Here is a 72,089-nt window from a genome sequence, read left to right as displayed (position 1 = left end):
ATGATGTAGCACAGGTCTTCATCATAGAGATAGTGAGGTTGCATGGTGTTCCAAAGAAGATTGTGATAGACATGGATGCTTAGTTCACTTCTATATTATAGAAGAAGTTGTTTGTGGGTTTGAGGACAAATTTGGCCTTCAACATAGCTTATTATCCACAGATAGATGGATCGACAAAGAGGGTCAACATGATATTGGAGGACATGTTGAGGATGTATGTGATGCATCAGTAGAGGAGATGGGAGGAATACCTTCTTCTAGTTGAGCTTTCCTACAACAATGGATATCAAGAGTTACTAAGGATAATTATGTTCGAGGCACTCTATGAGTGAAGTTGTAACACTCCCATCAGTTGGAGTGATCTAGGGAACAGGGTGTTGATAGGACCAAACATGTCAGCAGAGATAGAACAGGAAATGTAGGTAATCAAGAAGAATCTAAAGGCAACACATGATAGAAAAAATATTTATGCATTTTAGAAAATGATGTTTAAGGAGTTTCAGGTTGGGGAATAGGTGTACTTGCTCATTAAGCCCAAGAAGAGCTCCTTGAGGATTGGATCATGTGCAAAGTTGGCACCTCAATTTTGTGGGCCTTTCAATATTCTTGAGAGGTTTGAACTAGTAGCCTATCAACTTGCACTACCTCCGATAGTGAAAGTCCATGTTGTTTTCCATGTGTCATTTCTTAAGAAGAATGTTAAAGATGTTAATCATGTAATTAACTAGTATGTATTACATGTGGAGCTAGAAGGAGAATTCTAGTCAACACATTAGTGCATTTTGCAGAGAAAAATGCTCATGCTCCGGAGCTAAGTAATCGAGTAGGTTAAAGTGCATTGAAAGCACTTTGAGCCCAATGAAGCCACATGGGAGATGGTTGATCAGATGCAAGCTATGTATCCTTCTCTTTTCATTGGTTGAGTGAATGTTTTTGGCATATTTTTTGGTGTGATGTTTTAGTATATGCATATATGTATATGGATGTAAATACCACCATGAGTTGTGTTATAAAGCTCCAATAAGCGGTATGGTTGTTATGTCGTTATGGTTTTCATGATGGTTATGTTGTTTTTCTTCTCAATAGGTTGATCATTGTAAATAATGAAACAAGCTAAGTTACAAAGCTCCATGGGCAGTATGTTTTTCTTTTCAGCAGACTTGTTGATTGTAGGTGGCATTGAACACTAAGGACAGTGTTTCCCCAAGGGGCGAGGGTTCTATAATAGCCCTGGTAAAAAATATATGTAATAAAATTAAAAAAGGAAAAATAATAACGAAGGTCATGGGATGCGTATTCCAAGTTGAATGTTGGGTAAAAAAATGTAGTGATGGGGATCACTTGTGATTAATTAATGGCTATGGAAATTGGAAAAGGAAATGGAAAAGGCTTTGGAAAGGCATGAGGCATTCATTGGCATTTTATTTACGAAAATAATGTAAAATAGGAGAAAAGGAAAGTGAAAGGTCATAGGTTGCATGTGTAGAGGAAAATGAAGGAAAATGAAGAAAATATAAGCCTTAATGCTAAAAAGGATTTTGTGAATCACTTCACAACCTTTTTTCAGTTTTAGTTTCGATCTCTCTCTTCTAGTCTCTCTTTCTCATACTCCCACTTCTAGGCTTTACCATATATCCCAAGGAAACAAAAAATACAGCTTTACTGCAACCCACAGTCGGGTTCAGGGGTCAGTAGGTCGTGCCTTTACCGCATTCCAAAATCTGATTCAAGGATCACTAGGCCATCTATTATTCCTTTCAAAGATCCACCTCACTCAGCTTCAAATCCATTCGGCAATCTAGCTCAACCAAAAACATGAGAACCCATCACACCATGGCTATCTGGAAATGGAAAGGCAAGGCTAAAGAACATTGTCACACCTGGAAAAACCCTTGTCCATGACAACAAAAGAACCAAGAACACACATGCATAACCATGCATGCCAAATATAGCAAGGAAAATCATACATGCAAATCGATACTTGCAAATAGTTCCAGTGTAGTTGCTTGATCCTGCTCTTTCTTGCTTGATATTTGCTTCCCTTTGCCTTCTTTTCTCTTCTTGATCCAATGATAGAGTGCTCCAACAAAAATCTAAGTGTCCAAGAGTGTGAAAGAGAGATAATAGAGAGAGAGCTCCAAAACTACACTGATAAAAAGGTACCCATTAATCCTCATAAGCCTTTTTATTAATGAGGCCTCTATTTTCTTCAATTTTGCATTATTTTCCTTCATTTTCCTCACATGCAACCTGTGAACTTTCACCTTCCTTTTCTCCTAATTTCCATCATTTTCATAAATAAAATGCCAGATAATGCCTCTTGCCTTTCCAAAGCCTTTTCCATTGCCTTTGTCAATTTCCTTAGCCATAATAAACCAAATTAACACCCACACTAGGATGTCTTTCCCAACATTTAACTTGGAAGAAGTTTCCCATAACCGTGGTTATTATTTTTCCTTTATTAACTTTATTTACATGGAAATTTCACCAAGGTTGTTACACTATATCAATGAAAAGGGTCAAGTCCCTATGGCAAACCAATAGTTTATAACTGACATTTGAATTTCACCATATAGTGGTGACCATGTCTATAAAGGCAATAGACATTACAAGGAGTCGATCCTTTATCCTTTTAAAGAAACTCATACTCCAATGAAGGAATCATTGAAGGATGAATTAAAATATACCATAGTATGAAGCATTAGACCATTATATCCACCTCGCTCTAGTACTCTCTTGAATTCTGAAGCCTGCATCTCTGAAGCAAAAAGAAGTATAGTTGAAGGTTGATGTGTGTACCTTTTGAAGACCATACAAAGACATAGTTGTAGACCTCTTATGGACAAAATTGAAAATATTTCTTATGGACATAATTGAAGAGTTGACTTGAGGTACCATGATGTGAAATATGAGTTCACTGTGAACATATCTCTTTGAAGCAACCCAAGGAAGCTATATTATGATACCATACTCGAAGGTAAAAATGGAGAACAAGTAAGCTTGGACACATAAGGTTAAAGATGTATGTATAATTCTTTGTTTTTCATATCTCAAAAGTTAGGAATAAATCCAAATTTCTCTTTAAAATAATGATATGAGAGATTGGCAATCTTAGAAGTCTAGGTCAATCATTTTGTATGGAATGCTAAATATCTACAGTATGAAGAGATTACATTCAGGAAATATCACGAAGTGTAAGCTAACATATTTCCCTTTCTTGAGCACAAAGACTTAGTTGATATGTTAAGTGCTTCTTTCATAAGCATTCAAATATTTTCCATGCATATGAAGACTAGGTTTTTGTGATAAAGAAGCAAAATGAACTCCATTTCATGCATAGAATGCTCGTCAATAGCATTTCTATGGTTTTGCAGCTAAAACATTAATATACTTGTAGAATTTACAATTTTAAATAATGGCAGGTCTTGAAGCATCTAAGGTTTATAAACCCTAACAAAGGTCTGAATTAGAAAAACCTTAGAAACAAAACCCTAGACCTAATATTTTCTGTTGTAAGAATAAGCCCTAGCTCTCGATAATAATAAAAAAATGACATCATGTTGATGTGAGGATAAGGTTGGTAAAAAAGTCCAAGATTAACAGGGAGCTAATTTTTCTCAAAAATATAACTACTATACATCTCCTTTCCTTGATTACTACTATTTCTATCGATAGTCTTTTGTCTATGCACTTTTCTTAAAGATATTTTTTCTTTCATATCCTCCTAATAAATTTTATAGGTCAACAATAAGAAGCTCAAGCAGATGAAATAATTGGAAGAATGTAGAAAACCACAAAGACTTTCCTGAATCATGGAAGATATGAATGAAGAAGGAGAGAGAAATTTGAAGTATGCATTAAAGAATTCAACACTTAGCATTAAATGGAAACATGGAAGCAATACTTGAGAAGATTCTCCCAATAAAAGGAAAGTTACCTTAGTTGGAAAGAGGGAGTTAAAAGAAAAATATGATAAATACAATACTACTTGAAGTTTGTCAGAGAAGTTTATGATTGATATCTTCCCCAAGAACACATCAATTAGGTTGACAATGTTGATGAAAAATACATATACTATTGATGATTAGTTCTACGTGGGATTTGCATGAAGCGGGACTCTATTACACTACAAAGGCAGAATATGTGGAAACTTGTACAATCAAATGTGAACTAGTTTGCCTCCATAAAGTGTTTTATGGATTATCTAATGACATGTTGGACTCATTTATTATACCTCGTATTGATCATAGCTATATGAAAATTGTCAAAGAACTAAGAAGGTTGAAGCACATTATGATTTGCGACATGATGCAGAATGGAGTCGTGAAGCTACAATTTATCTCCACTGATGAATAAGTAGTCAATGCTTTGATGAGGTCCTTTCCTAAGCAAAAGCATGATTATTTTTTAGACAAGCTTGGACTTGTGGATATCTCCTCCCTAGTTGAGAGGGATTAAGGATGGACACCTTTGTTCTCCACTTGTCATGTACTATGGTTGGGACTAACAACCATAAGTCAAGAACATGAACATCGATAGGAAGAATGATGGATTAGATAAGCATCGAGGGCCAACATTCTTGAGATTTGTACTATGTCCAGGACTAACAATCATAATTCAAGTACATTAATCTAATATAAGAATGGTATAGAGGACCAACATTTATTTGTGTCAAGAATTGTGACAATGGACTAGGAAATAGTCCCGCGAGGACATTCTTTGGTGAACCTAGGTGGAGTATGTTCCTAGGAGAGGCGGTGCAGTGTCCTATTGAATGCCTCCCAGCATTGTGTTATGATCTAGTGGAGAGATAGAGCTTACTTGTTAATGCCTTGGTAGTTTGACAATGTTGGTTATGATGATGCTATCATGATTAATTCTTATCAATAGAGATCCTTTCTTATATGAATATTTCAACTTGATAGTATCATGTTGAGTCATTATGAATACCTCCCTAGTTAAGAGGGTGTTGAAGTTGTAATTAGTGTTCGTATTCATAATGAAAATTCATTATATTTATTATGTTTTTGTTAAAGCATGTTATTCATGCTTAGAGAGTAAAAAAGAATTTATTTATGAGTCAAAATAAAATGTATTTGAGCCATGTCCCATTTGGACACTTATAAGAAAAATAAATTTGAATTTTAAGTTGAGTCATTATTCCACAAAATGACCAAGTTGGCCTAGTCATCCAAAGTGACACCCATTCAACCCTCCTAGAGAGTTATGTATAAGACACAAGTTAAACCACTTTGGAGGACATTCATTCATTGTCATATCATATATCTTTTACACCTAACAAATGATAAATAGACCAAGTTGAAGGAGAGAAGAGCTCGCATGTGTGGAGGAATTTCAGAGAGAAAGGCTAAAATTTCTGAAGTAGTTGTAGATCAATTTTCAGCCGCTCTTATTGTACGTCTGAATTTCAAAGCTTTGACTAGAATTGGAGCAGTTTGACCAGCGTTGAATTTGAATCTTAGAGGTGTCTTGGAGGAGGTTTGGACTTGGTATCTTTGTGGAAGCTTTATCTTGTTCTTGGTCTTAGATAAATCTCATTTTGATCTGATTCTAAAAGAGAAGGATTGTTCAATTTTCCCCTTGTGGGTTTTCCCTGACTTGCTGTAACACCCACCTCCCACACCTACCCAAGTAACCGACCAACCAGGGTAAACATGTGATGAGTAGATACTGTGATTGGATTCAACCTCTTATGTAACATTAAGGAAATGGAATCGACAGAAGCACAACATACAAAACTTCCATATCAGCTACAAGACCCCTTAGAACCATGCCAACACTTCAAACTTGCTTTCCCCTGGGTCCCACTAAAGTTTTTTGATCACTTGACCTTTGGACACTCTCATGCTATGGGCGTGATAGCATCCAAGGACCTCTGGATGCTCTCACAAGCCTGTAAGCTAGCATCCAAGGACCATTTTGTCCAATTATGTGCCAGTGTCCCCGACATTTGAGCCACCTTTTCAGGCCCAGAGCCTAGGCCACTGCCCATAGTGGAATGAAATCTTCAAAGTAGTAAAATAATAGGGAAACAATGATGCAAAAGAAATTAGTTGAACAAGCCCTTAACTAGAGCCCTACTAGCCATGACAGACATTTTGTCAAACATATCACAAACATGTAATTGATAGGTGTAAACAACATATTTAAGCATAGGGATCTCGTACTTATCTGAGAATCACTAAGAACCATTGTTCCCTCATTTTGTTTGTTGCATTATCATCTATTAGGTCATCTATACATTTTCCATTCATTTACAAGTAAAAACATGATGAGTGCCATACATAGTTTTTGTCATAAAACATATACATAACTAGCAGAGTAACAATAGAAATACCATAAATATATCAGCCATAGAATCCAGATATAAACCAATACATTTACACATAAAAAAAAAGGGATAAATTTCTCATTAATGAATGTAGAAACCAACCAGTGATGGGACTACCATGTTTTACCTGACCATAGATTGGCTGAGCCAAATCTCTCTTCAGCCAATCACCCTTGTGCCATATTCCAAGCATGAATGTGGGACTCATAACCAACCGAAAAGAACCAAACAAGCATGGATGCTACCGGAATTCTCCACCTATTGGAAATAATACTAAGAGGGGAGGTGAATCAGTATTATCAAATTCTTTTCACTATACCTTCTAGATTTATAATTCAATTTATTCTTCAGATGTTGACCATTAATTTGTATGTCAGTACCATATAATAATAAACAAGAACAAGAAAAACATTTAGTCACACCAAAGAACACCATATATGAGGTGGAAACCCAATGTGGGTGAAAACCACTTGCTGTAATATGTCTCTATCTTCTTTCAATTAGAAACTTCTTTTACAATGATTCTGTACTGGTGCAGTCCTTTACTAGTACGCAGGCTACAACCTGCAGAGAGCTACAACCCTCTCTTGTTTTCCAAACTCTCCTGGAAGGGAGATACAACCCCCCTAGCTCTTGTACTAGCTGAGCTACTAGTACGTAGGTGCTGACCTACTTCTTTTCTTCCAAGGACCACGTTTCATCAATTTTCAGACTGGATCCATGAACATCAAATAATCATCAAGTACATGAGTATCAACCAATCTCCTTTTACAATCAACTAATGAATCAACCAATAGCTTCTCAGAATGTAGTAACCAGAAAGTAGTACTAGTAATCTACCCAGAATACTGCAGCAATAAACAAAAGGCAACCAACAAATCTTTCAAGAAAAGTCTGCAACTTCACCAATAGAAACCTGCGAATATCTGCACTTCTGCTATGTCTAACCTGCGCAGCTCCGCAGTTGCTCTGTGTACTGGACTGTGCACCTCTGCACCTGCGCCCTCTACTGGACTGCAGATCTCCGCACCTGTGCCATCTACTGGACTGCGCACCTCCGCACCTAATTCGCCTACTGGACTGCGCACCTCCGCAACTGCGCCCTCTACTAGACTGCGGACCTTCGCACCTACGCCGTCTGCTGAACTGTGCACCTCCGCACCTAATCCGTCTATTGGACTGTGCACCTCCGCAACTACGTCGTTTACTGAACTGCGGACCTCCGCACCTGCACCGTCTACTAGACTGCGCACCTTCGCACCTGAGCCGTATCTTGTCTGCGGACCTCCGGATATAAACACTTTATCAGTCCTCAATTGTACCCCAGTCTATTGAATTCACAGATTTGATCATGTGCCAAAGAGACCTCGACCTACCAGTAGATCTGCCTTATAATTCACGGTTTTCTCCTTGATTCAGATCTAGTTTCACAAACCAATCACCAAAATTTCAGGTCTTAAGATATTCAATATTCACAAGTGTCTGGCCAAATGATCTTCTTTCCTTTTTATAGGCAGGCCCTTATTCAAACCATGGATCAAAACCATAGAAAGCCAATACAAGGGACCCAAAACTGGGGTCAATATTTTAGATGCAATACCACGGACCAAAACCATAGGATAAAAAACGTCAAACTAAATACCATGGATCAATCATAAAAATTCCCACGTGCGTGCGCTTCTCTGCATGAAAGTGAGTGAATTTGATGTCCGCACCTTTTGTTCAGAGAACCTGCGGGTATGTCCGCACTTCTTGTTCGGGGCACCCGGGGTCTGCAGGTTTCGTTAGGTGCACCTGCGGGTATCTCATTTTCTATTATTTTGAGAGCCTGAATAGTGATTTGCCACTTGAGTGAGTTTCCATCAAGGACAACACCTGTGCCATAGTGCCAAACCTGAGTCATAATGCCAACAATCTCCCCCTTTGGACTTGATGGCAACCCCAAGATCCTCAAAGTCATTCTCCCCCTTTGTCATCAAGGGCAAAGGGTTATGATCCCCCTGAGAACATGCTGAAAACTCTGCTCTGCTATGCTGATTGTGCTCCCCCTGACTGTAGGCCAGATCTGCAAAAGAAATTTTCTTCAAGAAGAACCATAATCCACCATACACCATAAATGACCTTCCTATCACCAAAATACTATATACATACATTCATCACCCAACCAAGTCCGGTTACATCAGAAATTTACATATGACAACCAAGTACATTATATCATTCATCCTAGACGTAGGCCGTTACATGACCTTGACAAAAGAAATAGAGACAAAACATTAGCAGCAATATTCAGATCAGCATCCATGTTCTCCTTCTGTACTTGCTCCTCCAAGATCTTCTACAATAATGCCAACAATGCATTATTAGAAGAATATATGCTCCCCCTGAACCTGTGCCATTTGGTCTTTGACCAATCCATAAACCAGTGAATGTACGCGTATATGAAACTCGCGTACAACCAACAAGATTCAACAGCAAGATGATGCATCAACTACCCCCAGCTTTTGCCTGAGGTATTCAAAAGTCTCCCTGGGCAACGGTTTGGTGAGTATATCAGCAACTTGTTCCTTAGAGGGAACATACTCCAACTTGACCTTTTGTTCAAGCACTTGTTCCCGAAGAAAATGATATTTGATAGGTATATGCTTGGTCTTTGAGTGCATGACTGGGTTCTTTGAAATGCTGATAGCACTTGTATTATCACATAGGATGGAGATAGGTGGAGTACAAGTGATTTGAAAGTCCTGCAAAGTTTGCATCATCCAAAGAAGTTGTGTGCAACAAGATGCAGTAGCCACATACTCTGCTTCAGCTGTAGATAATGCTATTGAACTCTGTTTCTTGCTGAACCAAGATACTAATCTGGAACCCATGAAGAATGCACCACCACTAGTGCTTTTCCTATCATCCACGCTTCCGGCCCAATCTGCATCTGTATAAGCATGAACTGTGAGATATGTATCTCTAGGATACCATAATCCATAGTTTGGAGTTCCTTGAAGGTACTTGAAGATTCTCTTAACTGCTTGAAGATGAGTTTCCTTTGGATTTGCCTGAAACCTTCCAACTATTCCCATTGCATGCATGATGTCTGGTTAGGTACCTGTCAAATAAAGTAGACTTCCAATCATGGATCTATTGGTTGGTCGATGCACTACTGTTGATTCATCATTTTCACTGAGGCTACATCCTGTAACTATAGGGGTACATACTGGTTTCGAATCTTCCATGCCATATTTCTTCAAGATCTGCTTGAGGTACTTGGTTTGAGATAAAAAGATACTGCCTTCATTTCGTTGGATTTGTAGACCAAGAAAATATGTCAGCTCTCCAAGCAATGACATTTCGAATTCTTTCTGCATCACCAAGGCAAAGTTTTGACTCATAGCTTCTTCATTGCTGCCAAAGATAATATCATCTACAAACACAACAAGTATTAGCAATTTGTCATTTTCAATTTTTATATAAAGATTACTATCTGCTGATCCTTTTGAAAAACCTTGTTGATGAAGGTATTTGTCCAAATGATAGTACCAAGCCCTTGGAGCTCGTTTAAGACCATAGAGAGCCTTTTTTAGTCTGCATACAAGATTTGGATCATTCCCAAGGATGAAACCATCTGGTTGCTCTTTGTACACTTCTTCTTCTAAGTCTCCATTCCGAAAGGCTGATTTCACATCCATTTGAAATACTTTGAACTTCTGAAAGCTAGAGAGAGAAAGGAACATTCTGATAGCCTCAAGTCTAGCAACTGGTGCAAAGGTTTCTTCAAAGTCTATGCCCTCTTGTTGTGCATATCCTTTACAAACAAGTTTGGCCTTGTTTATAATTACTTCCCCATTTTCATTCAACTTGTTTTTGAAGATCCATTTTGTCCCTATGACATTCTTATCTTTTTGTCTAGGAACCAACTCCCAAGTGTTGTTCTTTTCGATCTGCTCAAGTTCTTCAGCCATTGCCTTGACCCGTCATTCATCTTTGCATGCCTATATTACATTTTGTGGTTCAGTGGAGGAGAGTAATGCCAAATAGCTTGAAGCTTCTGCAATTGTTCTTCTTGTTTGTATGCCTGCCCCAAAATTTGAGATTCTGGATGATTCTTTTGAACATACCTAGATGGAGTCTTTTCTTCTATCCTTATCTGTTCCTCTGGTGCCTCATGGGTTTCTTCTTAATCATGAATCTGATTTGATGTTGATGGGTAGTCCTCATCATCTTCGAAATCTTCAGATCTTACCTGCCTGGGAGTGTTTTCTTTTTCATCCACCACTACATCAATGATGTCGACAATTCTTCCAAGCCTTTTATTGTAACATTTGTATGCTTTGCTGTGAGGAAAAAAACCAAGGAGAATTCCTTCATCTGCTCTAGGTTCAAACTTGCCAAGATTTTCATCATTATTTTTAATATAGCATTTGCTTCCAAAAATTTTGAAATGTTTTACCAAAGGAGTCTCACCATACCAGAGCTCATGAGGAGTTTGAGTGCTGTTCACCTGGATATTTGTCTTGTTGAGAATAACAACTGCAACAAATGCGGCTTCACCCCAGAAGGTTGCGGGAGTTCCAAACTCATCAAGCATAGCATGAGCCATTTGCTGAACCATTCTGTTCATCCTTTCCACTACTCCATTTTGCTGAGGAGTCCTAGCTGTAGAGAATTCCCTTCTTATTCCATGTTGTTCACAAAATTTGAAAAATTCATTCGAGGTAAACTCCCCACCTCTATCAGACCTGAGGCGTTTGATTCTATGATCTGATTCGTTCTCCAAAAAGGCTTTGAATGATTTGAACTTTTCAAAGGCTTCGTCTTTGTGTTTCATAAGTCCTATCCAACACATCCTGGAAAAGTCGTCAATGAATAATATGAAATATTCTTCTCCTCGAGGTGACCTTTTCCTAGATGGGCCACATACATCAGTATGGACAAGTTCAAGTGGCCTGCTAGCTGATCCTTCCTTCTCAGGGAAGTTAGTTCTGGTTTGCTTACCAAACTGACACGATTTTCAAATTGTATTGTCTGGAATTCTGATGTCTGGAAGACCATGGACTTCCTGGTATTTACATGCTTTCCTTATCTATGAGAAGCTAAGATGCCCCAACCTTCTGTGCCATAACTAGTGTTCATCGTTCTTGCTTAGATAACATTGATGTTGTCCTTATTTGAATATGTATAAATTATTTGGACTTCTTATGCCTTTGATCACTGTTTTTCCTGTATCAAGATCACGAACACTACATCCATTTGATCGAAATATTACCTCCATTCCTTGATCACATCTAACTGACACTCAATAAATTATGCTTTAACCCATCAACATACATAAAATTTCTAGCTTTGACCTTTTCTTTCAACTGAGCAGAACCTTTACCTTTTATGAGCACAGGGGTGTCATTTCCAAATGAGACCTTCTTCTCCTTCTCTAAGGCACTATATGACTGAAGTTTTTATTTATCACCCGTCATATGTTTCAAACATCCACTGTCGATGTACCATTGATTTTCTTGCCCTTCCGCATATAAGGCTATACCACATTTTTCTAGTTGTGGTTCTTTCATTCTCCATGTTTTGGCATTTGAGGCTTGTTCCTTTGTTTGCCGAAACTTGCTCTTACATTTAGAATCTTCATGACCGAAGTTGTTACAAAATAAAACATTCAATTTCATTCTCAAGGGTAGAAAAGTTATTGTAGGTTCTTTTCGTGATCCCAGTCATACTTCTTTGTTTTTGAGCTTCTATAGTCATGATTGTCTTATAGGCAACACATTGAGCTGCTTTGTGACCAAAGTTATGACAAGAAAAACATTGGCCATTGAATAAACTCCTGCGATTATCAAATCTACCAACCAACCGATTGTAGTTTCTATTGACATCCATTCTTGAGGCAAATTGGGAAGATTTTACCTGTGGCTAGTTGTAGCTTCTGTTCATCCTTAAGGTGGATTTCCCCTGATTTACCTGGTAGTCTTTATTCATTCTTGAGGTAAATTGTCCCTGATTTCTATTTGACCTTTGCTCACTCCTCCTTGCTGCATCAAGATAATTTTTGGAGGTGGATGGTTGCTGTGCTTGAGATGCTTCTTCATTATATCCCATACCTGTCTTGATTAGTGGAGAACGCTGCACATTGATAATCTCATCTAGAGTTTCAGATCATTTAACCAATCTAAGATTAAGAGCTTTTGTTTTCTCAATCCCTTTTCTAAGACCAACAATTTCACATTCTAATTTTTCATGAAGTTTTTCTTTTTTAGCCAGTTGGAATTGCAAAGTATCAATAATCATATTTTTCTCTTCTAAACAAATTTTGAGTTCATAAATCTCTTCATACAGACCTTCTTCATCTATAGCATCCATGAAATCGTCATCTTCAAAGGCCATTAAAAGTCTATAATTGTTACCTTGTTCATCTTCATCACTATTTGAAAGTCGATCACTGTCTTCATGAGCGTAATAGCTTTTCTTATTTAAATTCTGTTTCTTGTTCCATCTGACAGGTTCCTTACATTTATCAAGCTTATCTTTATGAGGACACTTTGCAGCATAGTGACCGACTCTTCCACAAGCAAAGCATTTGAAAGGTAACTTACCTTTGAATCTTCCAGCACCCCATTGAAGGTTCTTGACAAAATTTGACTCTTTGTCTTCTTCTGATAGATGTCCTGACTCATAGTAATCTCCTTTGCCTGAAGCCTTGAATGCAACTTCTCTTCTGTCTGATTGTCCTCCTTTCCTCATTTCATAAGCAGTCAAAATTCCTTTCAGCTGTGACATGGTAAGGTTTCGTAGATTCTCTTTTTCTTCTATTGCAGAAACTTTAGATTCAAGCCTAGGGAACAAAGATCTTAGAACCTTTTCAACCACAACAACCTCTTTTATTTCTTCACCCAAGTTTTTCATACAATTAACAATCTCATCTACACGAAGGAAATAATTAGCCACACTTTCATCATTGTGCATTCTGAGATTTTCATACTGAATTCTGAGGGTTTTAAGTTTTGCTCATTTTACCTATTCATCTCCTTCGTAGCTCAGAACAATCTTGTCCCATATTTCTTTTGCGGATTTATATTGCATAACTTTGAAAAATTCTGATTGAGATAGATATCCCAATAGAGTATTGACAACCTTTGCATTTGTTTCATATTGCTTCTTACCAGCCGAATCTGTAGGAGTTGTGGATGGAAAAGTGTACCCTGTATCTATGATATCCCAGACTTCTTTACCAAGATTGAAGATATGTTGTGACTCTTACCTTCCAATAGACGAAGTTGGTCCCATAAAAAATTGGTGGCCTGATCAATGCTTCTCTCTTGTAGTTTCTCATGATGATGGATCTTCCTTCAAGCGATCAAGCTTCTTCAGAAGGACATGCTCTGATACCAATTGTTGGAAATAATACTGAGAGGGGGGGTGAATCAGTATTATCAAATTCCTTTCACTATACCTTCCAGATTTATAATTCAATTTATTCTTCAGATGTTTACCATTAATTTGTATGTCAGTACCATATAATAATGAACAAGAACAAGAAAAACAGATAGTCACACCAAAGAACACCAAATATAAGGTGGAAACCCAATGTGGGTGAAAACCACCTGCTGCAATATGTCTCTATCTTCTTTCAATTAGAAACTTCTTTTACAATGATTCTGTACTGGTGCAGTCCTTTACCAGTACGCAGGCTGCAACCTGTAGAGAGCTACAACCCTCTCTCGTTTTCCAGACTCTCTTGGAAGGGAGCTACAACCCCCTTAGCTCTTGTACTAGCTGAGCTACTAGTACGTAGGTGCTGACCTACTTCTTTTCTTCCAAGGACCACGTTTCGTCAATTTTCAGAATGGATCCATGAACATCAAATAATCATCAAGTACATTTGAATCAACCAATCTCCTTTTACAATCAACTAATGAATCAACCAATAGCTTCTCAGAATGCATTACCAAAAAAGTAGTACCAGTAATCTAAACCCAGAATATTGCAGCAATAGACAAAAGATAGCCAACAAATATTTCAAGAAAAGACCGCAACTTCACCAATAGAAACCTATGAATATCTGCACTTCTGTTGTGTCTAGCCTACACAGCTCTGCACCTGCTCTATGTACTGGGCTGTGCACCTCCGCACCTGCGCCCTCTACTGGACTGCAGATCTACGCACCTGCGCCGTCTACTGGACTGTGCACCTCCACACCTGATCCATCTACTGGACTTTGCACCTCCGCAACTACGCCCTCTACTGGACTGCGGACCTCCACACCTGCGCTGTCTGCTGGACTGCGCACCTCCGCACCTGATCCGTCTACTGGACTGCGCACCTTTGCAACTGCGCCGTTTATTGAACTGCGGACCTCCGCACCTGCGCTGTCTACTGGATTACGCATCTTCGCACCTGAGCCGTATCTCGCCTACGGACCTCCGGATATAAACACTTTATCAGTCCTCAATTTTACCCCAGTCTGTCAAATTCACAGATCTGATCATGTTCCAAAGAGATCTCAACCTACCAGTAGATCCGCCTTATAATTCACGGTTTCCTCCTTGATTCAAATCTAATTTCACAAAACGATCACCAAAATTTCAGGTCTTAAGATATTCAATATTGACAAGTGTCTGGCCCAATGATCTTCTTTCCTTTATATAGGCAGGCCCTTATTCAAACCATGGATCAAAACCATAGAAAACCAATACAAGGGACCCAAAACCAGGGGTCAATATTTTAGATGCAATACCACGGACCAAAACCATAGGATCAAAAACGTCGGACTAAATACCATGGATCAATCATAAAAATTCCCACGTGCACACGCTTCTCTACATGAAAGTGAGTGAATTTGATGTCCGCACCTTTTGTTCAGAGAACCTGCGGGTATGTCCGCACTTCTTGTTCGGGGCACCTGCGGGTCCGCAGGTTTTGTTAGGTGCACCTGCGGGTATCTCATTTTCTATTATTTTGAGAGCCTGAATAGTGATTTGCCACTTGAGTGAGTTGCCATCAAGGACAACACCTGTGCCATAGCGCCAAACCTGAGTCATAATGCCAACACCACCTACATCATGAGGAATTTGAGTGCCTCCTATTCTCTCAGGCTTTAACGTAATCCACAGTCTAATCTATGGATTACTAGACCCTACACTAAAACCCACTCTCCAAGTTTTACTATACATCCCATGTCGGGACTACTAGGCCCAATAGAGAGCAATCCACCTCTTGGGTTTACGGTATATCCCTCCATTCACTGGAAAGGATTCGTAGGCCCACTGAGGCACAAAATCCTGTCTTTACCACAACCCACAGTTTGGTTCAGGGGTTACTAGGCCAGTAGTTTTACCATGATCCATAGTCTATTTCAAGGACCACTAGGCCATGTGTTTTTCATTTCAGAGATCCACCCCACTCAACTTCGAATCCATCTGACAATCCAGTTAAACCGAAGTATGAGAACCCATCTCATCAAGGCTATCAAGAAATGGAAAAGCTAGGCTGAGAAAACATTATCACACCTAGAAAAACCCATGCACCATGCATGCCAAATCTAGCAAGGAAATCACACATGCAAATTAACACCTGCAAATATTCTTGTTGTAGCTTCTTGATCCTACTTTTCCTTGCTTGATATTCACTTCCTCCTTCGTTCTTTTCATTTCTTGATCCAATGCCCAAGTGCTCCAAGAAAACTCTAAGTGTCCAAGAGTGAGAGAGAAAGAATAATGGGAGAGCTCCAAGACTGAATTGACAAAAGGTTCCTAACTGATCCTCAGAAGCCTTTTTATTAATGAGTCCTCTATTTTCTTCATTTTTTCCATTATTTTCCTTCAATTTCCTCCTCACATGCAACCTGTGACCTTTCACCTCCCTTTTCTCCTAATTTCCATTATTTTCATAAATAAATGTGCCAAAAATACAATTTTTCCTTTCCAAAGCCTTAGTCATTGCCTTTGCAAAATTCCTTAGCCATAATAAACCAAATGAACACCCCCTAGGATGTCTTGCCCAAAATTTATCTTGGAATAAGTGTCCCATCAACCATGGTTATTATTTTTAACTTTTATTACACGGAATGTTCACCAGGTTTGTTACACTTGCAGCCTAATTTTGGTGTCTCTTGTCTCTTTGTTTTCTTGAAAAAATGAGAATTTGTATAATTGCTTGAGGAAGAACACCTACAAAGTAATAAGAAGACATTTAACATTCACAAGTAATTATCAAGAAGAGGAATCAAGTATTAAACTATTATGCACTTGGTTCCTCAACACAACCCTTTGTTCTTAATTGGATCTATACACTTGACAAATGGGGGAGATTGAAACCAAAATCAAAGAAATTTTGTCAACTTATGTTCTTGATGCGCATTCCCACTTGCATTAACTATTAAGTGATCATGCCCACATTTTTTCATCACTCTCTTGATCTTCACACATGGTAAATATTCGGGTGGGAAAACCATTCATGGTTCAGGCCAAGGTGGAAGTCATTTCAACAGTATGTTCTAATAGAGCCACCAATTTGGATAATACTTTTCTTTAATTAAATTTATTACCTTTTGTATAATACAGTAACATGGTTTCCACTCCACGTGGAGAGCACATACTTATGTGGGTTTCGAGTTTTGGACTTTTCTATTCTCCGGTACCATATCGGTCTCCACCTATATTCCACTTCCCAATATCTTACCCACACTGTGTGATTCCTTGATAGTTGATATATTACTATGTAGTGATCTAATCCTCAGTGCACAAGTTTCGTACTATGACAAGATAGATTATCTTCGGCAAGTCTATTGCACTACTTCTTCATGGTTTCCTCTATGCAATGTGCACCTACAACCAAAAATAACAAGTATATATATATATATAATCCTTTGATCATAGAGTGGTTGTCCTTCTACAATTTTATCCTACTCCCATTGACAAGTTCATCAATGGGCTCACCATTTAAGCTTGCCAATTTCACTACCCCTGCTTCTGTGACATAGAAAACAATGTAAAGTCCCACCAATGCATCTAAAACTTCCTAGGGTGCTTCAAAAAGTTATTGTCATACATCAGCACCAAGTTTCCATCTTGGAATTGTTTATGTTTAATATAGTGATCATGTCAGGGATTTTCTCTGGATTTTTGTACACCCTACTAAAATCCTAGTATAAAGCAATCCTCCTCCAACCATAGTAGCTCCATTAACCTTTGATCGATTGTGACAGAATCTTCTAGGCCTATAAAAACAATAATATGTAGGCTTGATACTATAAATTCCATCAGCATAACCACTTCCTACCCATAGAATAGTCAAAAAGGTGTTGTCCCAGTAAGTTTCTTTGACATGATTTGATATGTGCATTAAAAAGCAAGAATTCTTAGGTCCCAATCATCCTAATTTTAATTTCAAATCTTTTTCAATGTGGTCTCCAATATTTTATTAAATACCCCCACAATGCCATTTTCTTATGGATGATAAAGTGCTCTATTCTCATGATAGATGTGGAACTCCTCTGTTAAAGCCTCAATGGTCCATTTTCGAAAATGGGTTCCTTACTCACTCATCAATATATATGAACATCTAAAATGTGTAACAGAATTCTCAAACAAAAATTTGGTAGCAACCTTCACATTACAATCCTTAACTAGTGCTACTTCATCCCACCTAGTTAACTAATATGGTGCGATGATGATGTGTCATGCTCCACTCCTTGTTGGTGGATTAATTGGCCCTATAAAATCGATGGCCTCCTTTTCAAATGATTACAATGTCAATTTTCAGTTGAGCGACATCTTGTCTCGATGTGAAGGTCGACCTACTCTTTCACATATGTCACAACTACAACAAAAATTATTTGCATCCCAATGAATAGTTGACCACCATAAGCCAACACACAAACCTTCTGTGTGGTTGCATTTCCTACATGATTTCTTCTAGCTACACACTCATGTGCTTCTCCCAATATTGAAGGCCCCTTATGTTCTAGCAAACATTGTCAAAGTATGCCATCTTCCCATAATTTGTTTAAACACCCTGCAACAAGCTAATAATGTGTAGATTTTACATCTAATTGTTTCTTTTGTGCCATTTATACTCCTGTGGTGCCATTTCAGTGGTGATAAATTGGATGATCTCAACAAAGTGATCATCTGCCATATCCACGTGAAACAACTATGTGTCTTGTAAATTGTTGTTGATATTCCCCGCCCCCTCTCCTGAACTTATGCATGAAATATGATCTAGTCTAGCATTCAACTTACCAGACTAACAATAACCTCACTAACATATTCTTGTAATAGAAAAAACCTTATACATATCCTCCTCCCTAACACTAGTTTTTTGACAAGGTACCTTAGCATAGAGTGGTCGATGTATAACTTAAAGTGTGATCCCAAAACATAGTGCTTGAAATTTGAAGTGCATACACCATGACCAAGCTCTTGCACTCCATAGTAGTATTATTGTGCTTTTCCATAGACAAATTTTGAATGGTGAATGCAATCAAATGGTCTACTTTCACTTCTCTTAGTTGTGCCAATATGGTGCCTAATGTTATTTCTAAGGCATCGAAATGGACATGGAATACTTTGTTCTAGTCTAGAAAAACTAATATTGTTGTTGATATCAATTTTTCTTTTACTATGTCTAGATCCTATTGGTGTTCCTTGGTCCACTCAAATTTCAAATCTATCTTCAACAACCTCTCTAATGTCATAGTTATTTGGGCATAGCCTCGCATGAACTTTGTGTAATACCCAAAGTAACCTAGAGTTTCACAAAGTTTTCATACTGATGTTGGAGGGGGTGTATTTATTATCACTACAATGTTTGCGGGGTCTACAAACAATCCTTGCTTACTACATACCTGCCTAAGGAGAATCCCCATGGGTGAACAGAAAATGAACTTATTAAAATTAAGGGAAATTTGCATCTATCTACATTGATCCAAAATCAATTGAAGAACCTCAACATTCTTCTGTAGAAGGTTGAACATAGTCTATTCATCGAGGTACACCTCCAAAAAATTATGAATAGATTCCTTAAGTGATTCCACTACAACTTGAGAGAATGACATAGGTGAATTCTTCAATCCAAACATCATTACAATATACTAAAATGAACCCCATTACGTTACAAATGTGGTCTTGTATCAATCCATCTATGAATGGATAAACTTATTGTCCTCTAACATTATCTAAGACCTCATCTGTAAAATGGGATGGGAACGGATCATGTAAATAGTAATCATTCAACTTTCTTAGGTCAACACATATATGAATTTTTCCTATCTTTTTCAACTATGCAACCACAGGGTTAATCCATTTTGACTTCAATAATTATTGTTTTCAACATCTTATCGAGTTCCTCCCTCACCTTATTTTTGCATATGGTATTAAGGAGATAAGGTCTCTGATGGACTAGTCTTATGTCTGGCTTCAAAGTGATCTCCATCTCTCCTAGATCACCCACAATTCCCTTCATCTTTGCAAAAGTGTTGGGGAACAAATATTGATATTCATGGAATAGGTCGAATATCTTTTCCACAGTGGCTCCATCCCAGTAGTCCCCAATTATTATTAACATGGGGTTATCTTTAGTGTCAATGTTTATCTTGAACGTCCTAATAGGTTTGGTGTAATCTAACACAATGGAGTCTAACTCTATTCCATTCACTTGTATTTCTCCTTCGAGCTTGGAGATATTGATATATCGAGGATTATTGTCATCATAAACACCCACCTCTACCAACACTCTACCAACTCCCTCATAGTCTGGTAGTTTTAATGAAACATGTAGAGCGATACTTCTCTTACTATGCACTTTGGTTTTGGCATGAATATATTTTCTTTAATATAACATAGAGCCTCATCTAGTGGATCTCCTGATCAAACTAAAAAATTAAAAGAAAACTTTATTCCATCTCCACCTAATCTGTTGTGCCCCATCACAGTTTCAACTATGTATACCAATTCTTTAGTATGACACCTAGTGTGTGCATAAACATGTGCACCCACTCCATCTCTAAAATACCCTCATCTAGTCATTCTAAAACACACTTCTCCATTTGAGCGGTAGGGGACTCTTGGCCTATGCAAAATTCTACATATTTCCCAACATCTAATATAAACATAATCTATAGTAGGTGTTTACATTGTTACCATGTCTCAATGTGTGCCTTATGTGTTTCCTACCAACATATAAGAGTAGCCTTAAGATCAATGTCGAGTGTTGGCAACCTTAATTGATCTGGCACTTGTAATTCAATATCTTTCACAAAATATACTACGTCTATCAACCCATCAAATTAAGAGGTTATTCCCTTACTTTGATGCCAATCCACGTCACAAACCTGGTAACTCAGGCACACTGTTGGATCAAAACCTCATGGGTGCATTGCTAAAAATTTTCCAACACCTCATCTAAGTTAGATGAAAATGAGTTAATGCTTCTCCAACTCAATGCACCGTTAGCAATCTGGTTGGCATAGTCATCACATTGAGTTTTAATTTTATAAATATTATTGAGGATGACTATGTCAAGGTTTTCTCTCATCGGCTCGAAATAATGATCCCCCTATTTATGGTCTAATGATGAAATGACCCATAAATATCTTTTTTAAAAAACCATTTGCCATTTTTTCAAATTGATAATATCTTGGTTATCAAAATCCCATTCGATGCCAAACAAGCTCGGGTAGGGGTCTATATCATCGACAATTTCAATAACCTCAAAGTACACCAGACTCTTCACTTCGTCGATGTTCACATCTACATCTACCAACCTTCCAAATGGGAATATATAATATTGATTAATAAGGTGCAATTGGATAGGTGACCATACTAATTTAGGCCTTCCCATCAATTCCTAGGTCTTGTTTGGTAAGATATTAAGATTAGAACCCAAAGAATAGAATAGTATTATCTATGTCATAGTCAACTATTTGAGCATTGAATCTAAATTCTCTATTGGTGCACCTTTGGTGTAGCACTTGTTTCATTATCTTCAGAGGGATCCATGTAGGATTAGTTCCCTTTCCCTACGCACCCTACCCATTTGTTTCTTATGTGTAATGGTTGATCATCCTGCACATTATCTTCATTGCTTGTTCATTTCTCATCAAGTTTAAACAACTTCTTAGGAAATTTTGTATGGGACTTACCTCCCCTAATATCATCTTTTATGGAGGTTCATAAAAAATCAGTGGAACATCATATATAGATGGACCTTGTAGTTGTCTTGTGGAGCTCAACTCTCCCCACTCAACAAATAAAAAGTCCCTTCTCCCTTTTTGGTATATTTACTTCTCTCTAGTTTGGTTGAGGCTTAGAGGGGATCTGGCAGATTTCCACGTCCACTAATGATGCTGCTCCAAGGGCTTCATCGTGTCCATGATAGTCCTACTTCCACCTTTGGTCACTGTGCATTCTTGGGGATGGTCCTTTTGTGGCTCGACAACAACCATTTGCACATTCAACCCTTTATTATCCTACCACTTTGCCACTAATAATGGTCAATCCTCCATTGCATGGTTTAGTGCTTTGCAATATGTACACGTAGTGCAGGGGTTCAGGCAGTCTCTCACTAGGTGTCTTGGATGACCACAATTAAAGCATACTATGAGTTCCCTTCCTTGCCCAAATCCTCCTCACCCTCTTGCAGGTGTACCTTTTCCTCACCCTAGATGTCCCGATATTTGCATTGGTGTAAGATAGTCATGTCCCTAATACTATTGTGTGGCACCCTCACCCCTATCTATATCCTAAATGCAGTACAAATTTCAGGTTTGCTCATGCATTAAGTTGAATGCAAAAAAAGAGTGTACATCATGCCCAACTGATTTATATAAGTCACAAAAAAAAACTTGTCATGCTCCAGTATTTATGCAACATGGGATAATTCATCAGTGAGTGCCCCCAAATCCTGCAAATCTCACACCAAAGGACCCTACCTTGGGCCAACAAATTTTTTTTCGTGGTAGTGACATATTTTGTTACTATTAGAAACTTGTTACATTGATGTCCCTCCCTCCAACAAATTGTACACCATACTTCCTCATGTTTCTCCTTATTCTTAGTGAGGTCGTTGTTGTTGGGAAAAGTATCCAATACGGAATGACCCTATCCCACTCTAAGGGTGATAGTACCTCAACAACAACCGAATGCAAAGCTATTCAAGATTACTTCTTTATGAGATGTAAGAGAGAGGAGAAAGAGATCCACTAACCATTATCTTCCGCTAATGATTGATCCAATCTTCCCTCTTTGCTGCTTGCTCCTAGCTCCTTGCTCTTTCGCTGGCCCAGCTACACAAAGATCCTGCAAAAGCACAAGAAAAGGAAACTACAAGAAGCATACATCCATAATTGATTCAAGGATTAGAATAAATCAAATATACAAGCATCAATACGCCACAGAGACACATGCATATAGAAGAACCTCAAATGCTTTATTAATGGAAGAAGTAAAGTTCTGAGAGTGTTACAACCATAAGAGGCCCAATCCAGCAACACCTCCCAGCAGAAAGAAATCTCCTCTTCACCTCCTTCAAAGAAATCACCCAATAGTTCTATGCACAAACCAACAGCACCTCCTTACATTCACAAGATTCCAGCCTCCCTAGACCTCATGAGAGAGCTCTATATATAGGAGATTTGGAGAAAGGATGAGTCAGCTTGAGTTTGGCATGAAGCTGACTAGTGTCCTCTCCCATTTCAGTTATACTTCAGTTCTTGAGTCCAATTGGAGTTTCTTGCTTCCACTTGGAGATCTAGATCCTCTTACTCATCACAAAGCGAATTCCCTGATCCAAGTGTCATTTTGGAAGCTTCCTGGGCATTTGACACCTTGCAGAATGACTGTGCCACTTGGCCAATCTCGCCCAGCGCAGGTAGCCTTCATTAGAGTTGACATTCAGCGCAGGTACAGAGTGGAGCAGTTGACATTCAGCGCAGATGCTCAGTGGAGCAGTTGACATGATCCAGAATTAGCTTGTTTTTGAGTGTTTTCAGGTGGAGAACTGATTTTCAGTGCTGTGGTTTGCTGACCTTGTTCCTCTAGGGGTAGGAACAACATGTTTAGGGACTTTGGATCCCTTAGATTATCGACATTTCATGCTTCATGCTGTAAGGCACAAAAATGTCTATAACAGTTGCCCCCTAAAGTATGAGGTCGTTTATCGGGTGAAATGCTTTATCAGGAGGATCCGAAGTTCATTCAATCGCTGAGAGGTGCCCTGTAACAAAAATACAATACAATACATTATTTTTCATTCTGCTTTCATGATCTAGCTGAGGCGGGCATTCCCATGCTCAGCTTTATAAATTCATTTTGGTACATAGAACATACGCTTGTCTGATGGTAGACTGATAATTCTCTGCTGAAATTATCATCCTTTGAGTAGGATGATCATCTGCTGCAATGATGTACATATCAAATGTCTTTATTTTTCCTGAATATATATCGCAGCCCGGATGGATGAAACTAGATCCGGGGTCTTCAAACTCGTTCGATATTCACTCTAAGTACAAGTCGATCCATGTGAGAATTGCGCTGAAGTCGAACATGGAAAGACATCGCTTGATTACCGGTCAATAATGTAAACCGTTAACAAGCGCGAGAGGAATCACCAATAATGACAATGACCCTCAAGGTACTGCAGTACAATTCACGTGGTGTGAATAAAGGACTTGGCGTCGAACACCACGCAAAATCTTCCGGTCGAAGGTCATTGATGTATACCTGTCGCCGGAAGTGAGAAACTTGCCATTGAGGCATGCAAGCTTCAAAGTACTGGGGGGTTTGTTCCTAGATCAACTTCTTGGATAATGAGCTGAAGTCGACAAGAAGCGATCCGTCAAAGGAGGGCCTTAATGAATCCCACATCAATGACACGGAACAGAGCTAATGATTTTAAAGGAGGTGAAAACAATCTGTGAGATATGATTCAGGGTGGCGATCATGGGTGGATGAAGGATAATGTATGGCAGTGGATGGGACACGGTTGACTCTTTCTGAACACATCTCTTGAACATATAACGACACTGATGTGATGGATCGGTAGCATTACCCCAAATGTGGATGGTTTGGCGAGGACCATGGTGATGAGACCGGTGAATGAAACAACCCAACCCGATGTGATACGGATGACAAAGTGTCATGTTCAAGGGCGACTTGCTACCATTAAAGCTTTGAGGTTCTCCCAATTTTTCCCCAGTCATTTCTGACCAGTACCTCTTTATTTTTGTCAAGCTTGAGGAGGATAACATATGCTTGTTCTATAACCTGCCCTTCGGGCAAGCCCATCGCTATGTTTTAACGAGCCTAGTGATAGGGAAACTCGTTCTCGTCTAAAGACAAGTTTGTCGCTATTTAATCATTTTAACGAGTCTAACGACAAGGAAAACTCGGTCCTTTTCAATTTTAGAGAGTCTGAAAAGGTACAGAAAGTTAACTCCAAAATTCCTTTTTCGTCATCTAATCCCTTAAGTCCGAAAAAGTATAAAACAACACAGAAGGGATGAGTTTTCGATAACTTTAACGAGCCGAATAAAATAAGCGCTCGACCTTTTTGTGTAATAATCCCTCAGGTCCAAAAAGATTAAAATCTAGAGGAGGGATAGCTCTTCCGGTCATTTTAACGAGCTGGAAGGCCAAAACTCGGCAAACTTTTCATATTTTACGAGTCAGGAGAAAAGAGCTCAAAGAAGACTCGTCTTTTGAGGAACGAGTGATAAACAGGGATAGCAGCAGATTCCAGGTACAGGTTGGAATTTTCCAATCACGGCAGTGTCACAAGGATGGCTAAGTGAAATCACTCTTCGCAGCTGTTCCTGAAAATGGGTAAACAATCATATGCGGGTGAACGATCGGCCAAATGGAATGGAGGTGGCAAGTGCAAACACGACCAAGGCTTTTTTATGGCTAATAATTTTACGATCACAAATGGTTATTTACCGGTACTGGGTTCATTTTTTAAAGAGCTTGAATGCGCCAAAACACTGCTCAATCTTATGTTTATTTTTTAACAAGCATGAACTATGTGCTAAAACTGCTCGGATCTCGCTTTTCTATTTTTTAACGAGCATAAATTCCGCGGTAAAACTACTCGATTATACCAGTCATACGATAAGAATGTCTCCTGTGAGATAGCTATTTTTTATGGAGCTTTATCTCACGAAGCTATGCTCCTAATTTGGCAAATTTTGACCTTTGCCCCACATCCTTTCTTTATGCAAGTTAGGAAACGACTAATCCAAAAAACAGATAAATAACCGCTCTTTGCTTGCACTCCGAAAGGTTTGCATGCCCCCAGGTATAAAATACAATTTCAGGGCTGCCCCTACTTATCCGATAAAACATTTGTTTTAAAGGGTGAGGCTTACCTCTTTCAGGTTACCCAAAGATTATTCTGTTAATCTTTCAAACTGAACACTTCTTCGGCGATGTCTACCGAAATAGACAAAGGTGGGTGAAAAACAGATTATTTCACTCACATAACTTTGACAAAAGAATCTTATTCCAGAACAACCCCTCTTCCTAGACGGACGGGGTACGGACTAGTCATATTCTCCCGCGGAAATCTACTCTATACCCAAGGTTTTCTCTGCCCAAAGCAGACCAGGATGCATGCCCCCTGGGTTCCAGTCCCATATTTCCGAATCACTCGCACTCATCGGGAAGGAGGACTGGGGGTGGAGACATTTCTTGGGTGAATAGACCGTTGAGGGTTGGTATGTGACTATTTGCGATGCGTGATCCCGGAAATGAAAGTTGGTCTACGAGCTTGACCATTCTTCCTTCGTGTGGAAAACACATTACTCTAAAGAGTGAGGAGACTATAGCTCCCATGCAATATATATAGTCTCGTCCAAGGAGTAGGTTATAATCCAAGGGTCCTTGAGCAACCATCACGTTCATCTGAACGGTCTTCCCTTTCAATGTAACAGGTACATTGGGGAGGATCCCTAACGGTCGACTGGTTCCTTTATCAAAACCCGAGATATTTCTTATCTCAGGCAAAAGCTCTGGGGAACCTAGTGCTTTCCAAGCAATAGAGGAAAGGATACTCACAGATGCCCCTTCATCAATGATAGTTCCAGCCATTACCATTCTGTAGATTTGGACTATGATTCTGAATGGTATACTGGCTGGTAACCGGGGTCTGCCTAGTTGGTTCCAATCAAAGGACACAACCAGGTTGCTTGGTGGTGGGACCGAATACACGGCCGGATACGATCTTGACGATGTTCCTTCCTGCAATAAAGGAATGGGCGCATTGCCCTGATGCTCATCAGAATCTGTGTTGATGAAAAGAATCTGGATGGTGTCATCCTTATTCTCTTCAGTGAGGGTGTCATTTGAAGATGAATCTTCAATGACGGTGTCATTTGAAGATGAAACCTCTGAAGGCGGAACCGGGTCAACTGCCGTATCGACCTTTAGACTTTCGTCTGGTCTGGATTCAGTAGGTTCATTTTCAATGACTGACGCTTCAGCTGACCACTTGAGTGGGCCAACTGTATTTTCAACCAACGAAGGACTCGGCACGAGTTTTTTGTATCCAGGAGGAAGTCTCAACGGTGAAACCGGACGATCTTCCAAAACTCTCTTCGCTTCGTCTAAGAAGGGACAATGGTGGATGGCGTGATCGCCTTTACACAGTTTGCAGGGGGATCTTATTCCCCCTCCTTGTCTTGAACCTTCACTTTCGTTGGTTGACGGTAAGCATTCAACATGGCTATCAGAGGTTGATGCTCCCAAATTGTGCAACCGAGGGGACCAGTCCCTTAGTATCCGGGGAATACAGGGACAATCTCTATGGAAGTGGTCTCCTTTACATATGACACATGGCGATTTAGGCCCAGTCTGTGCTGTGTGTGGATTTTTGTTAGATGTCTTTTGCTTGCCCCCAGTCGCCTTAGGCTCCTTCTTCTTCTTCTCTCTCTCCTTCTTCTCCTTCTTCTTCATGGGAGCTTGGTTTTTACCGGCTCTACCTTGCGAAGATGAAGGATTGGAGGAAGAGTTATAGGAAGTTGAAGGCTGGTGGGCAGCTCTAGACTCATCTAACTGTTGACTCGACTGTTCAGGAACCATGGTGGTCTGAACTACACTGGTTGAGAATAGCCAAATAGGCAGGCCAATTGTCAGTCCTGGAAGCGACAATGTGGCCATGTGGGGCGCACCAACTTCTCCCCAAGAGGAGAATGGACTAGGATTTCCATCATGTGGAATTCCTTGGTTGGGGCGTTCCATGTTCTCAACCTAAGATCAACGCGGGAATAGGAGGTGATTATGTTCCGTTTAAAATAAATTTTATAACGACGCTTTAGACACAACTTGCTTTTTCACTTTTTAAGAGTCGAGAAAAAGCTAAAGATGACTCTAGTCTCCTTCAATGTTTTAACGAGCCCGAAGTGACAAATGCTCGGATGGACTTTTTCAGTTATAGAGTTTGAAAAAGGCAAAAAGAAACTGCTCTGGAGTTCTAGGCAGAGGGTGTGCCAAACTTTTCGCAAAACCACAGAATACGTTTTACGGTACGAGTGGTCGATCTTCGTGAATGCTGTGTTCACTGCATTGCGATCAGTAGGGCGGCCGACACGGTTTCCTATTGGATAAAGGCTTTGTTCCTATAGGGGTCTCCCAATATATACACGACGGTACGTGGGAGCACAAGTCCGTATTGATACTTATCGCTTCACCGTGGAGGAATCACCCAACCACTCAACGCTAAGATATCACGTTTAACGACGCCGGAACATGTCTCTAGCTTAGACCTCTATGTGTTTGCATTATGTTTCAATGTGTTGTTATGTAAATTCAATTTATTTTAAGGTTGATCTTGTTTAGCAGTTTGCCTTTATGTATCACCACGAGATGTATGATAATACTCCTAAATGCAGTCTAAGATGATAAGCAAGCTTTTCAATCTTTCAACTTTGAAAATCTTAACTACTGAGGGAAAAGAAAGATAACATCTTTTCACACAGATCATAGAGCACACACTAATGCACTTTTTCCTAAATCAACATGCAAGCTGTCATAATGCACGTGCACAATGCAAGTATTTCTTTTCTCTTTCTCAATGTTTGTGCGACACAAAAAGAAAGCTGTTGTATAACTTTGAATTCAATTTCAAGTGAAAGCAAACAAGCTTGTCCAAAATCAAAAGACACCTTAAGATTTACTTGTTTCGACACTAGAAATATATAAACTCAAACCATATGACGAAAGCAAAAGCTCAATCAGCTATGAACAACAAACAAACTAACTCTTAAGATCAAAACGACACTTTACCACAGGTCTAGATCTAAGAGGCCACAGCAAGACTAGTTCACTTTCGTTATGGGAAACTGTAAATGATACAAGAAATACACAAAGAACAAACACAATTTCTTTATACAACCGAGGTGGAATAGTGGTAAGGAAAGTTGGTTTCAGATAGGCACATTGACTGGTAACAGGCAGCAAAAACAAGAGTGAAAACAAGGCAAGAAACAGCAGGAAACCCCAGTAGCACAAGGCAAGACTGGTCTAGCGCAGGTGGTACACAGGCAGTTTGACCTTCAGCGCAGGTAGCCCCTTCGGGAACTGCGCTGAAATGCAGACAACCTTCACACAGCCTGCACTGAAGAACGAAACTTTCGTTTCTCTTGGTTTCCGGGTCACAGATTGCTCAAAAATTCACAGTTTTTGGCCAAATCAGAAGCTATCAGTCAAGGACACACTAAAGGATGACAAGGAGGATGAAAAGCTATCACTAAGAGCTTATTAGAGTCCTTGTGGATCAGCTCTTCAAATCATAAACTTGCTCAGAAACTGAGCTAGAGTAGCTGCCCTCTACTTTGCATTTGAAAGATCCAAATGCAGTTCGATTCGGTACTCCCTTTGTTTATGAAATGAATAGCAAAAACACAAACAACCAACAAGATACGATCCCCAGTGGAGTCGCCAATTTGTTGTTGGGAAAAGTATCCAATACGGAATGACCCTATCCCACTCTAAGGGTGATAGTACCTCAGCAACAACCGAATGAAAAGCTATTCAAGATTACTTCTTTATGAGATGTAAGAGAGAGGAGAAAGAGATCCACTAACCGTTATCTTCCGCTAATGATTGATCCAATCTTCCCTCTTTGCTGCTTGCTCCTAGCTCCTTGCTCTTTCGCTGGCCCAGCTACACAAAGATCCTGCAAAAGCACAAGAAAAGGAAACTACAAGAAGCATACATCCATAATTGATTCAAGGATTAGAATAAATCAAATATACAAGCATCAATACGCCACAGAGACACATGCATATAGAAGAACCTCAAATGCTTTATTAATGGAAGAAGTAAAGTTCTGAGAGTGTTACAACCATAAGAGGCCCAATCCAGCAACACCTCCCAGCAGAAAGAAATCTCCTCTTCACCTCCTTCAAAGCAATCACCCAATAGTTCTATGCACAAACCAACAACACCTCCTTACATTCACAAGATTCCAGCCTCCCTAGACCTCATGAGAGAGCTCTATATATAGGAGATTTGGAGAAAGGATGAGTCAGCTTGAGTTTGGCATGAAGCTGACTAGTGTCCTCTCCCACTTCAGTTCTTGAGTCCACTTGGAGTTTCTTGCTTCCACTTGGAGATCTAGATCCTCTTACTCATCACAAGGCGAATTCCCTGATCCAAGTGTCATTTTGGAAGCTTCTTGGGCATTTGACACCTTGCAGAATGACTGTGCCACTTGGCCAATCTCGCCCAGCGCAGGTAGCCTTCATTAGAGTTGACATTCAGCACAGGTACAGAGTGGAGCAGTTGACATTCAGCGCAGATGCTCAGTGGAGCAGTTGACATGATCCAGAATTAGCTTGTTTTTGAGTGTTTTCAGGTGGAGAACTGATTTTCAGTGCTGTGGTTTGCTGACCTTGTTCCTCTAGGGGTAGGAACAACATGTTTAGGGACTTTGGATCCCTTAGATTATCGAAATTTCATGCTTCATGCTGTAAGGCACAAAAATGTCTATAACAGTCGTGCAACTACAATGTCAAGGTCGCTAACTACAAATACACTTGGGCCATCCTAGCACCATTCTCTCCACTTGTTGGTATAGCTTCTAGCTGGATGGAAATCGCCAGTGCCTCTAAATAAGAAGTCACTTTTTGCTTCATTAGGGGGATACAAATATGTGGTAGAAACTATGCAATAAACCATTCCCTATGTTATGCATCGAAGATTTGAAAATTCAACCTATCCATCATAATTTTGAATCTATGGTCATAGTCCCACACTGGTTCACTATTTCCCTATTTGATTTCTTTGATCTCTATTATGCATTGAGACTCTAACTTAGGTTCTAAAACTCCTTCAAAAATGCCTACTTGATCTCTAGTAAGGTGTGAGGTTATCCCAAGGGTGTAGTGGCTTTAAAATTCATTTCCTTCATCTACAATCTGCTTCACATTCCATATAGCTTCACATACAAACAAGTGTTTTTTTGGGTCTTCAATCCCAATTCCATGAAAAAATGGAAATCTCAGTGTCAAATCAATGCCTTCCATGGTGGGTCTATTGGTGTCTACCTATTCAGAACTCACAATCGAAATACGCTGTTGTTGGGATGGGCTCCCTCAGGGTTAAGTTTTTCTAAATTCTTAAGTTAAATTTTGATAAGATATTGTAAAGTCTCCACATTTTGAGGATCAGAATGCGAGTAGCACAGGTTGTTAAGACTCAAAGGGGTTCTTAGGCAAGTCAAAACCCCTTATTTTGTAAAGGGATGAGTTGTTTTGAGCTCCGCCCATGGTTCACAGACCATGGTATTGTAATAGGAAAAAGTATATAAAGGGGTGTCTTAGCTTGTCTAAGGAGATAGAATATGTGATGTTATGAGTGATACTTGTATTTAGAGTCTGTAATCTTCCGTATTTGGGTGAAGGGGAAGGCTCATGCTGTTGTGTGCACAAAGACCTTGGTAATTCTATAGCTGAGTCCGCAGGCCTCTGCAGCTGTGTGGGCAGGGTCTGAAAGCATATGTATAAAATATCTAGAATAATAAAGAGTATTTCAAGCAACTCTATGTCTGAACTGTATACTTATGTGTTTGTTTTTATGCTTAGTCAAATGCCATTTATCTATATTATTTTCTTAATTACACCACAAAGATCTAGATCTATTGTTATATGTTATTTTATGCATGATTAGACCCTTAGGCAAAGCTCATAACTCTATGCAATTGAAAACTGCTTTAAGTTTGGGGATTTTGAGGATAAGGGTTCGCGAAGGCCAGATCAAGCCTTAAACTAAAGAAATTCCTTACCCCCACATCACATAGCTTTTTGGATACAGAAACTTGGTTCTAGCATCCCCCAATACTTCCTCGGGTGAGACTACAACCTGCATCAAGCGGGTTGTTGCCAAAAGGGCGAGTAGTGTAGGTTTTTTTTGTTAGCACAACTAACTCTAAACCTAGGTCCAAGCCCCTCAAGCCAACAAATGGTTTCATTTCCGGGACCAGGATCTATCTGAGGGATGTGTGATGTGGCATCCGTGGATACCAACTAAGAAAGAAATCAAGAAGTGAATAGATTGAAAGTTGCACGAGTTTACGGCTTGCGAGAATCAGAATCTGCATTTGTCAAAAGAAAGGTGGTTACAAAAATATCTCTACATGAAAGTGCACGAAGTTTTCTTTTTGATGTTCCCTTGCGAATTACACAAGTGGCTGTTAAAATTAGCAGATAGTGAAACTATTTGGAAGCACCACAATCCTATTGTGCGGACTCCATAATTAATCAAACATCTTGAAGGATTTGATTATAAGGTTGCAAGGGTTGTTGATTACTAGATTGATAGTATCTTGGGCAGTTTCATCAATGACTTTGTAGTTGATACATCTGTGTCTTATAGCGAAGTTGAACGTCAATTCTTTAAAGGTCCGAGAGGTAAGTACCTAAAATCACTAAAGGCTTAGATTAAAATGTTGTTGTGCAGAAAATGTGTTATGGATTTACATTAACATTTAAGAGATATCAGACTGGATTTACGTGAAGTGGAAAGCAATTTAGAGTAGATCTAGACAAATTCGTTGGAAGTGAATACATTCCTTTATTAGGAGAGTCTAGAAGTAAAAAAGAAAAAGGTAGCCATAGTATGCCCAGGAGTGTGATGCAGTCAGTAGATTATAATACTTCTAGAATTCCACATCCATCCACTCCACCTCTGCCCTCACCTTCACCTCATACACCTATGCCTCCACCTCCACATCCGCTATTCAGTATGGCGAATACAGTGAACATGCCTATATTCAGGGGTCAAGGATCAGAGGATCTCGATTAGTTTTGGTTCGTTGTAGAAGTTGTGTGGAAGGCACAACAGGTCAATGATGATGAGATGAAGAAAGTGCAACTGGTTATAGCGCTACAGGACAGAACACTTACCTGGTACATCAGATATAGTGTGACTCACCAAGTTGTTTCGTTAGTTGACACAAAGGATGCATTGAATGTAGAATTTAGGAAGCCAAAGACGCAAGCTCAGTGTGCGACCGAAATAAAGGAGATTAAGGAGAGGGTTAAATATTTTATGTGGGATATAGATCAGTGACTGAAGTGTTTACTAATCCAAGCTAATATTCATATTTCAAATGAACAACATAGGGACTGGTACATAGATACTCTATTACCTCACTTAAGATTTCTGTTATCTCAATACAAGAATGGGTCTCAGGCTGAACCATTGGAGATTGCGATGAATCTAGAAGCTTCATCAATCCAAGACATGAATATAGGAGTTCAATAGATCCAGTTGTAGTTAGAAAGCCTGCATATGGAGTTGCAGGATCTGAAGAAGGGAAAGGAGGTTAAATTGGAAACACATTCTGAAGTTTGGTGCATGAAGTGCAAGACTGAAGGTCATCATAAAGATCAATGCCTTGTATTCCAGGATTATATAGCTATAGGGGGTCCCAACCCGCTGAAGCCAGAATCTTCCACTGGATCAAGCACCAGTGCAAGTGCCTGGTGTAGCATCTGCCAAGTGTCAGGACAACATTCGACAGATAATTGTTCTCTATTACAGAAGTTTGTATAGTCTCCAAAGAAACTCTTTTGTAACTTTTGTAAATTGGTTGGTCATGATGAAAGGAATTGTCAAAGCTATGAATTGATGATGGACAAGACTCTGATGTATAGAATGCAGGCTAAAAATCGTGCGTAGAATGACCAAAGCTCACCTACGACTCATAGAGGATTCCAAGGATAGAGAAGAGGATGAGGAGAAGGAGTTGGAAGAGGTCAGGGCCAGATCATTTGCTACAACTGTGGAGAACCAAGGCACTTTGTGCGCAACTGCCAGAATCCAACTCACCCTTCTTGTCAATATTGTCGACAATTTGATCATGTCATAGAAGATTTCCCAGTATTAAGAGTGAAGATGCAAGAGAAGAAGAACCAACAATTGACGTAGAATATTCAAATGATGAGATTCGAGTTGTGTGGAGATGATATGAGTATCAAAATAGTCACACAAAGTGGTATAGCCACTAGTGAAGACAAGATTGAAGGAAACCAACCAATATTGGGTCTATGGTTTCGATGAGCTGGTGAGAAGAATGTTGGGTTTGATTTACATAAAGAAAAAGAGACATTCATCAAGGCAAGAAATTTTTTTATGGATCTAGGTGCTTCTACGTATAAGAATCAGATTCCATGAAAGGAGAAACCTGAAGATGTTATAGTGACACAGGATTTAGATCCCACGATGTTAAAATTGTTTCTGCAAACTTGCATGAAGTTATTATGGGATTAGAAGGCAATTGAAGGACTACAAGAGCTGATAGATAATTGCGCAAACAAGGATAAACCATTACCAGAACAATGTGCAATCAATAAGGTTAACCGAAGCAAGAAGAGAACTAGTAGGGAGATGTAGTTGACATCACAGATTGGTGATTTCGAAATGGACTAGGTAATCCTAGACTTCAACTCTGATGCTAACGTACTTCCAAAGAAAACTTGGGAATGTATGGGGAAGCCTAAGTTATAGTGGTCACCAATTCAGTTACGCATGGTGAACCAACAAAAGATAATTCCAATAGGCCGCCTGCATGGCACATCTGTAGATACTAAAGGCGTAAGTGCAACGACAGATTTTGAAGTTATTGAGATAGTAGATGATAGCAATCCATACCCATCATTGCTTGGGATTGATTGGTACTTTGACATGAATGCAATCATTAATTTAAGGAATCAAAGCATGGTATTTGAAAAGAATGATCTTCGAGTGATTGTTTCTTTGGATCTAGCAAAAGGTGTGCGATACACAGAACCAGTCTGTGATCATTATGAAGACAAAGACATTTAGCACATATATAAATTGACTGCACGAAATGAATATTGGATTAATCCCACTGCGGATGGAAGGATTAGTTGGAAGAAGGATAGTTCCTGCCAATCAGATTCATATGAAGAGTTAGAAAATTGGAAGAATCGGTTGCATGAGGTCTCCACCTGCAATGCAATCAACTTACAAGGTCGCTACACTATATATCTATGGAGGCATGTAGGTATCCTTATTATTATTGCTTGGATGATGTCAATATGTTTCTTGACCATTTTAAAGGGATGTATCAAAGTAGCATCATTTCTAGGCCTTAGATCTAGAATTGAGAGCTACACTTGCAAGATGGTGCGGTACGCATGAGGATAATTTTGTTGTCTGGAAGGAATATCGTAGAATGATGTGATTAAGATTTGGCTATGCAAAAACTCGACTCACTGAAAAGTACACAGGAAAGGATGATATACATGAACAATTGACTCGATGGACTAAGGTGTAGGGTGAGGTACCTCAACCAAAGTGGGTGCATATCTTTATTCATACCTTGGATGTTATCCCAAGAAAATAGTATTTAGAGACTGAGATATGACATGAGACTGTTGATTAAGATGAAATGAAGGAGATTTTCTTGCTGACATTTAGTTTTGAAGATGGGTTTGAATGCATTGCTGAAGCACTTCAGAAGATTAAAGAAGCTATCTTCTGAACACCCATAAAGCCTATCACTAAGATACAACCTGACTAGAATATGCAGCTACAACATTCTTTGGAATGTTACAATGTTACTATGGAAGAAGGTGATGAGGATCCGTAGAATATTAATATCCTTGAGTCAGAAGGACTGTGCAAAGTTGTTGGACGTGATGTGGATATCCCTAATATCTCCCAAACAGTGTGCACAAAATAGGTAAATATTGGCTTAGAAGCAGAACTGAAATTCGCGAACATTAGTGATTATTGGGATGAAGACACAATGGATAAGGTTACTGAATTATTACACGAATATTAGGATTTATTCCCAACTAAGTTCTCTGACTTGAATGGGATAATAGGAGATTTGGGTATGATGAAGATCAATTTAAAACAAGATGTGAATCCAGTTAAGTAGCACCCATATTGGTTGAATCCCAAATACAAGGAAAAGATAAGAGAAGAACTCGATATGATGCTCACAGTAGGAATAATTGAGCCCGTAGAAGAATCAAAATGGGTCAGTCCTATGGTGGTCCAGAAGAAGAAAACGAAGGGTGATATCAAGATTTGTATTGATCTGTGGAAGTTATATGATGCATGTGTACATGATCCATTTCCTATGCCTTTTACAGATGAAGTTCTAGAAATGTTGATGGGAAGGAAGCTTATTCACTCACAGATGGGTTTTCAGGATATTACCAAATTAAGATTGCACCATAGGATAGAAGCAAGACTACCTTCACTATAGAATGGGGGTATTTCCAATATATAGTCATGCCTTTCGAACTAAAAAATGGTCTTGCGATAATTCTCCTGCAATATTCACAAGGGTGGTAGTAGCAGAGTTCAAGGAATTCATTCATACATTTTTGGAAGTCTACTTCAATGATTGGACAGTGTTTGGGCTAGTCAATAAGCATGTATCTAGTCCACCTGATGTTGGATACATGTAGAATGTATCAGATTTCCTTGAATTTGAAGAAATGCATTTTTTGTGTACCTTATGGAATACTTTTGGGACATGTTGTGTGTAAGCAGGGATTGATGGTAGACCCTACTAAGATTGTTGTAATTATCAATTTGGATCCCCCTAAGAACGAAAAGAAGATACAAGTGATTTTGGGTCATATTGGGTACTACAAGAAGTTTATTAAGGCGTGTGCACAGATCACTGCACCCATGGAGAAGTTGTTAAAGAAGGATGTTACATTTTTCTGGGATGATGACTGCCAAAAGAACTTGGATATTCTTAAGGAAAACATGGTCATGACACCAATCCTAGTATTCTCGGATTCGAAGAAGGAATTTCGTGTGCATGTGGATGTGTCTTGTATAGCATTGGGAGTTGTCTTAACTCAAACATGGGCTGGAGATATCGATCACCTGATTGCCTTCACCAGTCAAAAACTATCTATGGCAGGGAAGAGCTATTCCACCATAGAGCGAGAAGGATTGACCGTAGTTTATGCACTAGAAAAATTTAGGCATTATTTTCTAGGTGCGCACTTTAAAATGTAGATGAACCATTCTTCTTTGAAGTACCTAGTCAATAAGCCTGTGTCGGGGGGGAAAATATGTAGATGGTTGCTTCTTTTCCAGAAGTATGATTTTGAAGTGATCGTTAAGCCCGGGAGATTGAATGGTGGACCTGATCACCTCTCTCGGATTGAGAATGGTGAAGAGCCCACTAATATTGATGAAGGGTTCCCTGATGTGCAACTCTTTTCTATCAGAGTTACAGATGAGCATTTTTTAGACATTAGTCATTTTTTATCTACTAGCATAGCTCTTGAAGGCATAGAAAAATTTAGGGGAAAATTTTAGCCCATGGGCAAAATTTAAGGGGTTTTATATTTGGGTAGGGAGAATTTTTTAAATTGCAACGTTTTCTATAGTTCATCCAAAAGTTATTTAAAAAATAAGTAATTATTATATTTTAGCCATGAAAAATAAACCAGGTAAACATTCAAAACCCTGAATTCGCCTTATTTTTGGGTGGGGTTTGCTTCAATTTCCCCTGATTTTCAGAATGCAAGTGGGGTTTGCTTCAATGGCCCTGATTTCTTGGAATGGAAGTGGGTGGTTTACTCCCAATCACCCTATATTTCTAGGAAATCAAAGGTAGGGTTGAATTCTCTGGTTTCATTTGGAAATCAAAGGTAGGGTTGAATTCACGGGTTAGGTTTGATTCTCCTGTATAAAACAATTATGTGATTTTGTGATTGATTGAGTCTTCATAGTGAGTAGAGTGACAGAGTCAAACGATGGCCTCTTGCTCCTGAAATTATCTTTTTTCCTATTGCTCAATCTGCTAGTGTACTCTTGTATCATAGAGGGGTTTGATCATGTGCCCAGATTCAAATCTACTGTTAATTTCAATGGAGAAGTATTTGAGAGCCCAAACTATTGCAACACATTGAGACATGTTGAACATGCCGTTGCAGAGGTGGCACTTAATACTCTTTCCCAGAGAGGCCCTTCTCGAGTTCTTGCTGCAAGAATACTAGTATGGATTTTGTTTTGGTGGTGTTTTGAAACTTATTTTTTGGATGATCTATTGTCTTTGATGGTCACTGCATGTGGTTTAATAGGATGATATGGGGAATACAATTTTTTTTTTCAAGAGATAGCTCAGATAGCATGAGAAGCATTACCTGTGTATACTTCTGTGTGGTTTGGTCTAGGCCATCTTCCCTATTTTACTTGCATTGTGGAGTTAGCTAAGTTAAGTTATACGTGTGTGTCTGATGGTCCTTCCGCTAACCATTCATTTAGGCGAATATGTCTCCTCATTGGTTTGAAATATTTTGTTTAATTGGGATGATTGGAAAGGGGTTAATTTCTAGTCAAGCTTCTCTAGGATGGTTCATTGGGGCAATAAAATGGAGATTCTTTCTTCACCAGTGTTCCATAACACCAATTACTGAATGAATCTGTTGGGTACCACCTATTACCTATTAGAATTACATTCTACATTTCCCTTATGAGCTACTAGGTGCAATGACAATATCCACCAATTGATATGGAAAACTGCCTACTACCCCGTTCTGCGTCAATACCTAACTACTAGGCAATACCATAGCAGGTATTTTGATAGAAAAATTTGGGAGCAGATGAGATGTGGTCGATAAACTAATGTTACCAACTTCCTTCTCCTAATCACAGGTTCAAATTTTTAAATGAGATTGATAAAACAAAATTATTGTATGCCAAGTTTCTCAATGCTCTTAGCCGAGTCCTGGCTAGGTATTCAGGTGCATCAGAGGAACAAAACCAAAAGGAATAGTTGAAGAATACTACCATGATTGCCTGGTCAAGTTTAAAACAATGTAAGTGCTTCTTAAAGTTTTACTATTTTACATATAGTTTAAGTTGAATTTTTCTTATAATAGGTATTATAGTTCCAGGCTTGTGTTTTCATGTGAAGTTTGAGAAACACTTTTCTTCCTTGCTACTAAATAGTTTAGTATGTCTAATCTATATATGATAATTTAATTAGTTTTTTGGGATGGTAGTGGCACACCAACTTGGGTTTTTCTCACAGACACCAGTAGAGGGAGAATGTAATGATGAGCATGAGAAAACCACTATTGCCAGAGCATTTGCACAACATAGGTCCAAGGAGATACAATTAGCCCAACAGCTAAAACAACAACACTCAACATCCAATAGAAAGATGCTCACCAAGAGAGAGAGAGTAGAAGACATTATGTTGAACACCAACATTATGAACCTTGGGCTAGAGGAGCATCATAATGGATTTCTTATGATTTCCCCACACAAGGTTGTTCTAACTTCAGTTCTAGTCACAATCATCGTTGTCAACAACAGTTGCATTGTCCTACTCTTCCATCATCTAGTTCTAGGATTTCCCCCCTAATTATGTCTATTTTTCTGTAGAGGAATATATCAGTCTCTCTTTATGATTCACCTTCATCCTCCTCTCTCTCAAGGGACGCTATTGCAGCTAATATATTTCTTGTTAGTGATTGTGTTGGGAGCTCTCTGTAGGAGCCATTTCCATTTCCATTAGCAATGTCTAGGGAATTTATTGTAAAAAACAGAGCTGGTTCAAATGATAGCACTGCACTTTAAAAACATAGAATAGCATCTTAGCAAGTGCTCACCCCATTTAAAGAACTTGAGAGAGATATAGAGGAATGGATTAAAGGTGGTATCCCAAGCGATAACAATGTTCCTACATTAGGAATTTCTAATGTATCAAAGTGGGTTGCAACATTTGCTTCGAAAAATTTGTTACCCTGGCCTAATTCAATGCAATCATGGGGCTTGCATAGGTAGAAACAACAATAGAGGCAACAATAATGGGTGCCACAAACTATTCCTTAACTGGGGTCATCCTTTTTAGCACCTAGATACTGTGGGTCTACTTCATCAATGGTTGGACCTATGAAAATAAGGACATCAATACTAGTTTTCTTAGCCCCTCCCTGTCGAAGGCCTCATTCAGATTTCTTAAGAAATGACACCAATTTGGTGCCTTCTCCACTCCAAACTGCACAAGTAGTTAAAATTTGATTTGTTATCCCAGTTTTCTCTAGTCCACCTGTTTGGAGGAATTTACCACAAAACCTAGACCCAAGTTCCCTAGATATTGAAGACTGGAACTTCAACTTCTCAATTAGCTTAGGCTTTGAAATTTGTCTAAAATAATTTGATCTATTGATATTCTTCACATCTAACTATGAAATTTTCCTCTCTTCCAGGCTGTTATTGATATGAGAGGGCAGTATTTGTTATAGATTCTGACTCTACTTTTCCCTTGTGTTTTATGAGGTTACAAAGTTTAATGTTTATGGGATATGAATTTTTGAGGGTGTTCAAATCTCTCAACCTATATGACTAGATGCTATTATCCATATAAATATCATTGTAGCAAATCTTTGCTACCTATTTCTCTAATGCCATGAGTGATAACAGATTTCCATAAAGTAGTTATGTAAATTGGAAGTTGCTCCCACTTCTGGTATCAACAGTCTCTAGATATCATCACTTTGGAGGTATATCATGAACATGTGGTAGTATGATTTTGATGTTGGGTGCAATTGAAACAAGGTCGAAGAGACATCACTTGTAAAGGTGTATCCTATGGATTTTTGTTTTAATCTCTAGTTTTTGATGTAGGGTATCAACCACAGATCTATTGTATTGCTTTCTATATTCAAACTTAACCACTTTCTTTGTATTATATGTGTGGCTATGTCTCCTGCTCTCTAAAACTTGGATCAACATTCCAAAATTTTCCCACATTCTTATATATTGCAATTTTCATATTTTTATTTGCATCATGTAATTGCCCACTTTTCTACTCTCTTGGTTTGGCCTTTCTTCTGTATTTATTGATGTATGGATTGAACTTTATCATTTGCATTAGAGCTTTGAAAATATTGGGTGCTTGTGGAGAACAATTTGTTTATGTTAGTTTGTCATGGACCTCTGGTATGGTGGATGTTGTTGGATAAATGAATGTATATCTGATATATTGCATTGGAATATAGGGGATGTTATATTTGTGCTATGGGTGTGGCAAAGTGTTGTCTTAATGTATTGGATAGAAAGTAGGGTCTAAAGGAGTTTTTTGAGTGTAGGAAAAATGACCATTTGATTAGTCAGATGACAGATTTCACAAAAGCACCAAGAGATAAATGCATTAAAACCAAACAAAACCTAACATATTTTCACTCGAATATTTATAATGTGTTTATTGATAATAAAAATTAGAACCTTGGAACATGCCAAAGAATTTCTTGCATATAATCCAAGTACTCAAAATATTTAAATGGTTTCCCCATGCTTAAGTTGACCAGGCCATTTCCATCACAAAACATTCCCCTCTCCACGTAGTTGACCTAAGATTTGAATAAAATTATTTTACTATGGTTCTAGTGACATATACTCAGTATTATTATTAGTCCCTATGATCATATCCATGTTGGAGAGATTGGCCATTGTCTTTCAGTGCATATTCATGCAACTTATTTTACTATGGTTCTAGTGACAAATTCTTAGTATTATTAGTAGTCCCTACAATCATATCCTTGTTGGAGAGATTGGCCATTGTCTTTCAGTGCATATTCATGCAGCAAGACTAATTGCTTGGTTAGTTTTTCCTGGAAAATACAACCCTTCTTTGATGTGTTGATATTTCTAATGTCCACCTGCCTAATAAATCTGGTAGATCTTCTCATAATGATTCTTGTGACCAAAATCATTTAGAAGGTAAAAATAATAGGTAGTGAACCTAGAATTAGCAATGTGGAATATCCATCTCTTAGAGCCTATAGTCAAAGGTGAAGCATCTCATGAAGGAGTAGGGAAATACATTTATCTCGTATTGTAAACAAATCTTTGAGCCATAAGATATCTGATATCAACGTTCACGTATTGGAGCAAAGAGGAAAATATAGCATGCAAGTTGTTTATGATACTTGGCTAGCAAGATGTATAGATAATTGGATAGTCGTAAGAATATATGTTTTGTCCTAAGTGGGAGTTTACCATGTAACAAATCCTGTGCAGCATGGTCATAACATGGAAAATCATGGAAGTGAAAATGGGCCAAAAATGTGAGATAGTTTTCCTTGCATTAATATACTCCGAGAGAATAGTAATGAGTACTATCTCAAGTAGTTCCATCATGTTTTAATTAGGCATGGGTTCCAAGCTTCACAATTGTAAAAGAGAGAAGGTGTAACAAATGTATAGAAGAGGAATATCTAAGCCCAAATATCTTGGAAGTTGACCTGGAAACATTTTTTTATAGTGTTTCTGATCCTTCGTATCCTCTACTCCACCTTGATTTTGTTGTTGGGATTACACTAAAGGATGGGCCAGAGGATACTACTCCAATGTAAGTGTAGGATGTCATATTTCCACCTCCTCTTCTTTATAAGTGAGAGTAGTATTAGATGCCTCCTTCTCAGACATGTTGAAAGCCTGAATATTTGATTTTGCAATGTTGACCTAAAATCCATAACTATCACAGAATGAGCTGAAAGTATCTAGATGATTTTGGAGTCCTATGATTATGTGGGATAAAAGGAAAATGTCATTTACACAACAAACTTATGATGGAAATCCCATAGAGAAGGAAACCACCTATATCACTTTGAAATGAGATCTTCTAAATCGTCAATTTAAAGCTGAAAGAGTATGGGTGACAATGGACATCTTTGCTTTGAATTGTATGGTGTTGTGTATTCCATTTTTTTTCTTCCTTGCTACTAAATAGTTTAGTATGTCTGATTTATATATGCTAATTTTATTGGTTTTTGTGGGATGGTAGTGGCAGGTATATGTGACAATGTACTTGAATAATACTTGAATGAATTATATGATGTTATTCAAGCATAATAACATAAATCAGATATGCCCTAACACTTATCATCATTCCTTGTGCTTGTCATACTAAAATGTTAGGATTTGCTAGGGATTCACCCCTTGTGCCAGATGACAGGTGGCCAAAAATGTGTGAAGAATCTAACATGGTGACATTGATTAGCCCTTCTTTCTTTCCCTTGGATTCTTACTCATTCTTGGTATTACTTCCCAACACGGAACATCTATTGCAAAAGCTTATAGGATTTGGTATGTTATGTATGTTAGATGGTTGCTCAAAATACAACTAGGTGTTCGTGAAAGAGGAAGACCAATATTTATTTGTTGGAAGAGAATTGGTGGCTATTATTTTAATGCATCTATTTTTTTGGAAACAATCATCTTCATTTTTTCCTAATCTCACCTATCTTTTCTGGAAATTTGTAGATAGGAACAACAGAAAAATTTCCTAAGGTAATTGATTTTCTGTGAAGACAACTGCACAAGGAGACCCTGGTAAGTACTTACTACTCTGGTAAGTACTTGCATGCTCCAAATCCATATAAGATATTATAATGGATGACAAGATTTTTCTAGTTAATTAATTCTAATATTCTTTGCAAAGAGATATATGGTTGCAAAAGTGGCCCTGATTTTTTCTTGATAAAGAAAATACTCAATAAGGGGGTTTTTTGCAGTAAAATAAGTATTTTTAGTTATTGAACCCCATAATACCTTGGTTTTGATCACTATAATAATACTCTTGTGTGCTCATCATTGCTGGAAACATATTCTAGGGATCGTACTACCTTTGGGAACAGTTCTGCATGGAACCATAAAGCTAATATCAAAGGTGAACCTGTACATGCATTTTCTGGGAAGCATATATCATAGACCAAAGTTGGAGGGCTATTCCAATGAGCTGATATTTTGTATATGCATCTAGTAATGTTGTTTATCTTCATCATCAAGTTTTGTCCTCCTAAATTGTTCACTGTAAATTCAAGTTTTGAATGTGAAAATGTCCATTTGTCTATTGCATTGGATTTTTGAAGTTGTCATTAGAAATACATTTTCTTTTGGTAATTGTTAAGAAGAAATGAAAAAAAATTGAATATATGAAGACCACCAAAAGAGAGGGAGAATAAAACCCCAAGAAACCCAAAAGATCAAACTAGGAAAGGGTCTAGAGGGAACCAAGGAGGAAGCCCTAGGCCAACAATGTCATTAACCCTAATCTCTCCTATCATCCAATGCTGAAAAGAAGTATGTGATGAGATTTCTAATGTCCACCTGCCTAATAAATATGGTAGATCTTCTCATAATGATTCTTGTGACCAAAATCATTTAGAAGGTAAAAATAACAGGTAGTGAACCTAGAATTAGCAATGTGGAAATATCCATCTCTTAGAGCTTATGGTCAAAGGTGAAGCATCTCATGAAGGAGTAGGGAAATACATCTATCACCTTGTATTGTAAACAAATCTTTGAGCCATAAGAAATTTGATATCAATGTTCAAGTATTGGAGCAAAGAGGAAGATATAGCATGCAAGTTGTTTATGATACTTTGGCTAGCAAGCTATATAGAGAATTGGATAGTCATAAGGATATATGTTTTGGCTTGAGTGGGAGTCTTCCATTCAACAAATCTTATGCAACATGGTCATAACATTGAAAATCATGGAAGTGCAGATGGGACAAAAGTGTGAGATAGTTTTCCTTGCATTAATATACTCTGAGCGAATAGTAATGAGTATTATCTCAAGTAGTTCCATCATGTTTCACTTAGGCACAGGTTCCAAGCTTCACAATTGTAAAAGAGAGAAGGTGTCACTAAGGTATGGAAGAGGAATATCTAAGCTCAAATATCTTGGAAGTTGACCTGGAAACATTTTTTCTATAGTGTTTTTGATCCTTCATATCCTCTACTCCACCTTGATTTTGTTGTTGGGATTACATTGAAGGATGGGCTAGAGGATACTACTCCAGTGTAAGTGTAGGATGTCACCATTTCTACCTCCTCTTCTTTATAGGTGAGAGTAGTATTAGATGCCTCCTTCTCAGACATGTTGAAAGCCTAAATATTTGATTTTGCAAGGTTGACTTGAAAGCCATAACTATCATAGAATGAGTTGAAAGTTTCTAGATGATTTTGGAGTCCTATGATTATGTGGGATAAAAGGACAATGTCATCCACACAACAGACTTCTGATGAAAATCCCATAGAGAAGGAAACCACATGTATCACTTTGAAATGAGATCTTCTAAATCGTCAATTTAAAGATGAAAGAGTATGGGTGACAATGGACATATTTGTTTTGACATGTATGGTACTGTGTATTCCATTTGTTTTTCTGCCTTGCTACTAAATAGTTTAGTATGTCTGATTTATATATGCTAATTTTATTGGTTTTTCTAGGATGGTAGTGGTGGGTATATGTGAAAATGTACTTGCATAATACTTGAATGAAGTATATGATGTTATTCAAGCATAATAACATAAATCATATATGCCCCAACACTTATCATCATTCCTTATGTTTTCCATACTAAAAACTTAGGATTTGTTAGGGATTCACCCCTTGTGCCAGATGATAGGTAGCCAAAAATGTGTGAAGAAGCTAATGTGGTGACATTGATTAGCCCTTTTTTAGTTCCCCTAGGGTCTTACTCATGCTTGGTATTACTTCCCAACACATAACATCTATTGCAAAAGCTTATAGGATTCGGTATGTTATGTATGTTAGATGGTTGCTCAAAATAAACCTAGGTATTCGTGAAAGAGGAAGACCACTATTTATTTGTTGGAAGAGAATTGGAGGCTATTATTTTAATGCATTTATTTTTTTGGAAACAACCATCTTCATTTTATCATGATCTCACCAATCTTTTATGGAAATTTGTAGATAGGAACAACATAAAAATTTGCTAAGGTCATTGATTTTCTATGAAGACAACTGCACAAGGAGATGTTGGTAAGTACTAGCATGATCCAAATCCATATAAGATATTGTAGTGGATGACAAGATCATTTTGGTTAATTAATTCAAATACTCTTTGAAAAGAGATACATGGTTGCAAAAGTGGCCCTGATTATTTCTTAATAAAGAAACTACTCAATAAGGGGGGTTTTTGCACTCAAATAAGGATTATTTGTTATTAAACCTAATAATACCCTAGTTTTAATCACTGGAATAACACTCTTGTTCACTCATCATTGTTGGAGACATATTCTAGGCATTGTACTACCTCTGGGAATAGTTCTGCTTAGAACAACAAAGTTGATATCAAAGGTGAACCTAAAAATGCATTTTCTGGGAAGCTCATATCACAAACAAGAGTTTGAGGGATATTCCAATGAGTTGACATTTTGTATATGCATCTAGTAATGTTGTTTTTTTCATCATTAGGTTTTTCCTTTCTAAATTATTCACTGTAAATTGAAGTTTCGAATGTTAAAATGTCCATTTGTCTATGACATTGGATTTCTGAGGTTGTCATTAGAAAACATTTTTTTTTGGTAATTGATAAGAAGAAATGACAAATAATTGAATATATGAATACCACCAAAAGAGAGGGAGAATAAAACCCCAAGAAACCAAAAATATCAAACTAGGAAAGGGTCTAGAGAGCACCAAGGAGGAAGCCCTAGGCCAACAATGTCATTAACCCTAATCTCTCATATCATCCAATGTTGAAAAGAAGTATGTGATGAGATTTCTAATGTCCGCCTTCCTAATAAATCTGTTAGATCTTCTCATAATGATTCTTGTGACCAAAATCATTTAGAAGGTAAAAACAATAGGTAGTGAACCTAAAATTAGAAATGTGGAAATATCCATCTCTTAGAGCCTATGGTCAAAGGTGAAGCATCTCATGAAGGAGTAGGGAAATACATATATCGCCTTGGATTGTAAACAAATGTTTGAGCCATAATAAATTTGATTTAAATGTTCAAGTATTGGAGCAAAGAGGAAGCTATAGCATGAAAGTTGTTTATGATACTTTAGCTAGCAAGTTGTATAGAGAATTGGATAGTCGTAAGGATATATGTTTTAGCTTGAGTGGGAGTCTGCCATGCAACAAATCCTATGAAGCATGGTCATAACATGGAAAACCATGGAAATGTAGATGGGCCAAACATGTGACATGGTTTTCCTTGCATTAATATACTCTGAGACAATAGTAATGAGTATTATCTCAAGTAGCTCCATCCTGTTTCACTTAAGCACAGGTTCTAAGCTTCACAATTATAAAAGAGAGAAGGTGTCACTAAGGTATGGAATAGGAATATCTAAGCCCAAATATCTTGGAAGTTGACCTAGAAACATTTTTTCTATAGTGTTTCTGATCCATCGTATCCTCTACTCCACCTTGATTTTGTTGTTGGGATTACACTGAAGGATGGACCAAGGATACTACTCCAGTGTAAGTGTAGGATGTCATTATTTTTACCTCATCTTCTTTATTGGTGATAATAGTATTAGATGTCTCCTTCTCATACATGTTGAAAGCCTGAATATTTGATTTTTCAAGGTTGACCTGAAATCCATAACTATCACACAATGAGCTGAAAGTTTCTAGATTCTTTTGGAGTCCTGTGATTATGTGGTATAAAAGGACAATTTCATTCACACAACATACTTCTAATGGAAATCCCATAGAGAATGAAACCACTTGTATCACTTTAAAATGAGATCCTCCAAAATCATCAATATAAAGTTGAAAGAGTATGGGTGATAATGGACATGTTTGCTTTGACTTGTATGGCATTGTGTATTCCATTTGTTTTTCTTCCTGGCTACTAAATAGTTTAGTATGTCTGATTTATATATGCTAATTTTATTGGCTTTTGTGGGATGGTAGTGGCACACCAACTTGGGTTTCTCTCACAGACACCAACAGAGGGAGAATGTAAAGATAAGCAAGATAATATCACTATTTTCAAAGCATTTGCATAGCATAGGTTCAAGGAGATAACATTGTTCCGATAGTTGAAACAACAACACTCCACGTCCAAGAGAAAGATGCTCACCTAGAGAGAGAGAGAGTATTAGCGATTCTATTGAACACTAACATTATGAACCCTGGGCTAGAGGAGCATCACAATGGGTTTCTTTTGATTTTCCCGCAGAAGGTTGTTTGAGATTTAGTTCTAGTCATAATCATCATTGTCAGTAGGAGTTGCATCGTCATGCTCTACCATTTTCTAGGTTTAGGATTTTTCCCCTAATTAGGTGAATTTTTCCACAGCAATATATCAGCCTCTCTTTATGATTCACCTTCATCCTCATCTATCTCAAGGAAGCTATTGCATCTAATAAATCTCATGTTGGTGACTGTGTTGGGAGCTCTCTACATGAGCCATTTCTATTAGCATTATCTAGGGAAGCTATTGTAGCAAAAAGAGCTGGTGAAAATGCCAGAACTATACATAGAAGAGTATCTTAGCAAGTTCCCACCCCATTTGAAAAACATGAGAGAGATGAAAAGGAATGGATTAAAGGCGATCTCCCAAGGGATAACATTGGACAACATTCCTACATTGGGAATTTCCAATGTATCAGAGTGGGTTGCAACATTTTCTTCTACCAATTTGTCACCATTGTCTAACTCAATGCAATCCTGGGGTTTGCATAGGTAGAAAGAGCAACAATAACAATAGAGGGAACAAAAATGGAGGGAAGCTATTGTAGCAAATATATCTGGTGAAAATTCTAGAACTATACATAGAATAGCATCTCAACAAGTGCCCACCCCATTTAAAGAACTTGAGAGAGATGTAGAGGAATGGATTAAAGGTGATATCCCAAGGGATAACAACATTCGTACATTAGGAATTTCCAATGTATCATAGTGGGTTGCAACATTTTCTTCTAAAAATTTGTTACCCTGGTCTAATTCAATGTAAACCTGGGGTTTGCATAGGGAGCAACAACAATAGAGGCAATAATAATGGATGCCACAAACTATTCCTCAACTTGGGTAATCCTTTTTAGCACCTGGATACTGTGGGCCTACTTCATCAATGGTTGGACCTGTGACAATAAGTGCAACAATACTACTTTTCTTAGCCCCTCAATGTCGAAGGCCTCATTCAGATTTCTTAAGAAATGACACCAATTTGGTCCCTTCTCCACTCCAAACTTCATAGGTAGTTAAAATTCAATCTGTTATCCTAGTTTTCTCTAGCCCACCTGTTCGACGGACTTTACTACACATTCCTGACCCAAGTTCCATAGCTAATGAGGACTGGAACTTCAATTTCTCAGTTAACTTAGGCTTTGAAATTTGTCTAAAACAATTTGATCTATTGATATTCTTCACATTTAACTCTGAAATTTTCCTCTCTTCTAGGATACTATTGATATGAGAGTGTAGTATCTATTACAGATTATAACTCTGCTTTTCCCTTCCCGTGTTTTATGAGGTTACAGAGTTTAATGTTTATGCCATATGAATTTTTGAGGGTGTTCAAAGCTCTCAACCTATATGACTAGATGTTATTATCCATATAAATATCATTGTAGTAGATATTTGCTACCTATTTCTCTAATGCCATGAGTGCTAACAGATTGCTATAAAGTAGTTGTGTAAATTGGAAGTTGTTCCCACTTCTGGTATCAACAGTCTCAGGATATCATCATTTTGGTGGTAAATCATGAACAAGAGGTAGTATGATTTTGATGTTAGGTGCAATTGAAACAAGGTCGGAGAGACATCACTTGTAAAGGAGAATTCTATGTATTTTTGTTTTAATCTACAATTTTTTATATAGGGTATCAACCACAGATCTATTGTACTGCTTTATGTATTCAAATTTAATCACTTTCTCTGTATTATATGTGAATGGGCTACATTTCCTACTCTCTAAAACTTGGATCAACATTCCAAAATTTTCCCACTTTCTTATGATATGCATCGAGAAGTATTGTTTGTCTTCATCATCAGGTTATTTCCTCCTAAATTGCTCACTGTAAATTCAAGTTTTGAATGTGAAAATGTCTATTTTTCTATTGCATTGGATTTCTAAAGTTGTCATTGGAAATAGAAATTTATTTGGTGATTGTTAAGAATAAATGCAAAAGAATTGAATATATGAAGACTGCCAAAAGAGAGGGAGAATAAAACCCCAAGAAACCCAAAATATAAAACTAGGAAAGTGTCTAGAGGGAACCAAGGAGGAAGCACTAGGCCAACAATGTCATTAACCCTAATCTCCCTTATCATCCGACGCTGAAAAAAAGTATGTGATGAGATTTATAATATCCACCTGCCTAATAAATATGGTATATCTGCTCATAATGATTCTTGTGACAAAAATCATTTCGAAGGTAAAAATAATAGGTAATGAACTTAGAATTAACAATGTGGAAAGATCCATCTCTTAGAGCCTATGGTCAAAGGTGAAGCATCTCATGAAGGAGTAGGGAAATACATCTATTGCCTTGTATTTTAAACAAATCTTTGAGCCATAAGAAATTCGATATCAATGTTCAAGTATTGGAGCAAAGAAGAAGATTTAGCATGCCAACTATTTATGATACTTTGTCTAGAAAGTTGTATAGAGAATTTGATAGTCGTAAGGATATCTGTTTTGGCTTGAGTGGGAGTCTTCCATGCAACAAATCCTATGTAGCATGGTCATAACATGGAAAATCATGGAAATGAAGAGGGGCTAAAAGTGTGAGATAGTTTTCCTTGCATGAATATACTCTAAGAGCATAGTAATGAGTACTCTCTCAAGTAGTTCCATCATGTTTCACTTAGGAATAGGTTCCAAGATTCACAATTGTAAAAGAGAGAAGGTGTCACTAAGGTATGGAAGAGGAATATCTAAGCCCAAATATCTTGGAAGTCCATCTGGAACATTTTTTCTATGTTGTTTCTGATCCTTCTTATCCTCTACTCCACCTTGATTTTGTTGTTGAGATTACACTGAAGGATGGGCTAGAGGATACTACTCTAGTGTAAGTGTAGGATGTCACCATTTCTACCTCCTCTTCTTTATAGGTGAGAGTAGTTTTAGATGCCTCCTTCTTAGACATGTTGAAAACCAGAATATTTGATTTTGCAAGGTTGACCTGAAGGCCATAACTATCACAGAATGAGATGAAAGTGTCAAGATGCTTTTGATTTCCTATGATTATGTGGGATAAAAGGACAATGTCATCCACATAACAAACTTCTGATGGAAATCCCATAGAGAAGGAAACTACCTGTATCACTTTGAAATGAGATCTTCTAGTTCATCAATATAAAGTTGAAAGACTATGGGTGATGATGGACATCTTTTCTTTGACTTGTATGGTGTTGTGTATTGCATTTGTTTTTACAATATTGGTATGGGCCTTGCTAGTAATCATCTTATAGAGAGTCATAAATATGAAATCCTAAGTTCAATGGAAGTACATATTTTCTAGATTCAAGTTTTCATGAAACAATTGATTTCATGAAAATTTATGAACTTCAATTTTTGTTTTTGTAATTATCCTTTTCCTACTTCAAATGTTGGAGCCATTTGTGGAATCAATGTCTACTTGACTGATAAGATGAATCAGGAATATTTTTATCATTTGAGAGATATTAATTCAAGACATTAATAAGTATACATTCTCCAGACCAACAATATCTTCTAGTAAGATGAAATATATTCTCATAAAAATAAATCAGAGTGAACTCTGGCAAATATTGATAAAGAAATCAAAATGGAAAATTGCAGATTTTTTTGTAGTTAGTTGTTATATTTAATTCTAACAAAACCCAAGGGGTTAGCTCAACTGGTTGTTGCCAATGTTTTTGGTCATTAGTTAGTTCCATGTTGGTAGACACCTGGTTTGAGTCCCATTGGGTTAGGTGCACTAGTCTATGTGGATGGTTTTATTGGGATTTCCATCCATGAATGTGGGGAAGCATCCCTTCAGTTTCCTTGCAAGTTTTTCCTTGAAAAAAAAGGATTTAGTCCTAACAAATCCACTACAAAAATGCAAGCAAAGTATTCAAATTTGATTTCTAGTGAACATAAAAATATGTTAGTCCAAAGAACAAAGTACAAGGCCTTATAATACCAACACTTATTTCCAATCACAAAGAGAGGAATAAGACATTTAATAGATCCCTCAGTTACTTTAGGAACTCAAAATATCATTTTTAGAGATGATAGATCGATATTTAGATTCATCCTCCACATTTTTTATGCAAAAACAGGGGTAACATGTAGCCCTAAACAAAATATATCTTCCTTATACAATTTAAGTTTCAAAATTCCATATATAAAAATAAAAATTTGACTTTAGACACCATATTATACCTAGAGGTAGTTCTTATGGACCCAACCTAATGGCCCCTGATAAACAAGGAAATAGTAAGAAAATAGCCAAATCGTGTGCTCTCAAAAGAGTTCCAAAGAGTTGCTTCATGTTAACAATTAAGAGGTGGAGTTAAGAATCACTTTTATTAGGATTTTCACAATCAAACAGGACATGATTCTTTGGCAACAATTTATTTCATTTGGGGAATTAATGGCCCTTCAACACATTGGAATGTGGATGCAAGGGAGAACTACTTAACATAGCATAGGTGAACCTAATAGGATGGATGGGGATGGGGCTTTTGAGCTTTATCAACTTTTTTTGGGGGTACTTTTCCATATTGTTTTTTCTTTTTCAGCTAACAGGAACTGGTCCACTTGTAGCCTTATTCACCATATTAGAAGGAATGAAATTTCATTTGGATAACATAGAAGATATTTGTAGTCCATGGTGCCTTACATCTTGATTCTTCCATACAATAAGACACCTAAGTTTCTAAAGGGACCAATGGTACAATGTAATGTTTATTCCTAGGAATTCTACCCAACAGAATGGGAAGGTGGAGAGTTTCTCCATTGGGACTTTAAGAATTTCCTCCTGTACACACCCTACGTGTTGACCAAACTGGGAACTTCCTAGGAACTACCCCCCCCCCCCTGTCCCTTGACTAGTTTGCAGACAAAAATATAAGCATGAAAAGTGGGTCCCACCTCTCTAAAAGCCTAATTCCTAAAAAAACACTTTATGAAACTCTAAGTCATCTCATTGTCATTCATTTTTCATTTGGAAATTGCCAAATTGAAAGCTGTTTACAGTGACACTGTCATTAGCTGTCATATTTTGTGTATTTTGGAGCTAACATTAGCTGTTTATAGGGGCAGAGTTTCATATTTCTCATCAGCTATTTGAATGGCTATTCATTTTGGATTCTGCTGCATTCATCATTGGACTATTCAAGTGTAGCAAATTTGGCCATCTAGTTTCTTGTTTATTCTGATTTTGTTGGTTAAATTGTGAAAGAGCATATCATTATCTTTTTGGCACACCTAGGATTGTAATTAAGTTATTCCGATGTTAAAATGAATAAAAATTTGAAATAATCTAGGATTACAAAGCTCGTGTCTTGACTCTTTAGAATCTAATCAACAATTTCATAAATTTGGACAATGTATGATGGCTCTCGAGTATCAAACTATCATGTTATAGTATCATGTAATTTTTGAAGTTTTGAGCCTTGGGCATATTAATATGCATATTATGATATTCTTTTTTGTAAATGGTGCTTTCCACTTGGATTATGTTCTCGTCACTTGCTTATTCCTATAAGTTGATATTTATGCAATCAATTAGTTTTATTTCATTATTCATGTCTTTTGAAAATTTGATTATTTTTAAAATATTCTCTCTCTCTCTCTCTCTCTCTCTGTAGATATATATATATATATATATATATATATATATATATATATATATATATATATAATGTCATCCAACCTACCATCCCTTGAAAAACTTAAAGTTGTGCTCTCTCTCTCTCTCTCTCTCTCTCTATGGATATATATCTATATATATATATAATGTCAAACCTACCATCCCTTGAAAAACTTAAAGTTGTGCTCTAGCTAAAATAGACACTGCCTCTCTGTTCTCCATTGTAGAGAATGGATGTGAACATAAAAACTATATTAGTCCAAAAAACAAAGTACAAGGCCTTATAATACCAACACTTATTTCCAATCACAAAGAGAGGAATACGACATTTAATAGATCCCTCAGTTACTTTAGGAACTCAAAAATCATCTATGGAGATGATAGATTGATATTTAGATATCCTCCTCCACATTTTTTATACCAAAACAGGGGTAACATGTAGCCCTAAATAAAATATATCTTCCTTATACAAATTAAGTTTCAAACTTCCATAGACGAAAATCAAGAGTTGACTTTAGACACCATAGTATACCTAAAGTTAGTTCTTATGGACCCAACCTAATGGTCATTGATAAAAAAGGAAATAATAAGCAAATACCCAAACTGTGTGCTCTCAGAAGATTTCCAAAGAGTTGCTTCCTATTAACGATTAAAAGGTGGAGTTAAGAATCACTTTTATTAGGATGTTCACAATCAAAGAGGACATGACTATTTGGCAACAATTTCTTTCATTTGGGGAATTAATGGCCCCTTCAACACATTAGAATGTGGATACAAGGGATAACTACTTAACATAGAACAAGTGAGCCTAATAGGATGGATGGGGATGGGGATTTTGATATTTATCAACTTATTTTTGGATACTTTTCCATATTGTTTTTTCTTTTGCAGCTGATAGGAACTGGTCCACTTATAGCCCTATTCATCGTATTAGAATGAATGAAATTTCATTTGGATAACATAGAAGATATTTGTAGTTCATGGTGCCTTACATCTTGATTCTTCCATACAATAAGACACCTAAGTTTCTAAAAGGACCAACGGTACAATGTAATGTTTATTCCTAGGAAGTCTACCCAATAGATTAGGAAGGTGGAGAGTTGCAACAAGGATTAGTTGGGGTGTTGTTGAGTGTATTTGAGGTGATAAAGGAGTCGGTGAGTGAAAATGATGGTGTTCCTAATGATGTTGAAGAGTTGTTGCAGTACAAGGAAGAAAAATACCAAGCATTAACTATGTAATACATGGAGCAATTAGATCTTGCCAAAAATCACATATTTTGTTGAATCAGAATAAAAACTCCAGAATTTCAAGAGATAATAAGGAGAATTCCACAATTATGACCACAAAACTAGAACAAAGGATATGAAACTCTTCAAATACTCAACATAACGACCTCAATCTTTGAATGGAGGTAACCACACAAGCACTTTGATATCATAATGAGAAATCATGGGCAGGCTACTCATAGGATGAACACCACAAAGGAAGAACTCAAACTGGCAAAAATTGAGACACCAATATTTATGTGCTAAAACCTTCAAAGAGGGAAACACCCACAAAGCAACATAAAATTTGTATCATTTCTCATGAAATGAAACATGGATACACAATTATATGTTATGTTTTGCATTTGTTTATCTAGATTATATTCCAAAATTAGGCCAAAGCCTTACATTTATATATACTAGTTGTCAGCTAAGGTGGACCCAACCCTTAGGAAAACCTTGGGTCCACTTGTGACTATCTAAAAATATAGGGTTGTGCCCATATAAAGTGGCATGACTCTGAAGAACCTAAAATGAAAGTGAGCCTTGAGGGCCCCAACATAAGAAAAAGACCAAGCATTGAAATTTGAGTGTAATACATGGGGTGGTAAGATCTCCCAAAAATACACATCTTTTTTTTGAAATAGAACAACCACCCTAGTTCTTCAAGGCCTAATAATCTAATCTCCACAGGTTTGACCTCAAAACAAAAAGAAGGGATCTGAAGCTCTCCAAATACCCAACATAATTAGCTCGATCTTTGAACGAGGAGGAGTGAACCTCACAAGCACATTGATACCATATTAGGAAATCACAAGTGGGTTACTTGCAAGGATGGATACTACTTAGGAATAAATCATGTTCACCATAAACTAATACACCAAGATTTACATGGTAAAACCCTTAAAATGAGACATCCATGAAGCAATAGAAAAGTTGTACTACTGCACAAGAAATGAAGGGTTATATCCAATACAATAATCTACTCTTCATCATGCAAGATAAGTGACCATCCATGATCTTTAAATAGAGATCATGGACCAATTAGGTGATAAAACATAGATAATTTGTCATAAATACCTAGAACATGAGCACCATCGGAGCATCTATGCATGAGATAGAACAGTGACCATTGGATAACCAAAGCACACATGAATATAGTACATTAGACCAAGTTGGTCTTAAGCAAATCCTAAGGTCTAATATCCTAATATCCCCCCTTAAAAACAACTTGGGATAGGACAAAGGATTTACAAAATGACATGGGACAAGAGGGAGGCATTATGCCTAAACCCACTTGAGAGAGGGAAGGAGGCATTACAAATTTACAACTAATCCCAGATAAAGGAAAAGAACATTATTTTTCTCCTTAAGGATTTATGAAAAATAAAAACACCAATAAAGCTTCAAAAAAAAATCCAAAATTTTCATAAGCCAAAAACTGCTTCCAATATTTGTGAAAACCTTTTATGGTTAAGGCTTCTAGCCTAGAACACAAGTTTGGGCACACCTTCAATGCAGATCTTCAGAAATTTCACTACACAATACTTTCAAAATTCCCAAAATCTGTTGTCCAAGAAATTATCCCCTTCACATGGATTGAAAATCCATAAAACAAAATTGAATTGTGATGCATTTTTATGGAGAATCCTCTCTGTAAATTCTTCTACCTAAAAGAAAAAATAAGTCTGAAACCCTTGAAGAAATGTTGTATTTTTTTTAAATGAATTTTTCAATCTATAGGTTGTTAACTGAGTGCATGAGGTTGAACTTGGTTGAACCTTGAAATGCTCAATGAGTCTTCCAGGGATAAGCCAAACCCTACACAAACTCACCCAGTAATAAAGAGTTTGAACTTTTGATGAGATTAACCATGTCCTCCCCTCGTTTTTCTACTGATTTGAGTAACTTGCAAGTAACCAGGAGACTTGATGAGTCTTGTTCCAGTGGTTACCTTGAAACTCTATAAAATTAACCCTCATCCAACCTTGACGAAGATCCAACTCAATGTATATTCATGATGGACTTCTATATTGCTTATAAAATATTTTCTACTGAAAGGTGATCAAGTAAGTTTGGAAGCCTTGATCATAGTGGGATGGAATAGGGATAAAAGATGCTAAAACAATATTAGGGAACTAGAGTTGAAAAAAGATCTTTACTTCCCTAAAGCCAAGGGCCTTCCTCAATAAATTTTATCATATTTGCAACAAATACAAATTTTAATGGCAAAAAAATCTTAAAATGAGGTATTAAGTGAAAGAACTATTTAACAAACCCATTTATTATTTCACTAGTCAGAAGAAAAAGGCTTCATGATTTAGAAAAAAAACCTCCAAATAAAACATTTTTCAGTTAGAAAGATAGTCTTCCAGGGCTTTCTCTCCAGATGCTTTGAATGAAGGAGAAGCCTAAGTTTCTTAACACATATTTTGAGCCTCTCTAAGGCAGTCAACAATTCTCCACCATTTACACCTTGAAATGGACCCCATCATAGTAGCATTGGGCTAAACATGTGAATTCTCCTCCACTAGTTTTTATTTATGGGAACCTTGTAATGCTTACTTTAAAGGATTACAAACACCTACCCAAAACATGCAAACTTACCAAATTAGTTGTGTCAAGTTGTAGCCAAAAGCAAAAGTAGCTACTTTTAGCTATTTGACAATGACTTCTCTCCTGTACACCTTACATCTAGGGGCAAAGTCTATCCTCTTGCCAATGATATGTTGAGTGACCATTAATTTAGTAAACTTTATTAAATTCAAATATCTATACATCTTGAAAAATAAGATATAATGTAGGGGTTAATACAATCACTTTTTCTCTCAAGTCAGCATGGTTTGATGGATTTTGTTACATACTTGGCTTGAGATTTTGATGCCTTTGTGTGATATAGATATGGAAATACAAGAAACAATTGATTTAAAAAATTGGATTTGATGAATATCTATTTGTGTCCTGTAATGAGATGACTTGGTGAATGGTTATGTAGGAAATTGACCTAACTCGAATGTTCATTTGCAGAAAACCAACCTAGTTGTGGCTAATATATTTTCCCTCATGTCCAAAGATGAAGCTCACCATGAAGGGTATGTTATATTAATTTGTATACATGGTTTATCATATCAAAGTCATAGTTGTTTTCTGCAAAAATCCTCAAACAACCCCCACAACCACCCCACACCCCCCCCTCCCAACATCTGTTGGCACTACAGTTTACTAGATTGGATATATTTCCATTTGAAACTTACATTGGATAAAGTATTTATATGGAATATATATTTTTTGCCATTGTAATTGCATTTTATGTTGTAATCTGTCTGTTGACTTTATCAACCCAATCTTTGACACATTGGGTTACATGTTTATGGAAGGAAGTGTTATACCACCATTTAGCCAGAGGCAACCATTTGACCCATTGTGTCTATTTATCAGATATAAAGAAACAGAGATATCATTCCAAACATTTGTTTACTATCTCAGTTTGCTCATCAGATTGAGGATGATAAGATGAGATATGAGATAACTGAGTACCAAGACAAGAAAATAATTCTATCCAAAAATTTCCAGTGAAAATTGGATATCTGTCACTTACAATAATCTTTGGGTTTCCATGTAGCTTTTGAATTGTTTCCATAAATGCAGTAGATACTATACTGGCTATAAATGGATGTGATAATGCACAAAAGTGTGCATACTTGGTAAGTCTATCAACTACCACCATGATGACACTCTTTCCCTCAGACTTGGGTAAACTTGTGATAAAATCCATTGAAACCTCCTCCCAACGTTGGCTTGGAATGGATAAAGGTTGTAATAGACCCAGGGTCTTAATTGTTTCAAATTTATTTTGTTGGAAAACAAAACATTTCGCCACAAACTTTTGAATATCCGATTTAAGGCCATCCCAAAAAAATTCCTTCTTAACCCTGTGGTAAGTTTTTAAAAATCCTGAGTGCCCTCCTAAGGGAGAAGTGTGCAATTCCATAAGAATATTTTTTTTTAGTTGGGAATTCTTGCAGAGGTATAAGCGATCTTTGTACCATAAAGAATAATTTTGCCAGCGAAATGTATCAGACGTACTAGAATATTGTTGTAACCTTTGAATAAGTGCCCACACTTCTTCGTCATTCTTCCATTCCTCCCTTGCTTCGTTTATCCAATCTGGTTGGATAATAGAAATGGCGCACAACAATGCTTCCATGTCCTCATCCTTTCTTGAGAGTGCATCTGCCACCACATTTTGCTTCCCTTTTCTGTAGATGATTTCAAAGTCATAACCCAACATCTTTGTGACCCACTTTTGTTTCTCTTCAGAGGATAATCTTTGTTCTAAAAAGTATTTAAGACTATCATGATCTGTTTTTACGTTGAAGTGTCTTCCCATTAGGTAGGGTCGCCATTTCTTAAGTGCATGGAGTATTGCCAACATTTCCTTCTCATAAATAGCTTTGTGTAAAAAATTTCCCTTGATTGGATGACTTTCAAAAGAAATGGGTCTTTCATCTTGCATTAAAACATCACCAATTCCATTTCCTAAAGCATCACATTCCACAATAAAGGTTTTTGTGAAGTTTGGTGTAGCTAAGACTGGTGCTTGGCACATTGCCTCTTTAAGATGTTCGAAGGCCTTTGTTGCTTCTGGAGTCCATGAAAATGCATCTTTCTTCAATAATATTGTTAGAGGTTATGCTATTCTCCCATAATTCTTAACAAACTTGCGATAATACCCTATCAGCACGAGAAATCCTCGTAGATGCTTTATGGATGTGGGGATTTTCCATTCCTTAATGGCTTTAATTTTGCTACAGTCTACCTTAACTCCTTCATGAGATACAATATGACCCAGATATTCCACCTCTTGTACTCCAAAGAAACATTTGGATCTTTTTGCATATAATTGTTTCTCCTCCAATAGTTGTAGCACCCTATCAACATGTTCAACATGATCCTTCCAAGACTTGCTGTAGATTAGTATATCATCAAAAAATACTAGCACAAATTTTCTAAGGAATGGTTTGAAAATGGAATTCATCAAACCTTGAAATGTTGAATGTGCATTGGTAAGGCCAAAAGGCATGACCAAAAATTCATAATGACCCTCATGAGTTATAAATGTTGTTTTCGAAATGTCTTCAGTCTTCATTCTGATTTGAGATATCCTTAATGAAGATCCAACTTGGTGAAGTAAATTGATCCATGCAATTCATCCAGTAATTCATCAATGACAGGAATGGGAAACTTACCTTTAATAGTGAGCTTGTTGAGCTCCCTATAATCCGGACACATGCACTATGATCCATCCTTCTTGTGCACTAATACTACTGGAGCAGAGAAAGAACTTTGACTCGTTTGAATTATACCAGCCTCTAGCATTTTTGCAACCATACGTTCAATTTCACTCTTTTCGGCATAGGGATATCTGTACGGCCTGATGTTTGGAGGAACACTTCCTGGAATCAGATGAATAGCATGATCATGATCACGAATAGGTGGGAGAGATTTGGGAGTCTCAAATACCTTGGAATGATTGTTCAAGACTTTTTGGATATCTGGAGAAATAGATGATTCCAATGTGGAAACATCTAGCTAACATAATTGTGCAATTACACCCCTTTGTTCCTTTTTTAGAAGCTTTGTCATACTGTTAGAGCTGATTATCTTTCCTGGTTTCCCTGCAATACCTCTTAATTCAACTTCCTTTCCTTCCACATAAAATTTCATGAAAAGTTCTTGAAAATTAAAAGCTATTGTACCCAAGGATTGTAGCCATTGGACTCCTAGTACAACATTAGCACCTCCCATTGGAATGGAAAGCATTGGGCTAGTCAATACATATTCTCCCATTGATAGCTTGATATTATGGCACTTTCTAGAGAAATTTATTGTTCCTCCATTTGCAACCATCACTTGACACTATGGTGCTGGATATACGAAGCAATTCAATTCTTTTGCTACCTTACAATCAATAAAACTGTGGGTACTTCTTGAATCAATCAACACTATTACCTTTTTCTTCTTGATTTGTCCTTCTATCTTGATGGTTTGAGGAGTGGTAATTCCAGCCAATGCATTACAAGATATGGTCGGATTCATTTCTTCTTTATCTAGGCTTTGTTCCTGGAGTATATCCTCTTCTTTTGACCTTTCTTTCTCCTTTTCTTCTTCCTCTTCGCAATCTATGTAGAATAATTTCTTCTCAGCACACTTATGACCTTTAGTGTATTTACTATCACAACTATAACAAAGCCCTTTTTCTCTTTTTTCTTCCAATTTCTATGGTGTCAACCTTATAGGTTGTGGAAGACTAAGGGCAACAACACTTCCATCTTTATAGTTGTGAGTGGTATGCTTCCTGGTTGCCATAATTTTGCTTTCCATTTTTCTTGCTAACCTGAATGCCTTCTCTAATTAATCAGGTTCCCAAAGGAAAACATCATGTTGGATATTATCCTTTAAAGACCCTATGAACACATCAATCCTATGTTCCTCTAGAATATTTTTTACCCTTATGTTCAATTTTTGAAACTCCTCAATGTGCTCCATTATTGAACCCTTTTGTTTGAGACTTATCAATTGGCTAAAAAAAGTGTTGCTTTTTGTATCCTCATAATGTGTTGTCAATTCTTCCATAAAAATTTCCCAAGTGATAATTTGTTTACGAGAGCAGAGCCATTGATACCATACAAACTAATTTGGTTCCAAATATAAAGTTTCAATACGTACCTTTTGTGTGTTTTGCACATTATTGAGATCGAAAAATTGCTCCATCTATAATATCCATGTTGCGAGATCCTTGCAATCAAACTTCCTCATATCAATTTTTGGAATATGGTGGGTCTTCGATCCCACCTTAGAGTCTATGAAATCATGATTAACATTTCTTTTGTTCGCATCATGAGTTTCCTTTACAACCTTTTCACCATTAGTAAGTATTTCTTGTAGAAAATTTGTCAAATCTGTCTTCAAATCTGCCATGTCTGTCTTCAAATCTGTCTTCAAATCTATCTTCAAATCATCCATCTTAGCTTCCATGCCCTTTATCTTAGATTCCACACTATTTATCTTAGCTTCTGTTAGCTTTTGTGAGCGTGACATTTGTTGCACTTATTCTTGTAATTTTGATATATCATGTATCATTTCTTCCTCTTCTTCATGAGTCATGCTAGGGCTCTTAGGTTGCTTACTAGGTGTTTGAATTTTCTTTCCTTGGGGCATCCATTACCGATAATAATGCTCTACTATGCCCTTTGAATTCCTTCAAAATAAATTTTCAAACCAATCTTAAGCAAAAATTTAAAAGAATCTACACACCTTTTTTCACTTTATAGGAGCTCGATATTGCCTCTAATGTATCTCTGTACTCTTAGATCATCTAGTTCTAAAATTAAAACCTGCAGTAGCCCTCTGTGTCCTCTTTCCAATGCCACCAATCTGATCCAAATTGGTTACTCCAAGGAAGAGTTATGAAAAATCTCCCACAGTGACCTGATTATAGACTAGTTCAGTAGAGTGAACTTGTACGACGTGCCACGAGTCATTGTTTCGACCTTTGGCTCTAAAAAATATTTACAAGAAACTATAGTCTGTCCTCTTTCTGTACCTTCTTACAAAATTTCAATTAGATGCTCAAAGAGAAAGTTATGACGATTTTCCCCAGGTCACCTGTTTGGAATGAAATTAAGGAGTCTGCAAGAAGACCAACTTCCTTGGATCATATCTCCGCAAATATAACGTGAACAGCTATAAAATTTGGACCCGTGATTCAGTCCAATTTATTCTCAAATGGGTTCTTTTTTTAGCTTTTGAAAGCTCGCAGAAACAAAGTTATAGCGAAAAGTCCATGATGACCTGTTTGGAGCAGTGAAACCCTAAAATCCAAAGCTCTGATACCAAATGTTATGAAACTAGCTCAAGAAAAGATAGAAAAGATAGATCAACACCTTAGAATTCTGCCTCTTCGAGGGGGAAACCTCTTTTACATTACATAAATGAACAATTCTTGGATGATTCAAATGACAAAACCTCCTTTCTATATATAGGAGTCTAAGGAGTCACAATATAACCTAGTCGACCTAACAATAATAATATAAAGCCACAAAAATAACAATAGAGGGATTCTATGGGGCACAGTAATAAGAATATGGGGATAATAGGGGCACAACAATATTAATAAGGGATGCAACTACAATATTAATGGGGTAATCACTAGTATTATAGGGACCCAACAAATGTTGTCAAAGTTTGATCCCAATAAGAAGACTAAAGCTAAAGACCATCTGGATGAGTTGTAAATGCATTTACATATGATTGAGGTATGTTTTGACTATGTTTCTTGTTGACTCTTTCCATACACTTTTGGAGGGAGAGCATATAAAAGGTATCACAATCTTCTAGCCAATTCAATCCATAGCTGGAGGGCATTTAAGAAGCTATTTTTGGAAAAAAATTGTTGAAGATAAAACTATCACCATGTTATTAGAAGAAATTGGGAACTTGAAAATGGGGTATAAAGAAAGAGCTAAAGATTTTAACCAAAGATTCACTCATTTGTTGAAAAATTTCCCTGCTAACGTGCAACCAAACGATGACATCACAAAAGATTATTATATCTCTACCTTGCCAACTAACATTTTTGTATTCATCAAAAGAGTTGCAAAGAATACATTGGCCTTAAACTTCGCAGAAGCTCTTGCCATTGAAAAGAAATTTCACTCTATTGGATTCATTGAAGACATTGATGATCCTAAAGACTCCAAGGAAAGATGTTAAGAAAAACTAAGCCTCTTCTAACAAAGCTAAAGACATACTCTTTCAAGATGGAAATATTGACCAAGTCGTTGAAGCTTCTTATGAACAAAGTGTCATAGTTGAAGAGAAGGTCGAGGGAGGCATCTAGTACCAACAAAATGTTTTCTAGGCTGCCTTTCTTAAAAAATAGCCAAAACTCTCAACCGACCAAATTTTCTCAAAGTTCTAATGCAATGTTCAATGTCAAAAGTTTGGGCATGGATAATTTCTATACTTTTCATCAAGAGAAACCTTAAGAAAATACGTGCCCATAATGGAACCATAATATGGACACTATGATGGCTAACTTGGTTAATACTCTATTAGCAGAAGAACAACTTGAGCATAACAAAGAGACAAATGAACCTTCTGTGACCAAAGAAAGTTCAGGTGTTGGAAATTCAGTGAACATGTTTAGTGTTATAGGCAATGCTGATAAGAAGAGTGTTGACCAACCATCAACAAGTGAAGCTCCTCCCAAGCAATCATCTCACCCTTAAAAATTGAGGAGCAAGTGATCTATTTTTGAGTAGGAATTAAAGAATTAGTTTCTGCGTAGAATTCTTCCTCCTCCAAATCAGCTCAGAGTTCACAAAACAAGTCTAAAAGTGTTCTTGCTGCTAAGAACACTTCCACCAACAACAAGAATAAGTCCACCACTTCTTAATTAACAAATAAAGCTACACCACCTGATTCTTCAGCATAACCTGTTAAGATGGAAAGTATTGATTATAGAATTTTTGAATATATGAAAAGAGCTAGAGCCAACATTTCAATCTTTGAGCTTATATAGACAAGGGGTCTATGAGAATTGATTATCTAGGAAATCTCATCACACTCTTTAATAGGTAAGAAGTTTCCTCTTCTCAGGTAATGTACAATAACTCTTGCAATATCATCAAATATGTTATTAATTTTGTAAATCTAAATTCTAACACTCTTTTCCCTCCATTTACTTTTCACCTGACTGGACACATCTATGGCTTCCATACAAGTGCAAAAATAACTATATTTGAGTCGAAAGTGAGCCTTACATGAAGCATACCATAACAAAACTTGAGGAAAAAAATGAACCAATTAGATTTCTAGATTCTATTTTCAAAAATTATTTTCTGGAAGTAGATCACAAATGTTATCTAGAAAAACCTTAACCTATCCCACCTAATACATAGTTGGAACTCCTTCCTCAAAATCCAATTGGTGCAAATGACCTTTGTACAATAGATGTAAATAATAGTAGTATAGGACATGGCCTCAATATTTCTAATAATTATATTTTGTATTTTGATGGTTTGATAATGCAAGAGGGATTTGGAGGTGGTTTCATTTTAATATACCCACAAAAGAGAAAACATTTGATCTCTTTTCACTGGGATTTTGAGTGCAATAACAATGTTGCTGAATATGATGCACTCATCTTGGGTTTGAAGAAAGCCATTGAAATCAAAGTTGTGGTGGTTAAAGCAATAGGTGAAATGATTTTATATTGAAATCATTTATATGTCATCCATTCCTGATAATATTGTTCATTTTCACGTTTTCAATGATGACCAGCATATAAACAATTTTATGGTGAATGATGATGTATTCAAAGACGTTGATGAAGATGATCACGACAAAGAATTGTAGGACAAAACTCAAGAAGGAAAATGAAACCCCATGCCCAAGGGTGTCATTTCGTTGGAAAATATGTATGATCTACAAAATCACTTTAGGGGACCAATCAACATAAAGTCTCATAGCTCCAACCTATGGGACAAATAGATTAATCTTGATACAAAAGAAGATCTAAAGTTTGTAAATCTTGGTACTTGCTACACATCTCAACAACGACAAGCTTTCATCCTCCTATTTAAGTAGTTTGAGATTTTTTCATGTGGACATATGATGATCTCAATAATTACGTCACACAAATAATCGAGCATGTGATTCCAATTAAGGAAGGGGTGAAGTCTTTTCACTAGAAATTTCTCAAAGATAATTCTACTCTTGAGCTGCTCATTTAGAAAGAATTGAGAAAGTTGTTGGATGCTTAGATCATTTTTAGAGTTCCTCATTCGAAATGGGTCTCTGATTTGGTTCTAGTAAGAAAGAAAACTTGAAAAATATGCCTTTGCATTGATTTTCACAATCTAAATTGTGCCTCAGACAAAGAAAATTATCCACCACCATCGATGGAACATATTTTACAAACAGTATTGGGGTCTAAAATGTTTTCATTGTTGGACGATTTCTTGGGACACAACCAGGTTTTAGTGTCAGAACCTGACAAGCACAAGATTATGTTTAGAACCAAGTGGGGTACTTTTTCTTTTAAAAATAATTCCATTTGGACTTGTCAATGGAGGAGCTACTTTTCAACGCGCGACGAACATTGAATTTTACGGTTTAATTTGAAAAACCATTACATTCTACTTAGATGATGTGACCGAGTTTGAAAAGGAGACATGATCATCAGCATACTCTAAAGAAAATCTTCAAGCGATGTCACAAATACAAGATATCTCTCAATCCCAAGAAGAGCATATTCATAGTGTCCAAGGGAAATATCTAGGGCCATATTATCGTAAAGAGTGGGATTAAGGTGGACCCTCAATAGGTCAAAATTATCATTCAGATTCCATTGCTAGTGAATAAGAAACCTATGTAGTCCTTCTTAGGGAAAATTAATTTCCTTCACAATTTCATCTCAAACTACGCACAAATAATCAAACCACTATAAGAGATGATAAAGAAGGATGTGACCTGTAAGTGGGATAAAAGGGAAAAGGATGAATTCACCCATATTAAGCAGGCAATAAAAAAAGCTCCAACACTATATAGTCTGAAATTTGGCAAAGGTTTCCTGCTATACACCTTTGCTTATGATACTTCTCTTGCTTCCATTCTTACAAAAAAGGACGATCAAGATAATGAGTGACCTATATATTTCATGAGTGCAAACTTGCAAGGACTTGAAATAAATTACGCCACCATTGATAAAAAAGTTTACGCAGTATACAAGGTGGTAAAACACTTTAGGCCTTATATTCTGAAAAATCATGTGATTATCTTTGTGCACAACCAGCTGTTAGATCACTATTTGTTCAACAAGAGTTGGGTAAAAGAAGAGAGAATTGAAAGACCAACTTGCAAGAGTACGATCTTGAGTTTAATCCAATTCATACAATAAAATACCATGGTATATGCTAGCTAGTAGTGAAAGTGGTAAGTTCACTAGAAGATGATTCTTATGGATGGGAGCAGGAAATAGAAATAATAATATCAAACAAGATACCCCCATTGACGCATCCACCTCTTGGTATGCGGATGTGCGATAATATCTTAAGCATGGTACCTTTCCGTCTCATTTATTAGCAAGACAAAAGAGGGCTACCACTAATACAAAATGGCTAATTAGTTACTAAAACAATGACTAAAATTTGCATATAAACGACCATTTTTCAGTCAGTGACTAATAGTTGCTAATTTACAATACCTTATAACGCAACCAACTTTTAGTCATTTTTAGTTTAGTCATTAATTGGTTGTCTCAATTTTATTGTCTAGTAGTATATTTAGTCATAAATTTAGTCACTAATTGCTACAATTAATGACCAAATATACAACAAAATATATTACTATATGATTACTTGAGAAAACCAGTTATTGACCAAAGAAATATGACCAAAATGTTGGTTGTGTTATAAGATACTATAAAATAGCTACTAATAGTCATATATATGCAAATTTTAGTCGTCGTTTTGAAACCAATTAATGACGAAAGAAATATGACTAAATTTTGGTCGTGTTATAAGATACCATAAATTAGCTACTAATAGTCATATATATGGAAAATTTAGTCGTTATTTGTAATAAACTTTTTATCATTTGCAGTAGTCATTTATCATGTTTTGGTAGTTCCACATTCATTATATAAATGTTTGATTTAGTATTTTATATACATTTCCTTTACTTTCATTAATAATCATTATAAACAACTAATTTAGTAGTTGTATAATCATTTTATTTGTATTCATTATTAATTACTATAAAACTACTAATTTAGTATTTTTATATTCATTTTATTTGCGTTCATTTTTAATCAACACAAATGAATTAGTATGATTTTACAACTATATTAAAAAAATACCATACAATATTCATGCTCATCTAATATGAAAATACATGAATCATGGAGTCTCATAAGTTGATAACAAAACAAAAAAATATCAAATACAATCGTAAATATTTCGAACCATAATTTTTATTATATGAAAAGCCAAGTATTACAATATGAGTTTCCAAATAAATATTGATTGGGCCATAATTTAAATATGAAATGATGTTTAATAACTTCAAAACATTCCCACTATGTTTCCAATGCATTGCACATGTCTTTCCACCTTTGAAATCATTCAATAGTTTTCTTCTCAAAACTGTGTAGCCGATAACATCCACCAATCGATAGTCATGCTAAATACTAGAAGCTCCATTCTTTGGATAGTCCAAGGTTGGAAGATGAATCCAAGGTTTTTGATCTGTAACCAACATATATTCATTTAAATACTAATAATGTGATCTCATCTACTTTTTTAATTAAAATATCTATTAAAAATCTTATCACTATTTGCAATATAGTGAGACTAGAACTTCCTTTACAACACATGGAAAATTTCACAAAAACACTAAATATAATGGCCCCACTTAAACACTTCTTCCAATGATTCTCCACAACAAAAATTAGAAAATGTTGGGATCTACAAACTCATGCTTGAGGTAGGACTTCATACACTTCATAACAACTTTTTATAAAAATACTGATATTTCAATGAAACGTTCAATCAGAGTATTTAAAACAAGTAAATAAGTTCCTCTTTGACATGAGGAAAATGAAAGAAAATAAAAATAAATAAATGAGATAACTTACCACCAAAAATGAAAAACTTTGCACCATAAAAGCATTGTGTAGAGTTCTTTCCATGAGAAATAAAAAGGTCAAATGTCCACTGCATGGCCACATTTGAAGCAATAATTAGCCACAAATAACTTGTTAGAGTCGGTCTGGTCAGTTCTCCGTCAGAGATCAAAACTCTTTATGCATTTTAATTTTAGGAGTCCCACTCCATTCACCCAGCTGCATTCCGCTAGGAGCATGCCATAATATGACAGAAAAAGTCATGCTAGTCATTTCCCCTCATGTCTGGCTCCTGCTGGCTTAGGTCTTTTGTCAATGATCACCAAAGTCCATGACAGTCAAGGTCTGGTCCTTTAATGGACAAAAGTCATTTTCGATCATTAGGTCTAGGGATTAATCAATTTGGTCTTTAAATATGTCCAGTAAAGCCATGCAGGCCAGAGTGAGGCCCTTACAAAGTAATGATTCAGAGAGTTTCATCGTCATATTGATAAACTTCGACTGTTCTTCAAAACTTTGTTTTGAAGAAAAGTCAAACAGTGTCATTAGTGATAAAATTTCCAAAAAAGTCGTCAGTGATTTCTTCAGATGCAGGCATGGTTTCCATGGCCAAATGTCTTGTCATGCTATCCCTGCAAAGAATGCCGAAAATTTCATCATTTGAGCTAAAATTTCAAAGGGAAAGTGAAAATCAGTGTTGCTTTAAGTCAGTGAAGAAGTTTCAAAACATAACATTAGAAAAATGGGTTTTTGAAGAAGCAAAAATTTAACCCATGACTTCCAAGTCTTTATATACAAGTTTTCACCAAATATCAAAGTCATTGTGCAAATCAAGTGCATAGGGAAACATTGCAAAGGGTTTGAGTGTGCATCGTGTGTGTTTGGAGCAAGTTGGAGGCGGTTTTCAAGGCGCGGCGTACACAGAGCCAACCCTCAGTGTATTTTTCCAACGAGCGCGGCGCACACCCAGGACGCGACGCACTGGGTTTTGCGCGCGGTGCACACAGAAAAAGCGCCAAAACAATGCCAAACTTCCCCAAATTTTTTGTGAAGCCCCTCAAGTTGACAGGTAGGCTCTATGACGTGAATTGTTCCTCAAATTTTATAAATGATATGGTGGTTTATGGCAATGTTTGAAATGCAACAAAACTCATAAAGTCAACCACAAGAAAACACCAAAGGCCATGTTGCTAGGGTTGCATATTTGTGGTATTGAAGCCAAGGTTCCATTTTCACCCACCATTTTTCGCTCATCTACCATTTTTCCCTATCCTCCCTTTCTCATTTTTCCCATTATCCCTACCCTAAAACACTACCAAACCCTATTCCCTCTCCCCTCTTATTTGTCAACAAAACACCCCAAAAACCTACCCTATCTAATACCCAAACCCCCTACATATCCCTAAACAAACTTCTCCCCATAACCCCTATTCCCATCACATCACTCCCCTCCTAATACTCCCTTTTGTTTCATTGTTCCCCTTGTTGGAAGATATCACAACAACACCTAGTTTCACCATCATCAAAGGGCAGTCCAAGCACATTATATAAACAATAGTCATGGCATCTGAGGGTTCATCAGAGTATGAGGTGGAGACTCAAAGTGATACATCCCTAGAAGAACAGGCTCCCAGGAGACATCACAAGAGTGGAAAACATGTTAGCAATGAGCCAAACACCCTCACTGAATTGCAGGCATGCCCTCTTGCTATGTCATGTTTCCAACACCTAGCATGTTTTGAATTTTGTCAAAGGGTGGCTAATGTTAGAGTTCATCATGAGTTGGCCCGTCTTTTTGTGCTTCACCTCCATGGAGGTTAGTCTATCTTAGCCGGAGTCACCTTCACATTTACACCCAAAACTATCTCAATGGCAACAAGCATACCAAATGTTGGAGAACACTGGCATAAGAAGAAAAAGGTGGATAGGCAGCATTATGAGCCTTACATTAAGGCTAGTTGTTTGAGGTAGCTCACAAGAGTCTTTCCATTCTGATATTTGAGAAATGAGTATGCTCCACTCCTGAGGTTGATCACGAAGTACTTCATCTGTGAGGGGAGGTTTTCACGTCTATATGCCTATCACATCAGGTTTCTCATGCACTTTACCAGGGTGCGGATGATGAACCTCCCATTTTTCATTTCCAGAAACATAGAGAGGATGAGAACTTTCATGTAGCATAAGACCCCTCAGTAGCAACTTAACAGTGTTTATCACTTTGCTCTTATCCAGATTTTGGTGGATGACCAGTTGGGATTGCAGGGCATTTCTTGGGAGGACTTCATCTCCCATGACTCCTTCAGCACTCCACAGGTATTATCAGAGGCAGAGCATGAGATAGGTGGTCCTTCTCACTAGTATGAGCGCCATGAGGCCGCTACTATGCCAATATTCATCACCTATCAAAGAGGCAACATACATTTGTTTGTAGCAGAAAAGCAAGTGTTATCTCCACCCGGGGTGGAAGGGGCCTCGCTTCTAGCATCGACGACACAGGAACATGACAGAGGTAAGGAGCCAACGCATGATGAGGGGCCTTTAGGTGAGCCATCAGGTGAACGAGAGACTGAATTCGTTCTCCTTCATGATGATGAGACAGATACAGAACCGACAAATGCAGAGCTTAGAGAGATCATCCAGGAGCAGCAATCAGAGATTGAAGCCTTGTCCCTTGATTTAGAAAGAGTCAAATGGAACATGAAATATCTGGAGCAGAGGAACAAATAGCTTGAGGATCAGCAAGTAATCATGGAGCTACAAAACATTTGTGAGCATCGCTAAGATGCATAAAGGAGAAGAGTTGAGCTCACGTCATTGGAGCAAGAGATCAATGAGGACCGGAAGGCCAATCTCGAGAGAGTTAACATGCACCTAGACAGGTTGGTGGACAAGGCTGACAAGGACCATGCCTTACTGAGACACATGGCTTTCCATTACAGGGCATGAAATATGAGTGCAAAGGCCCGGATAAATAGCTTGAAGGCAAAATTGAGCAAAGCAACAAAAGAAGCAAAAGAGGCAAAAGAGCAAGATCGGCTTCAAATCTTGGCTGAAGCTTCTTTGGCACAACATAGCACTTCATAGAGAACCTCCAGCCCAAATTTCAAGAAATTTGGGGCAATTTTGGTCACATGGTAATTTTTTGGTTAAAACACAGGTTTTTTCTCCCTGTACGGCGCGACGCTTAGAATTGGGAGCTCCAAATTGGAAATGACTTGCATTTTTGGATTCAGCATGAAAAATCATGACTACTGGTTCTTGGAAAAGAAATTTGGGCATGATTTGAGTCTCCAGGAGGTCAAAAACACCCAAACAATGACCTCTCTGCCCCTATTTTGACACATAGGAAGCAGTCTTGGGAGAATGAAGATTTGGAGGGGAAAACGAGCACCAAATTCAGAAATTCCACTTGGGTTGGAAAGTAGACAGGATAGGCTTTCCAAAAAGCACACTTGAGAACATTTTGGACTCCTACAAGTGCCTCAAAACAAACTCCAAAGTGGCGAGGCGCATATAGAAAATGGCGCGGCGCATATAGGAAAAAAGGCCAATTTCACCTCCGTTTCGCGAAATTTCGATTCACGACTTTCTCCAAGTGGGCCCGCTCATCTACATTTCACATTTTCGGCACCTAAGGTGGCATTTAAAGTATTTTCACTCTAGATTTCCTTCTATCCGAGTGTCAAAGGAAGGCAAACAGTCACCCAAGCCATTTG

Source organism: Pinus tabuliformis, chromosome 4_2, assembly GCF_031772625.1.
Source record: "Pinus tabuliformis cultivar Carrire ecotype Pingquan chromosome 4_2, CPIR1, whole genome shotgun sequence".
Classification (NCBI taxonomy): Eukaryota; Viridiplantae; Streptophyta; class Pinopsida; order Pinales; family Pinaceae; genus Pinus; species Pinus tabuliformis.
The sequence above is the reverse complement of the archived record's forward strand: the minus strand, read 5'-3'. Positions refer to the sequence as shown.